Source organism: Camelus ferus, chromosome 19 (assembly GCF_009834535.1).
Source record: "Camelus ferus isolate YT-003-E chromosome 19, BCGSAC_Cfer_1.0, whole genome shotgun sequence".
NCBI lineage: Eukaryota > Metazoa > Chordata > Mammalia > Artiodactyla > Camelidae > Camelus > Camelus ferus.
Window position 1 is genome coordinate 35,524,777 of NC_045714.1, and position 55,352 is coordinate 35,580,128.

Consider the following 55,352-nt stretch of genomic DNA (forward strand, 5'->3'; position numbering starts at 1 on the left):
GGCCAAGTGACTCAGTGTGACCCTGCCTGAGTTACATATTCAGTATTAACTGTCAGTGGGTATGTGTCACCAGGGGTTGCCAGAAGCCCCTGCTATTTACCCAAAACTAACAACCTGACAAGACGGGGCGAGCAGCTGCTGGTCAGCAACCAGTGAGAGGAGCAGTGAGACTCCTCAGGAGAAAGACTCCGGGGGAGTTTGTGCAAGCCAGAGAGGCGAGGGGTTTGAGTCTGAGCTCGTAGTAATCTCATTCTTACTGGGCTGGAGGTTGACGTCTACACTGTCGGCTCCCTCATTCTTACCTTGGGTATTAGACTTTTTCTCCCTCTTGGTAACTTGTTACTGACAATAGAAAATGAATACATACGTGTATGTATGATTGAAACATCATGCTGTACACCAGAAGTTGACACATTATAACTGACTATACTTCAATTTAAAAGAAAGTAACAGTTGACAAAGGGCAAGTAAAATTGGAGTTTAGGTTTGGCCAGGATTATTCCCTCTAAGGCTAAAATACTTGGTAAAAGGTAAAGTGCACTTCATATTTTATGAATTGGTTTCTTAGAAGTGTTAAGAAGCTTAATGGTTTCATACTTGGGAATGTTTTAATATTAATGGTGTCAGGAATGCGACAGGACAATCCTGACTTTCACTTCTGCCCAAACCACTAAGCCACTTCTGTCCCCATGGAACCTCAATCCATGTGACGCTTTGGTAGCACTTAGGAATATCAGCAGTTAGTTGACTGATAACAATACATTATATTTTATACAGTATCTTTCAGTTTATAAAATAAAGGGATTGGGGATGAATACAGAAAGCAACACAGCAGGTCTGTGGTAGGATTTGGGAGGGGCTGCCAATACCCGCTTGCCTTCCCTAAACAGTTTAACACTTTGTGCATCTCCCTTTCCTTGAAATATTAGCTGTACTGACCATTGGGTCTGAGTGTGTTTTCCTCACATACATACCAAAGCACTCCTACTACCAGAGGCCCCAGGAAAATGGGTAGGAATTGGCAGGTAGGAAACTCAGCAACTTGGGCTGGGGAACTTTTCTCTGGGGCAGTAGTCTACAGAGTGTGACCTGCGGACCAGCAGATCATCATCACTGGGACTAGAAATGCAAATTCTCCAGCTCCACTCCAGACCTCCTGAGCGGTGTTTTAACAAGCCCTCCAGGGTGAGGACCACTGCACCAGAAGGTGGACAGGAGATGTTGTCCTGGTAGACAATGGGTCTCCCACCTCAGAGGCCCCGTAGGCCAGGGAGCCAGCTGCCGTCCTCTCCTGTGACCCTCAGCACCCAGGCCAACCTGGAGCCTATGTGGAGGGGAAGAACACGCCTCCTGTCTGAGCTCCCCAGAGAGCCACTTCTGTGCAGCCTGTTGATGTTACCCAGGAGAGCTGCTGAGTTGGTTAAGTAGGAGTTTATTCCCTTAGCCAAGACTCCATTACCAGAATAAAGATGGAGGAAGAATGCTTTCCCCTATGTCCTTCCAACAAGTTATATGACAGGTGAGGAAACTGAGGCTCCGAGTTTAAGTTACTTTCCCTGTCACACTGCTGTGGCAGAGTCAGAATTTAGACCCAAGTCTGTGCCCTCAGGTGCCCTTCCCACCACCCCAGTTGCATTCCTTGAGGGGATGGACATTCTCAGGAGCTCCTGGAGGATTGGGCCTGACTCTGGGGAACTGAGCGACCCTTGATCAAAGAGCCCCTCGGGTGAAGAAGAGATTATTTCTGTCACCTGCCAGGGCTAGCAACTCAGAACTTTGGAGCAAGTTTGGACTGGAGCCCTCCCTGAGCCTGGTGTTGCTGTGGAACCTCTGGCTACACTTCCCAGAGGCTGGGAGAGGTTCTCTCTCCTCCGTTTCACCCCCAGCAGGCCTCTCAGACCACGCCAGATGCTTGGGTTCCTGTCAGGGATGTGGCAGCTGCCAGTCAATTAAGTCACAAGGTTCGGCAAGCCTGAACGATTGCCAAGGGGGTCCAAGTGCCAAGCGGCTGCAGCCAGGAGGTGCTTTGCCCCAGCCCACCCCTCATTCTTTGTTTGGACGGCACTCATCATCCCAGATGGGGCCCTCTTCTCCTGCGGCTTCTCAGGGCTTGCCGTGCACTCCCCGGCTCATGTGGTAGCCCAGTTCAGCAGACGGACCTGAAGTGTTATAAATAGCACAACGATAGACCAGGAAGCCATCCCGTGCACCAGGACAGAACATGCGTTCCCTGCTTTTTGAGTCATTTCCTGGGATCGTGTGGTGGGAGTGACTTCTAGTGCAGGTAAAGTCTAATTACTCTTCTCCTGGTCTGCACTCTGTACTCGGGTCTTGCTTCTCTTTTGTATGTTTGAGTTTGTCCCCCGCCCCCATGGGTCCTGCCTTCATGAAGCAGTGCTTCCAAGTCTGCTCCTGGGACATTTCCTGTTCTTGGAACAGCAGCTGCACCAGCCTGGGGTACCCTCCTGCTACTTGATCCTATAGGGAGGTGTCCAGTGGCCATGGGCAATTTTCAGATGACCTTGTTCCTCTGACGTCATTAGATAGCTATTTTTGGTTTCTCTGTTTATGCTGCGGAGAAGTTGGGCTGGGATCGGGGAGAGGGAGAAAGAATGAAGGAGTGGCCGGTCTTGGTTTCTCATTGTCCCAGGGCCCTACCAAAGTAGGAGCATTTATTCTTCAACATTTACAGAGCACCTACTGAATGTCAGGCCCTAGGGCCACCAAGTTGTAGACATAATCTGAGAATTCTTCACTCATCCACAAATTCATTTTCCACCAGGCATTTACTTTGTGGTATGGAGTAGTAATTAAGAGTAAGGGCTCTGAGCCTGATGGCTTGGGTTTAAATTCTGGTCCCACTGGAATCCTACCTCTGAAACTTTGGTCAAGTTACTCCTCTGTGCCTCAGTTTCCTCTCGGAAATGGAAGTGATAATAATACCTATCTCATGATGTTGCTGTGAAGATTAAAGGAATTAATATCTGTGGCACACGGTAAATGCACAATAAATATTAACAACAATTATTATTCACAACAGAAGCACCACTTTTTGTACGAGGTCCTTGGGATATAAGGTTGACCGACATGGTCCCTGTCTGTTCTGAGCCAGCACCTGATCCCCAGAGCCCCAGACACCGGGACAGTGCACAGTTGGTACAAGTCAGAAGGGAACACCTGCCACGTGCACCACTTTACCCTAACTTGTGGGGACTTTCCAGGGAAACAGGTGAAGTTCCTGCCCTGGGAGAGCCTCGGAGCAGTGGCTCTCAACCCTAACTGCACATCAGAATCTTCTGGGCAGTTTGGAAAAATATCAACATTCAGGGCCCCACCTCCAATGTTCTGATTTAATTGAGCTCAGGAGGGGCCCAGACATCAGGAGTTGGGAAAGCTCTCCAGATGTTTCCCCCGGGCATCAGGGCTGAGAACACAGCCCAGGTTAGACTATGTGTCCTGCAAGCACTCTGCCAGTAGTGCCTCAGAGCTGGCCCTATGGCTCACAGCTTCTCAAACTTGGGAGTGCATGAAAACCACCTGAAATGCTGGTTAAAAAGACAGATTTCTGGGGCCCCATTTTAAACAAACTCCAGGGCTTAGGCACCAAGAAAGCCTGCCCTTGCCATGCCGTCAGCTGTCATTCCTGATCCTCTGCCCCAAAGATTCTGCCTCTGAAGGCCCATGTATCTCATTATGTAGCTCTTAACATTTTCTGTGTTGAATTGTAGAAATAACGTGTCCATGTTGATATGTTTTTTTTAAACATTTTTTATTGAGTTACAGTGATTTTACAACGTTGTGTCAAATTCCAGTGTAGAGCACAATTTTTTAGTTATACATGGACATACATATATTCAGTGTCACATTTTTTTTCGCTGTGAGCTACCACAAGATCTTGTATATATTTCCCTGTGCCATACAGTATAATCTTGCTTATGTATTCTGCGTATGCCTGTCAGTATCTACAAATTTTGAACTCCCAGTCTGTCCCTTCCCACGCGCCTCCCCCTTGGCAACCACAAGTTTGTATCATGTTGATATGTTTTGAATTATTAATCTTCTAAGAGTTACAAATGGAATTTATTAATCTTCTAAGAGTTTACAAATGAAATTTGCAAATCAGAAATATTTGCAAAATCCAAATAAAAATCATCTCTACTCCTACACCTGTGTATGTGTGTGTACACACACACACATACACACACACACACACATATCCCTTAAAATATTTTCTCTATAAATATTTTTAGCAACAAAAAAGGATCCTGCTTCATGAATGATTTTACAGTCTTTTTTCATCTAAAATGCACTATGTGGTGATTCTATAGCTCTTCCCCAGTTTGGTCCTTGCCACAGAGTGGAGCACTCAGAAGTAATCTTAGCAATAAAACTCTGCAATTCTGGGATGGGACAGTGTGTCATTTGAACTTCCAGAGAAATCTACATTCAGTTGGCCACACAGAATGTCCTATAGATCTCTGCTTACCAGCCTTGGAGGGAAGGACAGGGCCTGCGGTAAGGACAGCAGCCTTACCAGGGCTGTCCCAGGGGCTGAGAGGCGCTGCCAAAGCCCCGGGCTCGGGAGCCCAAGGTGGGAGAGGGCAAGAGAAAACAGCCCTGAGTGGCTCCCATATCAGGACCGGAGGGAAAGTCGTGAGGGGAGTTGGCTGCTGTCTTTGGATTCAGAAATGTCGTTGCTCAACTCCCTGGATTTTCCATCACAGCCGAGCAGGGAGAGGGTCAGGCTGGGAAATGTCTCCTCTGAGCCGGTCCTTTTAAAGCCTCTTGGCTGGGTCTGTTTCCTCCAGGAGCCAGGGAAGCAGTGCCAGCGTGGGATTAACCCATCCATGCCCAAGAAATTCTCCCAGGGATGGGGGCGCCCGGGAGCTCGGGCTTCTGGAATGCAGAGCCTTCCAGGGCAAGAGGCCTAAGGAGCCGTGAACTCTGGCTAGAGAAACCTTCCCTCTGGCTTTGTTAAATCCAACAGGCATAATTGCATCCTGCTGACCTTAATTCCCCTGACGGTTTTAATTGGACCTGGCTTTGCCCTACTTCCTGCCCTGCCCCTGTAGAGGCAAGGAGGGTGGCTGTGCAGCTGGTGCAGGGCGGGCAAGCCCCTTCTGAAGGGTGGGCAGGGGCTCTGGCAGCCCCCAGCTGGGTGGAGGAGGTTTCCCCGTGCCCCACCCCTGTGTGTCCAAGGGAGCTCTGAGAAGAAGCTTGGGGACTCCCAGGGAGCAGCTGGCCGAGCTGAGCTCAGCCCCGGCGGGCAGGCAGGCAGGCGGGCAGGCAGCAGGCAATCCTGTGCATCCGGAACCAGGCCAGGCTCTCCTCTCAGCAGGAGGGACTGCGGAGGCGCCTACAGGGACAGCTGAGCCCCTGCCTGGGGTGTCCGCGTTATCGAGACCCCACACCGCTGTGGGTACTGGGCCAAGCACACTGCGTACATGTGCTTAGCAAATGCCACCAGCCACCCTGGGAGAGAAGCAACGGGGCAGAGTAGTTAGGAGCTGAGCCTTGAGTTAGTTGGTTCAGCCCAACTCTGTGACTCTGCCCCATGACTCAGTTTTCCTGCCACATCTGTGAAACGGGGATGAAGGAGCTGATGTTTACACAGCACTCACTAAGTCCCCGTGCACTGTTCTAAATGCTTTACGTACCTCCTCCTGTGAGGAAGGTGCGTGTCCTACGGATGAAGAAACAAGTGAAGGCATCTGCCCAAGCCTCACAGTCTTTAGTCTCAGAGCTTCATGGCCAGAGCTCCTCAGCCATTGCTCAGCAGGATTTTGGGAAGGACTGAATGGAGGACGGGGCCTGGCCCGTTCAATAGAGTTCAAGAAATGCTTGTTATTATTTGGGAATCATAACAGTAACAAGTGTAGCAATTAAAGAGCCTTACGTTGTCCCAGCCTGAATTTTGGTCTCATCTGGATATGAACCTGGATAGTTTGAAATTACTTAAGAGCTGTGTGGCTTTAGGGACAAGCCTCTTACCCTCTATCAACATCAGTTCCCGCACCTGTAAGATGGTCTAGCTCTTGGCCCTTGGAGTCCCTTGTAAAGATCCAGTGAGCTGGGGAAAGCCCTTGGCTGAGCCCTAAGTGGTCCTCTGTGGGCTCACACTCGATATGTGCTCAGTAACTACAGTTGTAATGAGGGGATGTCAGCAAGGGCTGTCACAGTAGAGTAGCCCCACAGACCCAGTCCACTCACCAGACTCTGACTGGCGAGTGCACTTTGTGCCAGGGACACATACAGCCCCCATCCTGAAGGGGCTCCCAGACAGTGTCAGTGGTGGGATCGGCCTGGAACTGAAGGAGCCCAGAGGATGGGGTTCCAACATTTCAAGCTCAACCAGAACGTGCTGTGGGGACAATCACATAGAGGGCGGGGACCCAGGTACAGACAGGAAGCATTTCAACTTTCAGAATGCTATGAGACTCAGAAAGGGGGTACCCGGTAGGGAGACACAGGCTGGGAAATTTTAGGGAAGAGAGAGGACCTTGGGCTGTGAAGAAAGACATTTCTGGCCCAACTGCTTTCCTTGTGAAGTGACATTGGGCAAGTTACTCACTCTTTTGATCCTTCCATCTTGATCTAGAAAGTAGGATGAAAGCTCCCCACAGAGTGATTATCAAGATGATGTTTTCAGACAAAATGGATAAACCTAATAGCAGGCACTCAAAAAATGGGAACCTGGCCTGAGAGCCTGCCCCTCTTCTTCCAGGTCCCCCCTTCCCCTGGCTCCCAGTCCTGGTCAAGCCAGGGATACCAGGCAAAGCCTGAGAAAAGACTGCTCCCCCAGGGCCCCAGGTGCCCCCTCCCTCTTCCCACTTGTTCCAACACCACTCTCCCCCCAGTCGGTCCACGGGAAGAATGCCGTGTCCTCTGAACGGGGGCCAAGAGTGACAGGTGGTGGCAGTCCGAGCTGCATGGCCCCTGGTGTAAGAGATCCTCTCCTCCGTCCCCGCCTCCCCTGCCTGCGCCCCTGCCTCCGCCTCTGCCCACCCGGCCCCATCCCTTACAACTGCCCCAGGACTGCTCCCGGGCAGCCGCTGCGAGACAGACGGACACCAGGCTGCCCCTTTCTGCTCCAGGTGCCTCTCTCCCCTCAGTCAGCTGGCTTTGGCCTCCTCTCAGCCAGACCAGAGGAGGAATCCAGCAGGCTGACACACCTTTCTCTTCTTTCTGCAGCAAGAAAGACTTGAGTTAGACAAGCAGAAGCACACGCCTCCCTACCTCATGGCGACAGAAAATGGAGCAGTCGAGCTGGAAATCCGGAGCCTGTCAACAGGTGCCAAGCTGGGGCAGGAGATGGAGGGAGGAGCTTGGGAAGGGGCGTTTGAATCCAGAGTTGAGCTGGTTCTTCAGTGGGAGTTCTGCACCTGAGGCCTTTTTGTATGGCGCACAGAGGACCCAGAAATCAGAATGATCTCTGGACGGGGTGAGGCTGGGCCAAGGGCCTACATGAAGCCCTCCCTGGAGAGACTGGGAAAATGTAAAGTCCCCTTGGGTGGCACCTAAACACTCAGCAACGGATGACAGGGGCATCAGGGCCACCAGAGGACCTGAACCTCCCACACACGGCCTCTGAGGTCCTGGTAGCCCATCTCTGAGCCCACTGAGTGGCCTCAGGGGCTCAGTGGGACAAGCACTTGCAAATTGTGTCCTGGGTGGGGACCTGGGCCCAGAGCTGGTCTCTGCCCGGCTTGGCTGGGGAAGGAGGAGGGGAAGGGTGGATTCTGACTGGTGTTTCACTCCTTTGCAGACAAGGCACCTAAAGGGGCAGCAGGTGAAGGACCCTTGGCTGCAGAGAAAGACCCTGGGCCCCCAGACCCAGAGAAGGATCCTGGGCCCCTAGACCCACAGAAAGAACTTGGTCCCCCAAACCCAGAAAAAGAACTTGGTCCCTCAAACCCAGAAAAAAAACTTGGTCCCCCAGACCCTGAGAAGGATCCTGGCCCTCCAGACCCAGAGAGAGAACCTGTTCCACTCACGCTGAAGACAGATGCTGAAGTCCCAGCCCCAGAGAAAGGGGATGGTGCCTTGGCCCCACCCTCATCCGGCAGCCAGGGCCCTGAGGGAGAAGGCAACCTGGGTGGGGGGCCTGCGGAGGGCAGTGCTGGGCAGCCGGCGGCCCTGCCCCAGGAGACTGCGACCGCCAAGGCCAGTGTCAAGACGCCTGATGCCGAGCAGGGGGCCCCAGGCAGCCAGGACCCTGGAGAACCCAAGGCGCACAAGAAGGTGGCAGAGGGCCAGTCAGCAGCCAGGAGGGGCTCACCCGCCTTTCTGCACAGCCCCAGCTGCCCTGCTGCCCTCTCGAGGTGAATGGCCCCTGCCCGGGAGTTGGGAAAGGGTCCTGAGGCCCCTCTGCCTCAGGCCCTATCACATTCAGGGCTGGATTGGGTAGTTCTGACTTTGAGTTTGGGTATCAACCTGACCACGTGGTCTTCCTGCAGAAACCAGGACTTTGTGATAGTTCACAGAAGCCTGGAATGTCAGGCCAGAGAGCTCCTCAAAAACCTCTTCTCTAGGCACCTGGAGTCCAGTGTTCCCCTTACCGCGTGAGCTGGGGTCTTGCCAACGGCAGGACTGAGATGTCAGGAGGAAAAGATAACCCTTCTTCTTAGTATAATTATTGATATAATATGGAAAGGTGACTAATAACCAGACTGATAGATTATTACTTTTATAACCATAATATAGCACCTGTCTTATGATGCAATCCATTGTACTTACCTGAGTGCCAATCATATTAATGAGGTTATTAATGATATATTCATTATAAAGCACAATAATAACACTTACCATATCAGTTTGAATTATGTGGTAATATAAATTAATATCATTAAATACATTAATCCATTGCATCGCCACAGTTTTATGAATCAAGAGCTACTTAACCTGTCTAATGGTAGTCACATACTGGTTAACCAGATCAACCATCCTTTTAATAGTTATTAATGATCTATTAATGCATTGATAGTCAAGATAACAGCCACAGACATTTATGGTGTTACTAACATTCCTTGATTTTGTGTTCAGATGCATTAGCCCATGCGGTTTGGGGTGGGGGGCAGGGCTGTATTAGCTCCAGATTTCAGATGAGGCTCTGGGAGACCTGCCGGCAGGACTGTGGCTGCTGAGGGCGTCACCTCTGTATGCTCACATTCTAGCCCTGAGAAGCTGCTGGCTGAGAAGCCCCCAAATGAGGCATCAGAGCTCATCTTTGAAGGGGTCCCTGTGACCCCCGGCCCCACGGATCCCGGGCCAGCCAAGGTAGCAGAGGAAGAGAAGAACACCCCGGAAGGGAGCCAGAAGGAAGCAGGAGAGGAGGCTCAAAGCCAGGCTGACCAGGCTAAGGTGCAAGGGGACACCCCAAGGGGGATCGAGTTCCAGGCTGCTCCCTCGGAGAGATCGGAGGTGGAGCAGGCCCTCAGTCCCACACCCAGGGAAGAGGACTGCTTCCAGATTTTGGGTAGGCTGGGGCTGCCCTGGGGCCAAGGGAGGAGGGAGGGGGCTCGCCATGTCTCCCCTTGCCTTTCGATTTAGAGGACTGAACCACTCTGAGCCACCTCACCCAGCCCAATTCATCTAAGTGTCACCCAGTCCCAGGAAGTGCGAGTGTCTAGTCCCTGCTATAGATGGGGAAAAAGAAGGGGAGTGGAGTGCCCCAACCCCATAGCCAGGACAGGATATGAACCTGTCAGGACAGCCTGGCTCCAGAGCTCACTTTTTACTTTCTTCTACTTAAGCTAAAATGGGTTAAAAAAATCAGACAGAATATTGGAGTAATTCTCTGGACAGTGGAATTTGAAGTCAATCTGTAGAAGCACTCAAATGCCAGGCTTTGGTAGTTAAACTGTATCCTGGATGGGTGAGGAGGTCATGGAAGCCATAGAGGGTTCATGAACTAAGGGGCACAGGTGTCTGTATATGGGAGTGGTGACCAAGGAAGCTGGGCACATGAGATGGGGCAGGACTGCGGAGTGGCCTTAAGTGATGATGGTTTATTCAGCAGGGAGCAGGGAGCCATTGAGCATGAGTGAGCTTGGCGACCAGGTGAATAGGGAAAGGGCCTGGGCAGGGCTGGGGGGTGGGGTGAGATGGGGTCAGGAGAGCCCAGAGTGTCCTGACAGCCCCCCTCCTCCAGGCCGAGGTGCCCTGGGAGACCCGCCAGCCTGCCTGGTGAGTGGCACAGTGCCACCCAGACAGGGTGGGAGGGCCTGGCGGCTGGGCGGCAGCCAGGAGCCCTGCCTCCTCCCCTGAACAGCGGCACAGACCTCCGGGCCCACTCCACCCAGAAATCACATCCTCGAGTGATGGACCTGAACAACCTCCAAGGGCCATCTGATTTATCACTAGCCCGGCTTCCCTGCGGCTTTTTGCTATTTATAAAGAGGTTTCCATTCCCGATGACTCAGGCTGTCCTCGGCCAGGGCCTGCTGTTCCCCATGGTTGTCACTAGGTGGCAGGCTCTCCTTACCAAACATCTCCATCCCTGGCTCCTCCATGCCCACCCCTGGGCTGGGTCCTGATTGGACACCCACTCCACAGGTGGCGACAGCTTGTGGTGTTATTAGAGGGGAGGGTGGGTAGGTCTCATGGCCTACCCCATCAGACACAGTAACCCCTATCTGGCACTCCACCATTACAATTGCCTTTTTCTTTCTTTAATGGAAATGCTCATAGCTTGGGATGGAGCCTTCATACCTTATAACGTGGGAGGGTCCGAGAAGTCCAATCAGCCGTCCCGACTGTTGTGCCGGGAGAAGCTGAGCTCCTCTCTGACAGAGGCAGAGGCCTCCCAAGGCCATTTTGTGTGTTGGTGGCAGAGCTGAAATTGGAAACTGTACCCCTAGCCCCTGTCCTGGAGCCAGCTGTCCCCCAGGTACCGCTCGATGAACTTCTCTGGATGGGGCCCAGGCCAGGCAGGAGGGGCTGGTATCCGGGGGAATCTTCAGCAGCCTCGGCACTGACTGTGATGGCTCTGCTCTGCTCCCCAGATGACTGCCCGCCACCCCCCGCTCCCTTCCCCCACCGCATCGTGGAGCTGAGGACTGGGAACGTCAACAGTCAATTCAGCCTGAACTCCAAGGAGGCGCTTGGCGGGTGAGAGCTAGGACCCTGAGCCCCTGGCCCCTGGGGCCTCACATCTCCTCCACACAAAGTCCAAACACAAGGCCCAGACACACCCCAATTGGACAGGAGCCACGTGGACACAGTTTCTTCCATGTGGCTGCACTTGTCATGTGCAGGGTATCACATGGCTGGCGTGTCCTCGTCTCACTGTCGCTCACATAGACACACCATCGGTCATTCAGTGTTTCTCATGGGAAGCACATAGTATTTTCCTGTCTGTCTCAGTTTTAGGCACCACACTGACCCCCTCAAGGTGATTCCTGCCTTATTAAAAGTCCCAAAGGTGCCCTCAGGGCCCAGGGCCTGTGAGCTGCATCTCAGGGGCCATCCTTTGATGAGCTTATCCTTCCTGGGCCTGTGGTTGGTGTGGTTCAGCCATTGTCCCTGCAGCAGGGCTCACAGTTTCAGGAGGGAGTCAGAGCTGGCTGGGACGTGCATTCCCATCTCACAGGGAACTGAGGACCGATCCCCTTACCCCATGCCCCCTAGAATTCCCTCACTCCAGCCTCTTCCCTCTCCAGGGGCAAGTTTGGAGCCGTCTGTACCTGCGTAGAGAAAGCCACAGGCCTCAAGTTGGCAGCCAAGGTCATCAAGAAACAGACACCCAAAGACAAGGTAGTGGGGGCTGGCTGTGTGGGAGGGGGAGGGATCCTTGAAGTGGGTGCTTCTTACCTCCCTCGACCCACGTGTCTGCATCTGGGACCTGGTGTGTGAACCTGGATGCACCGAAGACCTCACACAAATAGACAGATGGACAGAGAGACAGCCCTGCCACAGGGGCCTGACGCTTCTGGCCATAAACCAGACCCCTCAGTTAGTGAACTTACCTTGGGGACCTCCCCTTCTAGCCATTTCCCCTTCATGCCCTCTGTTTGGTTCAAGTCATCAAGCGCTGACGAGAGCGCAGGCTCTGGCCCTGTGCTGGGCGCTGGAGATCCCGAGGGGAAGCCAGTGTGGTCCCCGCCCTCAGGGGGCCCCAGGGTAAACAGGCCTCTAGGGCTTTACCTCTAGCACTGGCTTGGGCCTGATTCAGAGGAGGCCGAAAGCAATGTTTGCTCAGGAGTGAAGGAAGGAAGGAAGGAAGGAAGGAGTGAATGAGGCAGAGGCTCACACGGAGTGAGGCAGTCGGGTGTGCGAGGAGTGGTGGTGACCTAGTGGCCTGGTGCAGTGGGAGCTGTAATTCAAGAAAGGGCGGGATGGGAGTAGGAGGCACAGAGGAGGCCCCTGACTCACCCTTGGGGTCAGGAGAGCTTCCTGGACCAGCTGTCTCCTGACTGAAGGCTTTGAAGAAGGAGAAGCTGTTTTCCAGTGGTGAAGGGAAGGCAGGGGAGAGAGCGCCAAGCAGAGGGGACTGTGGAAGAAAGGCCAGAGGGCCAGCAGCGCAGGTGCCTGCTGCGAACCCTTGAGCTGAGGCCGGGGGAGCTGAGAAGGGAGGTGACCGGCACTTCTGGCAGAGACAACAGCACCTGCAGAGGCTTGGAGCCCAGAAGGAGCATGAGAAGCAGCTTTGGAGGGAGGCTGAGCCCTGAATTCCTCATGGTGGCTCTGAGCACATTGGAACAGCACAGATTGTCTATGTGACTCTGTCTCTCTCTCTTGCTCCCGCTTGCCAGGGCCTGAATCCTTATTATTGACAGCTGGGTCCCAGGCCTCTACCATGGACCTGGCTCAGCGTCAGTGCTCAAGACAAATGTGCTGTGTAAATGAATTGGAGTCAGCTATTGCTTCATTCATTATTGGGCACTTTTTCTGTGCTGTGTGCTAGGGAAATGGCAGTGAACCAGAAAGTCCCTGCTCTCAGGGACTGGCGTACAGAGGAGGGACAGACAACTAAAACCAAACCAAAAGAAAAAGTGTGGAGTCAGGAACTGAGGAGAAGTGCTAGGAAAGAAAGTCAAGCCAGGTAGGAACAAGGAGTATGGGGCCGATGGGGCCGCTCAGGTAGGTGGGGAGGTTAGGCTTCCCTGAGGAAGTGGTGTGCCAGGTGGGATATGAACCAAGGAATGGAATAACGGGAGAAACGGAGCAGTCCAGGCAGTGATGTGATGCTCTGGGGGCACAGGTCTGGGGAGACGCCTGATCTATAGCATTTGCTAATTTCCCTGGTGTAAATATTCCTACCGGTGGCTTGATTTCAAGCCATGAATGTGACCACTGGCTGGCCAACTTTTTGAAAGTGACAAATAATAATGGCCTTGACTAGGAAGGCAGTGTGGAGGAGGTGAGAAATTACTGGGTTTGTAATCTAGTTTGAAGGCAGAGTTAAAGGATTTACTGATGGCTTGGGTGTGGGGTGGAAGGAAGCGAGAATAAGAGAGGAGTCTGGAACAGCGCCTGCCTTTTTGTCCTGCCCACCTGGGTGAAGAGTGACCTCCTTTTGCTGATGGGCAAGCTGGGGCAACTCAATTGTGGGGAAGAATTTAATTTTGGACACGAGAAATTTGAGATGCCTGTCAGGCAGACATCCAAGGGAATGGCAGTTAGGTGGTTGGAGATATTGGTGTCTGATTTGAGACTCAATCACATTTGGATGGAATTTCAAGTCACAGGACTTGAAGAGAATGCCCAGGGAGAGAGTGTGGGGAGGGGAGTGTTGAGCAGGGAGGGTGGGGCCCAATATTCAGCCAGGGGGAGGGAAGAACCAGCAAAGGAAAGATGTCTCAGCAGGAATGATGGGGGTGGTGAGGGCACAGGCTTGAAAGTGGAGAGAAGTGGGAGGCAAGGAGACCAGTGAGGACGAGGAGACAGGGCAGTGGTCTAGGCGAGGTCCTTTAGGTCTGGTCCAGGACGCAGGTGTGGCAGGTGGAGGGCAGGGAGTGACGATCCCGGATGGTACCCCTGACTTCCCTGGTCCCCAGGAAATGGTGAAGCTTGAGATCGAGGTTATGAACCAGCTGAACCATCGCAACCTGATTCAGCTTTATGCGGCCATCGAGACCCCACATGAGATCGTCCTGTTCATGGAGTAGTGAGTGCCAGCCCCGGGGGCTGGGGGCCGGGTGGGGGTGACAGTGGGCCCGGAAACAAGCCTGTAGAGGGGTCTGTGCACACAGCATCGAGGGCGGCGAGCTCTTCGAGAGGATTGTGGATGAGGACTATCATCTGACTGAGGTGGACACCATGGTGTTTGTCAGGCAGATCTGCGACGGGATCCTCTTCATGCACAAGATGAGGGTTCTACACCTGGACCTCAAGGTACTGGGGTTGGGGCCTCCTGGGAGGGGTCAGGAGCAGCATCCCATCATCTGCAATCAGTGTTGTGACCAGCCTCCTACCCCTCCTTCTCTTCCTGCATCTGGCCCTCCATCTGTAGACTCACTCACTAAGTACCAGGAGCCGGAGATACATCAGAGAGCAAAAAAGCCATAGTCCCAGCTCTCAGGAGTTCCTAGTTTAGTGCTAAGTATTTGTTGAAAGGGTCCCTTGAAGTCCTGTGAGCCTCACAATCAGTGTCTCACAGATAAAACTTACTGACAAGTGTTGCAAAAGCGCCTACATCAGTGCAGGCCCCTGTGAACGTGTGTTCATTTGCTCCACAAATATTTGTTGAGGGCCTACTCTGTGCTAGTCAGTATTCTAGGTGGTGGGGATCCAGCGGTGAACAAAATAGACAAAAATGCCTGCCCTCGTGGAGCTTATGCTCTGGAAGGGGAATCCAAAAGATACATCTATAAGTACAGCATCGGTGTGGCCGTACGCAGGGGGTAGGCGCTAACAAAAATTTCTAGGGAAAGAATATTTATACCCCTCTTCTGACCTTGCTTGGTACCTTGCCCATAGCAACTCAGGGAGAGCAAGTAGATTTCATGGATCCCAACTCTGATCAGCTGGCAGTGGCTGTCGGAGACGTCAGCCGTGGCGTGGAGAGGGCGGAGAGCCCCATGAGTGCCGGGTACTCCCCCGTCCTTACAACAGTTGTTAATGTTTGTGGGGTAAGTGGCAAGGCAAGGAGAAGATGGAATATGAACACTGAGGTGGGTTAGCACCCATCAGCAAAGTGCATAGAATTTTCATGTATTCATTTGACAAATACATACTGAGCACCTGCTCTTGGGTGCAGTGCTGGACACGAGCCAGATCATAGGGATGATGAAGACACACCCCCATCCTGTGGAGCCTCCAGGTCAGTGGGGGAAACAGACATCCCTACAATAATGACAAAATGATTAGGTCATTTTAGACCATTAAAAGTGTTATGGAAAAATACCTGAGAGTAATGGGGAGATGCACGAGGTGAAATTGGAGAAGCAGTCTGGGACCGGAGCAGGAGATGCTGCTGCTGGGGCTTGACACCTACTCCGTGTTACTAGGGCTCAGAGCTGCTCAGAGCTGTTCCGGGTGCTCCTTCCGACAGCCCACTGGGTTGGGTGTGCTGTTACCATTCCCACTGACAAGGGAGGGTAAGGAGATGGGTATCTATGGGGCCACCGTGGCAGCAGGGAATTTAGGAGGCAGTCATAATAAGCCAGGAGACAGATGACAGGGCTGGAACCAATGGCAGTGGGGGAGGGATGGGAAGTGGTCAGATGATGGACACATTCTGAAAATAGAGCCCGCCTGACCTGTGATGGTCTAGATGTGGGAGAGCAGAGGGAAAGGAAGGAGTGAGGGTACCTCCTGAGTTTCTGGACAGAGCCGATGCTTGCACGGTGGCTTTGGCACCTGCCATTCTCCCGTGAAAGCCACTTCCTTTGGGGCAGAGCAGGGACCCCGATTAAACTGCAGTGTCCTAGGAAGAAGCTCAACATTAAGTTTCTGTATCCTAGAATGTGCCTTTTTCAGGACAGCAATGTTTTTCATCAGTAAAAGAGTTCATGGTCAAGTAAGTTGGATGAACCACAGCCTGAAGGCACTGCCCAGGCCTCTAGCTGCAGGGATTCTCAGGAAGTCCCGTGTCCCCAAGAAGGAGGTCTGAGTCTGTCTTTTTTTATTTTTTAATTTTTTTGGTCTTTTTTTAAAAATTGAAGTGTAGTTGATTTACAATGTTAGTTCCAGTTGTAAAGGAAAGTGTTTCAATATATATACATATAGATACATGTATTTTCAGACCATGATAGCTTAAAAAAATTTTATTAAAAAAATTTTTTTTATTAAAGTATAGTCAGTTTTGGGGGAGGGTATAGCTCAATTGGTAGCATGCTCAAGGTCCTGTGTTCAATCCCAAGTAACTCCATTAAGTAAGTAAATAAATAAATAAACCTAATTACCCACTCCTCAAAAAAAAGTTTAAAGTATAGTCAGTTTACAACATTGTCTCAATTTCTGGTGTACAGCATAATGTTTCAGTCATACGTTATAGCTTATTACAAGAATTTGAATATACTTCCCTGTGCTATAAAGTAGGTCTCTGTTGTTTATTTTAACATAGTAGTGTGTATCTGTTAATCCTAAACTCCTAATTAATCTCTCCCCTCCTTTCCTCTTTGGTAACTATGGTTTGTTTTCTATGTCTGTGAGTCTGTCCCTGGCTTGTAAATAAAATTTGTATCTTTTTTTTTAGATTCCACGTGTAAGTGATATTGTATGTTGTCTTTCTCTGTCTGACTTAACTTCACTTAATATGAGCATCTCTAGGTCCATCCATGTTGCTGCACATGGCATTATTTCATTCTTTTTTATGGCTGAGTAATATTCCATTGTGTGTGTGTATGTGTGTGTGTGTGTATACTGGATCTGCCTTGTTTCCCCTACCAGCTGGGGCTTTTCTTTCCTTCCCTGTTTTGGTAGAACACCAGGTAGAGCTACTGAAGTCACTAGCGTCCTGCTCTGAGTGAGCACAGTAGTTTGAAAGGACCTTCCAAAAGCCTGTCGTGGGGCCTCTAAAAAGATGCCCACAGAGTGCAGACGAAGAACAAAAGTCTGTTAAATGGCCAGGTCCGGAGGTGGAGGCCTTTGGCCAGTCTCAGAGGTCAGCAGCAACTCACTTCAAGCCATGCGTGGCCGTGTTGCTGGGGCTTCCAGTATTTCAGGAGGTGCTGAAAAATCAGGAAATCAGAGTTTTTGTGTAAAATCTGCCTTTTAAACGTTGTTAACTACTTAAAAAGTTTCTGCCTTACAACCTCAGATTAGCCCTGTGTCCTTGTGTCACATGAAGAGGAAATGGAGGCCCAGAGAGGGAGGGACTAGACTTGCAGTGACTTCTCATGCTCCCCTGTGCTTGGGGCACAGGCTTCCTGGGAGCCTTGGCTGAGAACCTACTGGGTGCTTTGTTAGATGCTGAGGGTGGGGAACAAGGAAGCCTGGAGAAGATGGTTCCTTCCCTAGAAAAGCCCCTCTCAGGCCTCCGGATTCTCCTCTATGCCTGAAGCAGGCAGGTCCGAGGGTCCCTAATAGGCTGTCCACTCTGGTGGCCTGGGTTTCTGCTCCAGGGAGCCTGGGACTTGGGTGGACTTGAACGGGGAGGGAGGGTGAGCCAGGTCAGAGGTCAATCCAGGCCACCCCCTTCTTCTCAGCCAGAGAACATCCTGTGTGTCAACACCACGGGCCATTTGGTGAAGATCATTGACTTCGGCCTGGCACGGAGGTACCACCCTGGTGGGCAGGGAGGATGGGTGACAGGGAGAAGCTTAGAGGGTGCCTGGAAATGGCTGGAAGTTGTTCCCTGAGCTCTTTGTCTCACCTCTAGGTATAACCCCAATGAGAAGCTGAAGGTGAATTTTGGGACCCCAGAGTTCCTGTCACCTGAGGTGGTGAATTACGACCAAATCTCCGATAAGACAGACATGTGGAGTATGGGGGTCATTACCTACATGCTGTGAGTCCTGAAAGAGCGTGGTGTTTATGGGGGGTATGTGGTGGGCGGCTGAGGCCGAGATTGGTTCCACCTACCCACTCCCTCAGTCAGGGGTTTGCTGAGCACTGGGAGTGCTAGGGAGGACCACGAAAGGGAACTTTGTACCCATTTTATAGATGGAGAAACCAAAGCCTCCCAAGGCATAGCATCCCAGCCCAGGGCTCTGGACAGCAGACCTTTGATGTCCCAGTGCACCCATCATTCCTCTTCTTCACTGTAACCCTGGGAAGCTGGGATGATTAAGCCCATTTTACAGATGAGAAGAGTGAGGCTCAGAGAGGGAAAGTGGCTTGCCCAAGGTCACCCAGCCAGATTTGAACCCAGGTCTGTCTCACTTGAGAGGCTGGGGTCTTTTCAGTACTCCGTGCTACTTCCTAGGATCTGCCTGCATCCCTGACCCAGTTTCACCTCCCTACCCACCGCCATCCTCTCCCTCCAGGCTGAGTGGCCTCTCCCCCTTCCTGGGAGATGATGACACGGAGACCCTGAACAATGTTCTATCGGGCAACTGGTACTTTGATGAGGAGACCTTCGAGGCTGTGTCAGATGAAGCCAAAGACTTTGTCTCCAACCTCATCGTCAAGGACCAGCGGTGAGGCTCACCCCAGGACACGAACCCCATGTGTGCAAGCCCAGTGTGTGCTTGTGCCAGCTGGGTGGGTAACCGGGCTGGAAGGCCAGCAGGGTGGTGCCTTACTGGATGCCACCCACCCTTACTGGACCGCCCCCTCCCCACAGGGCCCGGATGAATGCTGCCCAGTGCCTTGCTCATCCCTGGCTCAACAACCTGGCAGAGAAAGCCAAGCGCTGTAACCGACGCCTCAAGTCCCAGATCCTGCTTAAGAAATACCTCATGAAGAGGCGCTGGAAGGTACCACTGGGCTGGTGGGGGGGGAGGAGGGAGGGGGTACAGGGCAGGAAGAGCTCTGGCCCCACCAGTCCTGCCTTGGCTGGTTCTGTCTGGAAAACAGAATTGGTTTTTCTCTTTTTGTCTTGGGCTGGCTCCTGCACTGGGTGGTGGCCCTCTACCCACTCCCTCCACCCTGAGAAAGGCATCCATTTGTGGCTCGGGCTCAGGAAAAGGTCTCTGACTCCATCACAGCCTTTGCTCCCTCATTTCACAAATATTTCTTGAGCATCTACTACTTCTAGGCACCGGGGATACACTAGTGGACAAAGAGACAAGGATTTCAGTCTTTTGTGGCCTTACTTTTAGTAGGAGGTGGGGAGTTATTAAAAGGGCTTAAGGAAGGGCTCTAGAAAAAAATAAAGATCTTCAGGAGTGCCAAGGAGAGACTGCTCTTCTAAATAGTGTGGCCATGGAGGGCACACTAAGAAGGAGCATGTGAACAAAATCCTGAAGGAGGTGAGGGCTGAGCCACGCTGGTACTGGAGGGAAGAGTGTCCCAGGCAGAGGGAACAGCTGGTGCAAAGGCCCTGAGGCAGAAGCATGGTTGTCAAGTGTAGAGAACAGGTAGGAGGCCAGTGAGGCTTGAATAAGCAAGAGGGTAGAGGAGATGTTGAAGAGGAACATGAGGCAGGGCATGGAAGGACTCGGCCATGGTGAGGGATTTATCTTTCACTTGGACTGCAATAGGAACCACTGGAATGTCTTGAGCAGAGTGGTGCTCAAGTTGACTGATGAATCTGTTGAATGAGAGCAGGAATCCAGGAGGCTGCAGTGTCATGGCGCCTCCTGTGGCCATTTAGGGCACTGCACCCACCCTGGCGTTGGGCCCTCCTGGAACGAAGGGGACCTTGGGAGACACTCAGTAGCCCTACAGCTTTTCCTCTGCCATATTGCTGACTGGGACCTCTCTCCTTCATCCCTCAGAAAAACTTCATTGCTGTCAGCGCTGCCAACCGCTTCAAGAAGATCAGCAGCTCGGGGGCACTGATGGCTCTGGGGGTCTGAGCCCCTGGAGCAGCTGATGCCTGGACGCAGCCGCACGGTGGTCGGGGCTGAGGCCACACAGCCCAGAAAGCCGGAGCAGATGGGCCAGGTCCCCAGGGCAGGCTGGCCAGGACAAGGCAGCGCCAGGCTGGGAGGCTCGGGGCTCCCCACGCCCCCATGCAGTGACCGCTTCCCCGACATGAGCCGCCTCGGATGTGGCCTGACTCCATCCTGCTAATGCCTCCCCAGACAGGGCTCTGGCCCATCAGCCAGAGCCCAGACGCCAAAGGCCCTGTGGTTCCCGCCCCAGCTCCCCCTCCTAGAACTGCTGCTCGGTGACCCCTGCTTGGCCTCACCTGGGGCATCCCTGGCCTGGGCTTGCTCCTAGCCAGAGTGGGAGGGCTGGGGGGGTCCCAGCTTGTGGGGTTTCTGCCTTTGTGGATGGGAGGCCCTTGGTGGGGCAGGAAGGCAGACGGCTGATTCCTAAGGCCCAGCTGCCAAGGGAGACAGAGCAGCCTTTGTGAAAAAGGACCTCTATGCCCCCATCCGCCTCCCCACTCCCAACAGATAAGGCCTAGCACACACCATCTGGCCTGGGCCCGGCCTCCGCCCACCTTCCTAGCGACCACCAACACACAGGAACTGCGAGTGAGAGAGAGGATGAGAGAGAGGACGCCCAGCCCAAGTCTGGTGGAGGGGGAGGGGAGAGGCCTGGGGGACAGAGGAGACCACCCCCGAGCTTGCCTGAGGGCCAGGCCGGCCCAACCCAGCCACTCTGGGCCCCCATCCCAAGGGTCACCCACAGCCTCAGATGATAGGGTTGGCAGGCCCAGGAGGAGTGGGGAGGCTGTGGGGCAGCCCCCAACCTGCTCTCAGCTTGTGCCTTGTAAATAAATGTACAGGTTGTATGTGGCCTCCTTCTCTGTGTGTGTGAGGTCACAGTCGGCCACTGTTCCCCAAGCACTTCTGCGGGCCAGGCACTTTAGTGGAACTGCATATGCAGTGTTGTCGCTCTGGAAGCAGCCTCAGGAGCCAGGCTGCCCAGCACGTAATCCGGGCAAGTGGCTACCCCCTTTTGTGCCTCAGTTTGCTCATTGGGGGAGTGGGGGAGGGTCACAGCACCAGTCAACGTTCATGGGTAATGACTGTGTGCCAGGCTTTATTCAAGTGCTTGTGTGTTTATTCATTCATTTACACCTCACAGCAAGGTGATGAGGTAGATATTATTATTATTCCTATTTTACAGAGGGGGAAACTGAGGCTTAGAGAGGGGAAGGAAGTTGAAGGCTTGTCAACAGATCAGAACCTGGGGCTTAGAATGAACTCTGGTCACCCAGAGCAAGGCTCTGCCCAGGAACCCACCCTGCTTCTCACAGAACAAAGTGTCTAAGCCGAAAGCAGAGTCTCCAGGTGGAGCCAGGAGTCTGGGCAGGTCTGCGATGCTGAGTCCTGTGGGAGACAGCTGTTTTCTCATTTCTCCCATGGGCCCCAGACCGCCCCACCCCAGGCCTGCAGTGCAGGGGGTGGGGTGCCATCTGCTGGAGGGGGCAGCCCAGAGGGCAAGAGAGATTAACCCTAATAGGGTGCAGCTTTCCGGCTGCGAGGATGACTGTGGACTGGCTGAAGTGAGGCAGCTGGGCGGCCTGCTGGGGGCGTAGCAGTTCCAGCAGGAATGGCAGTGACGAGAGTTCACGGGCACTGAGCTGAGTGCCTGCTGGGTGCCTGCCCTGGCCCAGCTCTGTGATCACACGGACTGCTCATAGTCACCCTGCATGGCAGGCGTTATGTCCATTTCTCCGATGGGGAAGCCAAGACTCAGGGAGGTTAAGCCACTTGCTCAGGGTCACACAGCTAGTCGGTGCAGAGCCAGGATTTCTACCCGGTCTGGACCCAGAGCCCATGCTCTTAACCGCTACCCTGTCTGCCTCTGAGAAATCATAGAAGGAGACCTTGATCCTTTATTCCTCTATTCCCTGCCTCCATGGACCCTGGCCTGGAGGGCCAGGCCAGCTCCTCAACCCGACCCCTGCCCTGTTCCAGCAGATGGGTTCAGAGTCCCACTGTAGCAGGTGTCACATGGGGCAGGCTATAGGGGCCTTTGATGTCTAAGCCTGCTTGGGTTTGCATTTGGGGCTTGTAGGGGCTGGGGAGCCTGGTTTGGGTTCTTGTTGGAGGATGTGCTTATGCACAAGGCCCCTAGGGCTGTGGATCCCTGCCTGCCTGCCCGCCCGCCCGCCACCTGCTAGCTGGGCCAGGCCTGTGGTTTCCTCTGAGTTCTCTCGCCCTTGCTGGCCCCCACCCAGGCTGAGCCTTGGCCACACAGCGTGATGATGAGGGATGAGTCACCACCATCGTGGGGGGGGTAAGGAAATGAGCTCCAGCCAGTGCAGAGATACAGGGCCTGGATCCAGCCGGGGAAACCGAGGCCAGAGCGAGAAGGCCCCTCAACAGAGACAGCAACAGTTGGGACTAGAACCCAGGACTCCCGACTCCCAGCTCGAGCCTCAGTTTCTTCCCTGAAGATAAGCAAATGACAGCCTCAGCCCACTGTCTTCTGCCACTCTGAGGGCCACTGTGACACTTGAGAGGTGCGATAGGGTGCTCATTCACCCTATTTCACAGGTGAGGAAACAGGTTCAGAGAGGGAAAGTGGCCTGCCCAAGGCTACACAGCAAATTAACATGTCCTGGGAAGGAAGCCCGCCGGAACCTTGGAACAGGGCTAATCACTGCCTCTGTTCCTATCCCCTCCTGGGAGTACATCTCAGAAAGCTCTTTTTGATTCATCAGTTGCCTTTTGGGCCTCCCCTGCTCCCTGGAAGTAAAGGCTACAGACTTGATAATATGGAGGGGGAAATGATGGGGGCCTCGGAGCCCACCCAAGAGAAAGCTGGGGTGACAGCCCCTGCTGTGGGACTGTCTTTACCTCTCTGCAAGCCTGGGTCCAGCCCCATGGCCTTCACCAGAGCTCCCATCCCCAGCAGCCTTGGAGCCGCCCTGGTGGAGGGGGTAAATCCATGCTCATTTGGGCCTACCAGCTGGAGCCAGAAGCACTGGGTCTGGATCTGGGGTTCTACAAGTCCTGAGTACCAGGCTGTGAGCATCCCCTGCACCTTGCTTTTTGGTGTGCCCCGCCACCACGGTGCCTGTGTTGTGGGCTCCCCCTGCACGGTGCCCATCCCGATGCTGACATTAACTTCCTTGCAAGGTGCTCTGTGTTAGGGGGCCAGGGCCACAAGCTTCTCCTGCTCAGCGTCCTGGGCCCCCCTTGTGGGCTCAGAAGGGTTAACACCCTCAATAGGAGAGTTCCTCCCCACGGGTCCCAGCCCAGAGAGCGTTCCTCCAAGACTATTTCCTGCCGCTGGGCCTTGGCCAGGCCCACAGTGACCACCCCCATGGGTCTGAGGCCGCATCTGGTTTGGATTACACCAGGGCTGGTGACGCTGCCTTTTCCTGTTGGCGTCCAGTGGCCTTGAATTCCACCGGCCACCTTGGACCCAACAGGGCAGTTGTGGGAAAAGATTCAGCCAGTGACAGGGCTGCCCCGAGGGTGTGAAGCAGCCAGGGCTGTCCTGAAGGATGTGCCCACCTGGACCCAACTCCTGCTCGCACAGCTAGCTACACACCTGTTCTTCCTTCACTCTAATGGGTGTTATTTACTGAGCACCAGGCCCTGTACCATGTGGTTCCCAGGGATACATGTGTTTCATCCCCACCCTGTTAGTGGGGTATTTTCATTATCAGCATTTCACAGGTAGAGAAACTGAGGCCCAGGGAGTTTACAGGTAAGTCCATGGGTTCCAAGCCAGTAAGTAGTGGAGTCAGGATGCAAAGCCGGCAGCCTGACCTCAGACACATCCAATCACTTCACAGCTATGTGTTGAGTCCCTTTTCTGGGCCTGGCCCTTGAGTCTGGAGAGGAATTAGTCATGGTCCCGGCCTTCAGGGAGTTCTCAGCCTTTGGAGCCCCAGAGATGGGAGGATCATAGTAAAGCTGGAAGGGCGTGGAAGAAGACACTAGCTCCAATTCTCTCCTCTCCAGTGGGAGTGATGGCCAAGCTGAGAGCAAGTAAGGAGCAGGTCTTTTCCAGTTGGAGCAAGAGGGTGTGTTCCAGGCAGCGCCAAAGCCTTGGAGCTGAGAACAAGCTTGTCAGTGGGGCTTTAGCATATGATGGAGCAGGAAATAAGTCTGGAGAAGTTGGCAGGACCCTCAAATGCCAGGCTGAACTGGGGCCATAGGGAGCCATGGAAGGGTTTGGAATGAAGGAGAGACATGGTCAGATCTGTGGTTTAAAAGGATCCCTGCTGCCAGCGATGTTGGTGAGTGGGAGGGGGAGACTGGAGGCAGGGAGGCCAGGTGGAAGTTGGTCTGCTAGAGGGGCTGTGAGGACTGTGGGGACCAGAGGAGCGAGCTGTAGAGATCACACACCTCCAGGCTGATGACTGAGAGACTGGGTGCAGGTCAGGCAGAATAGGGTTCATGTCTACTTAGTTGCCCTCTCTGAGCCTCAGTTTCCTGTCTTTAAAATGGGATAATAATACCTGCCTCCCAGGGTCAAGGCAACAGTGACATGAGATGTGCAGGTGGAGCACCTGGCCCGGGCTGCTGAGCTTCTGTTTGGTCCACAACAAGTTTTCTAGCCCTTACTTATTGCCCTGGGTGCTGGGCACAAAGCAGCCAATAGACCAAAATTCCTGGACTCCTGGAGCTTCATTCTGCTGGGGGGATGGGCGGCAGTAATACATTTAGATGGTGTTGGTGGGGCGGATGGGGGATGTGATGGTCAGGGAGACTTCTCTGGGGACATTTGAACATAGACTGAAGGGTGAGAGGGAGTAAGCCCTGTGGGTATTTGTGGAAGACCATTCCAAGCAGAAGGATGAGCAGGTGCAACGGCTGTTTGAAGTGAGGGAGCGGAGGGCCGAAGCCAGATCACACAGGCCTCTAAGGACTTGGCCTTTGGCTCTGCATGTGCCAGGGAGCCCCAAGGGGGTTCTCTGAGATTTAATCCATGGCAAATGGATTTATCCAGTTGTCCACTCAGCAAACTTTTATTGAGGGCCTGCTACATGCCGGCCTGCGGGCTAGGGGAGGGGATGAAGTGAGTAAGGCAGAATCCAGCCCCTGCCCCCACCACCAGGCTCGTGTCCTAAGGCAGAGACACAAGAACAAGTGCATACACACAGAAATGCATCATTCCACATGGCGACACGTGCTGGGTGCAGAAAACAAACGGTGCAGAGGTGGAGAAAAACCTAGGGGCATTCTATCAGACCAGGGGTTGAGGGGAGGCTTCTCTGAGGAAGTGATATTTAACTCGGGCTCTGGAGCTGAGAAATCAGCTAGTGGGGAGTGAGCATTCCAGGTGAAGGGAACAGCACTTGCAAAGGCCTCCAGGTGGAGACACTCACCACGGAGTCAGATTGCCTTAACTCAGGGCCAGAGGGTCAGACTCTTGTTTGTCTCCCACAAGAGATCAGGGCACCCTGAGGACTGTGGTCTGGAGGAGGCAGCCCTGGCCTTTCCAGGGGCCACAGGCAGGCTTCTGACCGACTGTGGGACGAAATAGGTCTCTGGGTTTTTTTTAGCCTGGAACCACTTCCTTCAGCCCCACCAGCTGCCTCCCTGAGTCACCACCTAGTTACCCGCCGAGTGGGAACGGGGATTAGGCACCCCGGGACCTGGACTGGCAGGGACAGAGGTTTTGCCACGTGCAACAAAAAGGGCAGAGAGGACTGGACTGAGGGTACAAGGCCCGCCAGCCGGGCTGTTTTAGGTTTTAATAGTTGACATAGGTTATTATATTAGTTTCAGGTGTCCAATTTCATTCTTGTTGACTGAATCGTACACGTGGTATGCAAGATGAGGTTTCCTGCATGCCAGTTCTGGGTGTGGAAATCCTTACCCCATTTTACAGATGAAGAAACCAGTACTCAGAGAGGTGAATCTACTTGCTCAAGCTCACACAGCAAGGAAGTGAAGATGCCAGGTATTGAAGCCAAAGTATGGCGTGTATAATGGTCTTCCCTCCCCCTGCATCCTCCCAGCACCGCTGCAGCTGGACTTCCCCCTGGGAGTAAATCAGGTTGAGGAGACAAGCCCCTGGGGCCCAAATATTTATTTATTTAATTTAAACACTTACATTGCAGTTTCCATGTGCCAGACCCTGTTCTAAGTACTTTACAAGTATTAATTTACGTCATCCTCACAACCACCCTGTGGATGTCAGGACTGTTAGTGTCCATATTTTATAGATGAGGGAAGCAACAGAGAGGGGGAGCAACTTGCTCAAAGTCACACAGGTAGGAAGTGACAGCTGGGATCTCAGCCTAGTCAGTTGGGGTCCAGATCCCCTGCTCTTAGCTGCTGTGCCTACTGCCTCCGGCAGCCTGGCCTTTTCGGGGTGATAGGAGCCTGGGTAGGGAGGGGATGCTTTGGCTGACGCCTGGATTCCTGGGTTTGTATACTCCCAGGAGGCCGACCTGCCAGGCTGGTTGGCAGAAACTCCCTCGTCTTCCTCATCACTGTGGTGGCCTCAGAGTGCCCGCCCTCCGAGGGAGAGGGTCTCCCCACCCTGGCCCAGGCGCTGTCTGGGGTGTGGGAAGGAGTTTGGCATGCTGGGCAGCGGAATGCCATAAACCAGGGAAGGAAGCGGGTGGGTGGGAGAGGCTCGGGGAGATAAGATGTGGAGGGTGGAGGAGCCAGCTGAGGAAGGCCCAGCCCTATGGGTGGGGGTAGCCTCCCTGGAGGCAGAGAGAGCAGAGACCAAAGGACCAGCAGGTGAAGAACTTCCTGACAGCCCTTCCAAGCTGCCAGACTGGGGTGGGAAGGGCCGGCTCTGAAGGCAGCGGGCTCCCCTTTCCTGGAAGCCCACGTGATATGCACCGCTTGGTGTGGAGGGGATTCAGAAATTGGGCAGGAGACGCCCTTTCAAGTCTGATATTCCAAGAATCTGAGCTGCTGTGATTAAAAACTCTGGAATATTCTGAAATACTACAGATTCTACCATTTTAGATTTTGATTTAGCTTAATGCTACAAGGCCACTCGACATCCTTTTTGGCTCTAACCTGCTGAGGAGGAGAAGTGGGGGCTGGGATCCCCTCCTGGAGACAGACAAGCCTCCAGTGAGGAGAGTCAGATGGGATGGCCCCTGTCCCCTATGAGCTATATAGTTGAGGCAGCAGAGGGAGACCTGCTCCTGCCTTGCTGTGTGACCTTGGGCATGTCACTTACCTTCTCTGGCCTTGGTCTCCCCATCTGTGCCGAGGTGCTCTCCTGGGTCAGCCCAGCTTAGGCATTCTGAATCTCTGCTAAGCACTGTCTACCCCATCAGGTGGGGGTGGCCAGGCAGGAGCCAGAGGGTGTCTGTTGGTCATGGAAAGAATGCGAGGGCAAAAGGCCCAGTGGGTGGGGGCCCCGGGCTGGGCAGCAAGCGGAGGGCAACATGAGATCATGGTGTCTGGGCCTCCTGGTCCAGCATCTCTGGGGATGGGATCCCTTCCAGGCTATCCCACAGGTCAGACCTTCCCTGGGATCTGTATTCAAAGAGTCAGGCTGCCCATTCCCCTCACCGCTCCCCCCTCCCCAAACTTCCCACAGGGCAAAGGGAGTGAAATCAGGAAGATGGGGACTGGTCCAGGCTCACACAGCAAGTCCAAGGCAGGCTATGAGCCCAGGGTTCAGCTTAGGGACTGTGGCTGAGGGCCTGTCTTCACTTCTTGACTCTTTTATGGGACCAGAGAGAGCGTGGAGAGCTGAGTCTGTGCTGCTGGGTGTGGCTGACTCTTCCTCACTCGCCCCCATGGCAAAGGGTGGGCAGGGGGGCTCAGCTTTCTTTTCCCCAGACCCCACCCCAGTTAGATGCTAAACCTCCTCAGGGGGTGGGTGGGGCAGGATGCAGAGGCTTGGGCTCCCCACACTGGGCCAGCCTCCCCATCCTCCCACTAACTCAGGACACAGGCTGGGAAGGGACTAGGGTCACCAGGTCTCCACAGGAATGCACCGCAGGGAACAGTGCCCGGCAGAGGCCTCTTTCCCTGACCCAGCTAAGAACCCCCGCCCCTCTCAGTCCGTTTGTCCCTGTCTCTGTAACTGTTTGTCTCCGCTCATCTCTCTCCCTCTCCCTCTCTCCCTCCCTCCCTCCCTCCCTCCCTCTCTCTCTCTCTCTCTCTCTCTCTCTCTCTCTCTCTCACACACACACACACACACACACACACACACACACACACACACACACACACACACACGACTCCCTCCCCTCCCCTTTCAGCTGTGAGGCAGCCCAAATGCCACAGGACACACCCCTTCTCCTTCTCCCCACTGCTCCACAGGTTCTGGGTTCCAGGCTGGGGTCCGGCACGCACAGTGGGGAGGGTCTCCACAGCTGGCCAGGCGTTTTTCCAACCCTTCCGGCCGCAGCAAGCCCCCACCCTGCAGGTTCCCCCCTCCATCCCGGCTCTGGAGTCTGTGGGAACCAGACAGTTGGGGCTGTCCAGCCGGGCTCGCTTCCTCCCAGGCCCCAGGGGACCTGCTGGGGGAGGAGGGAGCCACAGAGACTGAAGCCAGCGTGGCTGCCTGCTGGAGGGGGGCCTCTAGAGGAGACTGGGCTGCTTGCTCCACAGAGGGTCTCCAGGTCCCCTGAGTGTCACCAGTTGGGACGTAAGACCCTCCAGGCTACTACACCAAAGACCAGAGATGGGGTTCCCCTAGTATTCCTGGCCACTCTCTTCTCTCCCTATACGCATGATCCAGATGAGGGGACTGAGGTTCCAGAAGAAAGCCATCTGCCTCAGCAAGTCTAGTGTTGGAGGTGTAGGGACAGTGAGGTTTTGGGTCCCTAAGTCTGTTTCTCTGATGGGAGCCATGAATATATCCATTTCTCCTGCTTCCACCCAAGAGGGCAGCTGGAGAAGGCCACGGTCAGGGCTCAGGCACTTCTGATCTGTACCCCGCACAGCCACCCCTGCCCCACACAAGAGAAGTGCTTTCTTAGAGTCTCTAGGAGACCTGAGCCTCAGGTCATATGCAAAGTCCAGACAAGGGCAGTGATGCCCGCCCTTTGAGTCTTGGGTTCCCTGGCTGTGCAAGGGGTAAGGGATGCCTTTTTAGCCCTGGCATGCCAGGACTCCAAAAAAGCCCTCCTCCTTCTGGAGGCCCCCACCAGCTCTGTGCCACCCTGCATCTGCACTCAAACTGCAGGTCAGGGGCTGGGGGGCAGAGCCACACAGACCTGGTTTTAATTTCCTCTCTGCCACTTATTGGCCATTTGGAGCCAGAGCTAGGGAGCCCAATGTCTTTGGGCATCAGTTTCCACCCCTGTAAAATGGGGATAACATTCTATAGCACATAGGATTCACTGAGAGGATAAATACAAGCCTGAGACAGAATAAATGGCACAAATGGTCACAGTTATTGTGACTGTTCACAATGGGGGCTTCTGAGTCACAGAGTTTCGGGCTGGAGACTCAGCTCTTCAGCCCAGCCCATCCTCACCCCTGCCTGGTGAGATTGCATTCCTCCTCTCTCTCTCCCGTCCCCTGCTCCCCCATTCCTCTGCCTTCCTGGGAAACTCCCTGAGAAAGTCCCCAGCAGGAGAAAGCCTCATGTAGGATATTTCCATCCGGGGTCCCCCGCCTCTGCCACACGACCCCACAACTCCACTCACCCTTCACAGAACCAGGTGTTCCAGCCCTCAGCCCCCAACCATCCAGCAAACTGACCCTCATCATCACACTGGCTTTATTGGCCCTGAGAGCCACAGAGTAAATCCCAAGGGGGCCCTGCTTCCCCGCACCCCCAAGTCTGTCCAGAGGTCCTGGGGGCTGGCCGAGTGTTCACTCGCATCTTGGCTTCCTCGCCAGGCCTTCTCCTTTGAGCGCTCCCCAGATCCTAGAGTCAGGCTCAGCCTGGAGGGTGGAGTTGGGAGGGGCTCCGCAGGGACTGCCTGAGGCCGGCTGGCTTCACTCAAAGAAGAACATTCCTGGCGTCCGGTATAGACAGGGGGTCAGCCCCAGTGGATAGCTAGAGCCTCCCTGGACAGGGAAGCTGCCTGCAACCCAGGGTTCTTTGGGGTCAGCTGGCAGGGGCAGTGGGGCTCGGAGGGAGGCTGGAGGGGTGGGTGGGGCAGGGGAGGGGGCTGCTGAGGACAAGAGGTGCTCAAGGCCTGGGTCAGTCCCCACGCAGAAATTCAGTGCCTGCAGCCGGCACTGGTAGCTGCTCCCGATGGCCGCCTCAGAGGTCAAGATGGGCGCAGGGGTCTTGCTGAACCCCTCAGCCTCAGAGAAGCTGGCAGGAAAGCCAAATGCTGGGCACGGGGAAGACGAGGTGGCCATGGGGAGCTCCCCTGGGCCTGCAGGCTTGGGCATGGGCATCTCCTTGGGCTCTGCAGGTGGCCGAGGCCTGGCATCAGGGGTTGCTGAGCACATGCTGGATGGCAAGACCCCCCCTGGACCCCCAAAGCTTAGGCCCTTGGGCTCCGGCAGCTCCGGCGGGAATGTGCACTGCCTGCCGGTTGTGGCGTCGGGGGCTCCTGGGTCCTGGCTGGTGGCTCTGAGGGGTCCGCGGCGTGCCTTGGCAGGGCCCTTGGCGCCCTCGGTGCCTGCCCGCCGGGTGAAGCGCCGGCGTCGGCGCAGGAAGCTGCCGTGCTCGAACATGTCGTGGCAGTCGGGGTCCAGCGTCCAGTAGCTGCCCTTGCCTGGCTTGCGATCATCGCGGGGCACCTTGACAAAGCACTCGTTGAGTGACAGGTTGTGACGGATGCTGTTCTGCCAGCCGGGCCGGTTGTGGCGGTAGAAAGCAAAGCGGCCCATGATGTAGCGATAGATACCGCTGAGCGTGGCCCGCTGCCCCGGCGAGCTCTGGATGGCCATGGCAATCAGGGCGATGTAGCTGTAGGGTGGCTTGGTCGGCTCGGCTGTTGGGGCTAGGGGCCCGGCTGGGGGCTGCTGCTGCATGCTGACCGACTGGGTTGACTGGGCTGGCCAGGCTGGCGGCTGCCGGAACCGCAGGGGCCAGGCACGGTGTCCAGGGCCGGTGTCCGGTACAGCCTGCCCAGGCTGGTTAAAAGGGCCACTGGCCCAGCCTCCCAGCCTGGAAAGGCAAAAAGGGGTGGGCCCGCCAGGCTGCCCTCCCTTCCTCCCCGGCCCCCCTCCCTCAGGGCCCAAGAGGGGCGGGCAGGAGAGGCCAGGACTGGGAAGCTGTGAGCAGCTGCCAGGGGTGAGGAGATGGGAAGGAAGGGACTGAGACCCTCAGCCTATATGTGCTGGGTGGTGGTGGCCAAGGAGGGACAGGATGTGAAATTGAGCGAGACAGAGACAGAAACAAAAAGAGACAGAGGCAGAGATGGGCAGAGACAGTGAAAAAGTCAAGGGGACAGAAACAAAGAGAGGTAGGGACATAATAAGAGGGAGACAGGAACACACAGAGAAGACAGAGGCAGAGACAGAAAAAAGAGAGACACACAGAGAGCCAGCCCCACACATACACACTGTCCAGAAAAAAGTTAGAATCACTGAATGAGAAAAAGAAAGAAATCTACAGAGACAGAAAGAGGGAGATAGACACACAGACACACAGACACATTCACGCACTTGTGGGAGAGGAGAGAAGAATCTGTGCCTGAGCTAGAGAACTGGGAGTCCCTGAGAGAAAAGCCTCAGGGGCTTCTCGAATTCCCACCCCTAATTCTCCTTTTCTCCTCTCCTCCTCCCAGGCCCATAGTCTACTTTCTCCTCCCTGCAGTGTAGAGCCCTGGAGGTCACAATATTCCCTGGCCTCCGAGCACTGGGGTCTAGGCTGGTTGGAGCCCCTAGGATGGTGATGAGGGCCAGCCCAACCCCGTTTGCTGAGCCCTGGCGCCCTCTAGTGACTAGCATGGGGAGGACAGACATCTGGACAGAGATACCCACCCTCCCAAGAGGCTCTCAACCAAATTCCAGGCTGAGCCTCAGTTTCCTATCTTTAAAATGGAGCTGATGACTCTGCAGCTGTCCAGGCCATGGTGGGGAGTCAACAGGCTCCCTTACACAGAATCCAATGCCCTTTGAGAGCCTAGCACAGAGTAGAGGTTTGGGCATGGCTGATGACTGTCTCCCTGAGCTGAGGCTCCCCAATAGCTTCAGCCTTGGGCTAAGGGTATAGCGAAGCCCAGAACAGACAGTCAAGCCTTCTGAAGGACAGGGCAGCCTCTTCATGCTCTCCCACCCACATGTCACCAGGTCAGCAGGCACCTACTGTGTGCCCCTCTCCATGCCAGGCAAGCTTCCCTGCTGCTTTCAACATTTACTTCTCAGACCAACTGTGATCAGAGGCCTTGAGAGCTTCTTTTGAATAGCTGAGGAATCTGAGGCTCAGGGAAGTTAAATGACTTGCAAGCTAGTGAGTGACAAAGCTGTGATTTCAACTCAGGATTCTGTAACTCCTTAACACTGCTTCTTCTGAGAGGGGCAGGGGTAGAGGACAGGCAGTTTCTGGGCCCCCACTGGAGAAAAGGCTGTGAACCCCAAGAGTGCAAGGACTATGATGTTTTGCTCTATACCTAGTGTCCAGCATCTGCCTGAAACAGAGTAGATGCTCAAGAAATATTTGTTGAGTGAATTTAACAGTGATTGGATTGACTTCTGTCCTTTGTTGAATCATACAGTTTCCCTCATAAAATGTATCACTAAAAGAGATTTATTATGTTGCCATCTGTAAGACGATTCTTATAAAATCAGAAATCAGAAAAGGTAAAAGGTCTGATATCTGGGGTAGAAAATAGTGATTTCACTGACAAGGTAGGGTCATAGCCTTCATGGTTGAGGGGTTCCCTCCTGATTCCCAAACACTCCTTACAATTTACAGTTTGCAAAGACTGGTGGGGCTTGGGGAGGGGCTGGACTCTTGGCTCCCACTTTGGCTTCTGCCATAGGCTTGTGTTTGGGGGCCTGCCTCAGTTTCTCCAAAGACAGTATCCACTGCTGGTGGTGGTTGTAGTTAACATCCAAAGTCAAGGGTTCAGGCCAAGTGCTCTGTTTTGGGAAGATCCTCCTCTCACTACTCCCCACTCATCCACAAAGAAGAGAGACTAGTGGCTGGTGGGAAACTCTGAGCTCCTCAGAGGCCAGGCAATTATGTTACTGGTTGGTCTCAGTCTAAAGCACGCTGAGGATCTAACTGTTGGTAAACCTAGCTTGAAGCAAACCTTATAACGGATCAATAGCGGGTAAGGTATGCTATAGGTAAACCGCTATAGGCATGTCAAGCTCTCAACAAAAAGCTTAAGTCTTGTTTCTGCCCTAATTGCTGCTTCTAGAACCTCAAGGTCAAGTTTGGTTCTCAAGCCTGAGGTCCCAGGCCCAGCTGCTCCGCTGTCTGCCTAGGCGCCAAGTTTCTGGGCTCCATCTCCGCAGCTAAGTAGTTGAAGGGCCGTGATTGGCTTCCGCTGTCCCCACCTACCTGGGCGATGGGCGGGGCGAGACTGCAAGTTCCCTGCTCAGTTGGGGCATGGCTGAGGTGAGGTCTGCACCCTTTGGGGGCTGACTTTAGAGGGTACGGCAGGAAGAAGCAGCCGCTTAGGGTTGACTCAGCTGTATCAGCAGGTGAGTGACGCTGTCGGGGATGCGGGCCTGGGGACCCGCCACTGAGGCAACTGGCCGTGGCGCTTCGAATGTAGGAGGAGCTCGCGGGCGAAGACTGGCTCCACCTGCGGAGGTGGGGGTGGGGCAGTGAGCCACCCTCTCCTTTACCCGCCCCCTCTGTTCTGAAGTGACAGACCCTCCCCACATGCATTTTACACGCAGGGTCTTACAGAGCAGAGGGTCGTACGGCAGGTCAGGGGAGGAGCTGGGACTGGAGGGAGAAGCAAGGGGCCATTTAGAGGGAACTGGAGTGTGTGGCTCTCTGCTGGAGTGGGAGGTGACTCACGTGGGCCATGATGAGCCGCTCTTCGGGCTGGTCAGGGGGCCCCGGGTATTCCTCGCCAAAGCACAGCCGGATCTGGTACTCAGGCTCTGGGCGACCATCCTGCAGGTGGGCGCGCAGTTCTACGAGCCAAGATGGGGCGTCCCACCTGGTGCCTACCTTGTGCTCACATCCTATGCCCATGTCCTGTGAACCCACATCGTGTAAGCCCACATCCCCATTGTGTGACTGTGTCCTACACCCACATTCACGTCCCTATCCCTGTCTCATGTCCCACATCTGCTCTCACTTCTGGCCCTCATACTCCATGCCTCAAGCCCCTATGCTCACTACCACGCCTTTATGCCCATCCCATGCCCACTGCCATTCACCTATGCCTATCTTGTGCCCAGTGCCTCTGATGCCCACGCTATGCTTAAGGCCCTATTACAACACACGTGCCCAAGTCCTATGCTTATGCTCCACACCCCATGCCCCAAGCCTGCCCCGTGCCTACACCTCCCATACGCCGAAGTCCATATCTGTACCCAGCCCTCCTGATGCCCATATTCACTCCCACTCCCAGTGCTTCTGTGTCATGTCCTTTGTTCTCATGCCCACCTCATGCCCAGCATCCTCAAGCCCATCACTCTGTGGCCACTATCCTCTGTCCGCGTCCCTTTGCCCACCCCTGTGCCCGGCCACTCTTCCCGGCGCCGCCAGCCACCCCGCAGTCGCGCTCTTACCCGCGAGGAAGCGGCGCGTGTCGAGCAGCTGGCAGGTGTGCTCGCGTTCCAGTTTGTTGGGCCGCGCTCGGTGCGGGGCGAGCGGGCCGCGCCAGTACACGCGGCCCTGGCACAGGCGCTTGGCGAAGACGCCCTCGGGCGCCACCCACAGCAGCACGCCGCGCTCCAGGTGGGGCAGCAGGCGCTGCAGCACTCGGGCTTCGGGCGGCGGCTCCGGGAAGCGAACCTGCGCGACGCGCGGCGGCGGCCCCAGCAGGCCCTCGGCGGCCGCGGCGGCTGCGCGCGGGCTCAGGCGGCAGCCCTCGGCCGTGCGCGCCGTGGCTTCACGCACCAGCTCCGCGCCGTAGAAGAGCCGCACGTGCAGCCAGCAATCTGCGGGAAGGGGAGGGGGAGCGCGCCTGGCGTTGGTGGCGCCCGCTCCCCTCCCCCACGACGGGGCCGGGCACCCACCTAGGGAATTTGTGGCGCTCCCTTCGGAGAAGCGATACTACTACTACTACTAGTAGTGGTGGTGGTGATGGTAGTAAACAACAGCAACTTCCAGTATAAACGGACTGGTAGTTGAGCTTCAAAAGCATAGGGTCTGGGGCCATCGGTACAATGGGGGCATGACACATGACACTGAGGCTCCAACTTTTGGGATTGTAGGAGCTTCTTCCCAGCAAATATTTTAATACTGATAGAAATAATAATAATAAAAAAAAGTAACAATGGCAACAGCAACAACAAACAGCAGCCTCCCAGATAAAGAGCCAGCAAAATGCTCAATGGTTAGGGCTGTGGCTCTGCAGCCAGGCTTCTGGGGTCTAATCTCTCACTGCCACTTAGGAGCTGTGACCTGCTGATAACTTACTCAGGATTATTAACTGCGTAATCTTGGGCAGGGTTCTTAACCTCTGTGTCTGGTTTCTGCAACTCTAAAATGGGGATAATGGCAGTATATCTCACAGGGCTATGTGCAAAACTTAGAAGGATGCCTGGCATAAGCTAAGCCCTCAACAAAGGTTAGCTGGTGTTGTTATCTGGAGTTTGGGCAGGGTGGGAGACAGAGGCTATCTGGCCCCAACCCTGGGCCCTCCCCAGTTCTGCATGGTGGTCAGAGGAGAGGGCCTTCAGATTCCTTACCAGGGTTGCTGAAGTCGTCAGAGGGTAAGGGGTCCCAAGGGTGTGCGGGTTCCTGGGCCTGGTACCCTGGGGAAGGAAGGGAAGCAGTAAGGCATCACCTCACCCTGGGTCCCTCGACCCCTAGATCAAGGTCCCAGAAGAGACCGGGGAGGAGGCAGGGGTGGGTGAGGAGACCCAGTACTTACTGTGGTCAGCCAAGGGGCCTGAGAGCAGGGCAGCTGGCGGCAGGGAGCCCTGCTGGGCCAGCCTGGGGGGCCGCTTCTCGTTCTTATCCTCTGTTGCTAATCTGGAGCCATCCTGAGCATCAGGAGAAAGGGTCTGTAAGGATGGGAGAGGATACCTGTGGGCCATGGGAGTTCCCAGACAGTCTGCACTGGGGCAGAGGGAGGTCTGGGCAGACTGAAGGCCAGCTGGGGTTGATAGGGACTTGAAGGTTTCAGAGCTCAAGATCTTTTCCCCCGTGAAGGCACAGAGAGAGTTGTGGGGGGTGATGGCGTCAGAGATGAAGTTCATTGTGATAGGGAGCAAAGCACTAGGAGTGAACGAGGAGACAGAGGTGTTAGAGAGGTGGGGACAGAGTGATGGCGGGGGTAGTAGGGACAGTGGGATGAACTAGGCTGATGGGGGGATGGGAACAGAGCAATGAACCATGGGTGAATGGGGATAGGTGATGGAGTGGAGATAGTGGAGTGATACAGACAGTGATGGAGATAGAGGTGATGGCGTGATAGCAATGGTGAGAGAGCTAGAGGTGATGAAGGTGAAGGGGATACAGTGAGGGAACTGGATCTGAGTGGGTGAGTGGGGACAGAGTGATGGACTCAGGGATGACAGGGGAGAGAGGGTGAATTGTGAGAAAATAGGATTGATGCAGACAGAGCGATAGAGATGAAGATGATAGAGGTGATGAGATAGAAATGATGGAGGCAAGGAGATTAGAATGAAGGAGCTGAAAATGATGGCAGAGGTAGCATAGCGGTAGGAGGTAGAGCTGATAGAGGGACAAGGCTGGGCAGGAGCTGACGGAGGGATGAGATGAGGGTGCTGGAGATCATAGGGGGCGGTTTGGGTGCAAGGTGGCTGGGCTGGCAAGGCTGCAGGGGCTGGAAGACACTGACCTGGTTTGTCCTGCAGGCCGGCTCTGTCACTTCTCCAGGGGGCTTTTGCTGGCTCTGGAGAATGTCTTCCTCTTTATGGGAAGCACAAGCCCTGGTAACTGGGTGGGATAAGAAATAGCTGCTTGTTTCCTGGGCCCCAGGGGGAACCCCGTCAATCTTGTCTGAGATAATGACCCCAGGCAAGAGTACCCTAGCTCACTACATGATCTCAGGCAAGGCTTCCCTCTCTGGGCCTCAGTTTCCTCCTTTTTGAATAGGGAGATAAACTGGGTGGTTTAAGGGTCCTTCTTTGTTTCCAGCCCATGGGTTTAAGCCCAATAAAGCCCACCATTTCCCATTTTAGAGATGGGCAAAGTGAGGTCCTTATTGCCCAGAGAGCCTCAGCTACTACCTCCAGGGGAAGGATAGTACCTGGGCCATTGGCACCACTGGACATGAGCCGGTAGACCTTGTAGGGGTTGGAGATGTCCAGCTGGCTGCGCTCACGCACCTCACAGAAGTCGGCACTCTTGTTGAGGGCACAGCGGAGCCGCGTCTTCCAGGTGGAGGGGTCCTCCTTGTCAATGCCCTCCAGGTGCTTGCCCTTGTATATGGCCCAGGCCTGGGAGTGAGCAGGGGCATTTGGGGAGGAAGAGCCTGGGAGAGGGGGCTGATGCCATGCAAAGGGATGAGGGCTGCCTTGCCTCCTACCCCTCTCCCTCCCTCTGCCCCTCTGCCCCTCTGCCCCCCACCCCTCCACCTCTCTATCCTTCCTTCTCTTCCTTCCTCCCTTCAGCCAACACATATTCCTTGAGCTCCTGCTATGGACCAGGCCTAAGGTAGGGACTGAATGGGGAACCAGACCGACATGGTCCCTGCTTTCAAGGAGCTCAAGTCTAATGGGAGAGGACACTGCAAACAGTTAATAGGACATAATTCTGTTTCAAATTATGGGTTGTGATAAATAAAAAATAAATAGGACGAGGGACTATAGAATGATGGCAGGGATTTGCTCCCTGGAGAGCCATAAAACGAAATCCCTAACTACTGCTACATACAAAGTGGACTCCAGTTGCTTAAAAAAAAACAAAAGTAAGAGGTAAAACCGTAAACGTAATAGAAGATAATGTAGGAGAAAACCTAGGGGGCAGAGAATGCTTCTTAAACAAAACTTCAAAGGCATGAACCATAAGGCAGGAAAAACTGCAATGGCTGAAACCAGCAAGGGGCTAAGATCTAGAACATACAGGAACTTCTGCAAATCCATAAGAAACAGGGAGCATCCCCTAAAGAAAAAATTCTTATCAAAGGACAAGAATGGGTAGTTTAGAGGAAACCAGGAGCTGTTGAGCATAGGAGGAGGTGCGGAAACTCATTAGTGCCAGAGAAATAAAAATATGAGACATCACCTGGAAGCTTACAAATTTTAGCCAGTTGGATAAACCAGTTGGGATGTGGACACTGTTGGTGGGTACGGGTGGAATGGGTGCAGAGCTTCTGGATGGTAATCTGGCATGCCTCGTCCAAATAAGTATAAGCATCCCTTGGGAGCAGAGATTCCAGTAACAAAGGAATTCTCACAGAGGCTTAGGAAGGGACCGGGGCAAGAAGATGTTATTTGTGGTCTGGAAAGCAAACTGTGTCCGTCCCTGGGAAAGTAGATAGGGGTGTGCATGTAATAGATGCCCAATATAGAGTCTATGCAATATCTAGAAGCATCCAGGAGCAACAACTTAGATGGACAGGGAAGAAGAGTAGATTTGCAGAGCGTGACCCTGAGTGAAATAAAAGTAAGACACAGAATGAGTCTATCACACAATATGATGCTTATAGGGTAAAAATACGCACAAAACAGCAATGGCCCACTTTGCAAGAAAACATACAAACCAAAGGTATTCATTAAGTACATTAGAATAACTGTTGTGGTAGCAGGACTAAATACATAAATAAGAAATATGAGGGGCTGCTTTACAGAGGGTGATCAGAAAAGGCCTCTTGGAGGAAGTGGCATTTGGGCTGAAGTCTGATTGAAAAGAAGGATGGAGTCCAACAAAGAGCTGGGAGAAGGCTGTTCTGGGTAGAAGGAACAGCAAGTGCAAAGGTCCTGAGGTGGGATAGGTTCAAGGAAGTCCAGTGTGCCTGGAGCAGAGTAGTCAAAGGGGAGGACAATTGGAGATGTATTGCTCGCATTGATCACATTCAGGGCTGGCGGGGATTTAACTGATAAATCACATTCAGTTATTGCCCTCAGAGATCCCAGGACACTGAACAGAAAAGCCACAGATCCTATATTGGTGCCACTTAAGTGGTGAGACCTTTAAGGCTTGATTTTGTTGTCTGTAAACTGTGCTGATAATACTTAACCTCACATGGTTGTGGTGGGTGTAAGGTGAGTGGTCTGTTTTGTGCTTAGCATGGTACCTGGCATACAGTCAGTGCTCATTTATTGCAGTACTTATTCACTGTATTAAGGATGCTCTAACTCAAAGGTAACCTGGACTCAAGGCACAGGGTGCTGTCACCTCGATGAGACAGGGATCTTTGGAGACACTGCTATGTCCCCAAGCACTTAGAGTGGCACTTGGCACACAGGAGATGCTCAATAAATATTTGTGGAATAAATCAAACTGGCTCTCGAAGGATGAGTAGGAAGTTGCCAGGTGGAGTGATGTTCTTGACAGGGGAACAGCTTGAGCAAAGGCATGGAAGAGCATGGTGCATTCAGGAGACAGTGAGCAGCCTGGTGTGGCTGGAGCTGGTGTGTGTGTGAGGGTATATGTATAGTTGATTCTTGTTATTCATGGTAGTTGTGTTCTATAAAATTGACACAAACACTGAGTTAGCGAACCCTGAACCATTGCTCTTAGGGGACATACAAGGCTAGGTTCCTGCGAGGCTCTGGTCACACCATTTTTATCAGCTGATCAATACACATCCTTGTATGTGTGTTTCTGTTTAAGGACACCTTATTTAATGTAAACTGTTGATTCATTAACAGTGAACTGATGGCCAGCAGCACTATAACTCACATCTGAAAGAAACTTCTCTGACATGCGGATTTTCTCTGAAAGGCACATCACAGCCTTCTTGTGTTTAGAACAGTGGACAGCACTACAGCACTGTATAGGCTTGGGGGCCACTTTAAACAGTGGAATCACCAACAAAAAGCACAAAAATATTAAAAACAAGGCACTAAAGAGGCTGCAAAAGGACATCCATTTACAGTAGAAGAGCTGAAACTAGAGTTGTCGCCTTGTTCAATCTCAGGTCAGAATGTGTACGTTGATGACTCATTTTTTTTGCCATTCTGCACATGACTGTGAATGGCTGCAAAAGTGCCTTGAGTATTGATTTGGAGATTATAAATAATTTTAGCGAGTAAGCAAATTTGCAAATGTGGAATCTGTGAATAATGAGGATTAACTGAATATGGTGGAGGAAGGAGAAGAGGAATTAAGGAAGAAGAGACAGGTTGAAGCTGGATCATGAATGTCCTGGAAGGCCAGGGCGTCACACGTATGTGTCAGTGGTGGGTTGAGGGATGAATCAAAGCATCCCCAAAGAGAGACAAGGAGGACCAGCCCCCAGAATCTCCCACTTCTAAACTTAAAGGACAGGCCAGGTAACCACCTCTTCAATACTTTTTGAGCTCCTTCTGTGGGCCGGGCTCTGTGCTCAGGGTCACCACCCCCAGGGAGCTGGAGGAGAAAGACTCATACAAAGCACTCATAATTCATAGGAAAAGTTGTTCCAATGGAGAAAGCAGAAGGAATTAGGGATGACTTGGGGAGAAGCACTAAGTTAGAGCTTCATAAATGCATTGAACAAGTGAATGCATCAGGGAAGGCTGTCTTGAGAAGTTTAAGCTGAGCATGATGGAAGTTGACCAGTGAAGGTGGAGGAGAGAGGGTGTTCCGGGCAGGGTGAATGGACGGTACAAAAGTCTCATGGTGAGAGAGACACGAAGCATTTAGAAACTGAAAGAACTGTCTGGTCAGTTCTATAGTTGGGGAGGGAGTCGAGAGAGATGGCGAGAGGCCAGGGAAGAGCAGTTCATGTAGGGCTTTGAGGTCATGGTAACGTGTTGGGACTTTCTCACAAGAGCAATGGGAAGCCATGGAAGGATTTGGAGTAGGGGAGTGCCAAGGCAGGATTTACATTTAGAAAGAACCCTCCGGAGGTCTGAGGGGAGAGCTGAGGGATAGGGGAAGCAGGAAACTCATTGTTCTGGTGAGAGATGGTGGGAATGGGTCCAGGTGGATGGACAGAAGAGGAAAAGCCTAGCAGGCCTCGGTAATGGATTAGAATAAGATTGGAAGAGAAGGGAGTAGCTAAGGTTCAGGTGCCTGGCTCTAGGGTCTGGGTGGCAGTCACTGCCATCTCCCATTTTGGGAAACGCAGCCGTGTGTAGAGGGGAGCCAATGAGTGTGGTATGGAGGAGGTGCTGAATTTGAGAGGTCTGGGGTCACTAGACTTAGACTAGCAGGCCTGAGGTTTGGAGAGAAGGGTCGGAACTATTGGGCTCCATGCTGAGGCTGTGGAAGGAGAGAGTGAAATATGAGGGAGGAGGTCCAGGAGTGATTGCAGAGAGCCCCAAAAGAGGAGGAGAGGGGATGGAGGCTGAGAAGTAGGGACCAGGAAGGTAGGAGGAAAACAGGTCAGGGTTGGAGTGGGTGGGGAGACAGAGATTCTGGGAACCAGGTGAGAGCGTTTCAAGGAGGAGGGAGGGTCCACTAGACAGACTCACCCAGGGGTCGGAGAAGATGACAGTGATGGCATCCTTGGACTTGGCAATTAGAGGCATTAGCAGGAGGGAGAGAAACCAGACTGTTGGGGGGTGGGGGTGAGGAGGAGCAACTAGGGGGCTATGAGTGAGGGAGTTGATGACCAGAAGACCTTTTCTAGGTGCTTCACCCTGGGAAGAGAGAGGGGAGGCCAGAGTAGTAGGAGCTGGAGGCAGCCACGGTGTTTGGGATGGTGGCGGTGGCCTGGTATGCAGTTGGTTGCTTATTGCTCTTGGGAGACATTCCTGAGTTTAAATCTTGTTGGGAAAGAGCCAGTCTGGAGAAAGTTAATGGTGATTGGGGTATTCCTGGAGGAAGTCCCTGAGAAGGGCTGGTGTTGGGAAGCACAGACAATGTCCTCAAGCCTCGAGAGGTTGGCAGTTTCGAGCTGAGAAGTGGAGGGAATTCCCAGCGGTGGCGGTGGCTGGGTCTAATTTCCCCAGAGAGAAGGGAGGAGTGGTTCCCTGTGGGGTGGGGGTGGTGCAGGTCATGCAGTCCTGGCTGATCTGTTTTAAGAGGGTCTGGGAGGGTCTCCCTTAAGGAGAATTCTACCCTCGACCTAGAGACGACTGAGGTTAAGAGCTGAGCGAGGGGCTGAGGTGACAGGGCGTCGGTCGTCTGTCGGTCGGTCGGTCGGAGCGCTGCGACCGTGCGCAAGCAGAGCCCTTTGGGACCCGGGCCGGCGACCCTCGGCCCCCGCCCCCTTACCCTGAAGAGCGCCGCGTCCTTCTGCGCCCGGTAGCCCTGCTTGGCTGCGTGCTTCCAGGGGATGCGGAAGAGGGTCTTGCCCGCGTCCTCCCAGCGCAGCCCGGCGTAGCGCCCGCTCTCAATCTGCGCCACCAGCCAGTCGCGGAGGCGCAGGGGACCCCCGGCCCCCGCCATGGGCCGCCTGCTGTCGGGGACCTTCCCTTCGTCCCTCCGCCAGGGGTCGCAGGCCATCGGGGACGCGGTGGGGTGGGGGTGGAGGAAACAGGTCTGGGCCACCCGGCGACCGGACCCCAGGGCGACAGGGGATCGCGGGGCCACCTGGATGGCGCGCGGAGGTGGCGAAAGCGAAAGTCTGGACTGACAGTTTCGCTTTCTTTTCCGCTCCTTATCCCCGGGGGCCCTTTCCTTTCGCCCCTCCCCATGTCAAATGGCCTGGAGGGCGTGGGGCCTTGCGTAGGAAGCAGCACTGTGGGACGCCAAGAACCACTGGCGGGTAAGGGGTTGGGTAGCCCGGGTTCTGCCTGTCCCTGGAGGGGAGTCCCTGTGGGCAGGCAGAGGCGCCATTTGCCCCACCCCTGCACCTGTTTTCTGCTCTTCCTAGCCGACTGGAAACTTAGTCTCTTTCCAAGTCCTGGACTACAGAGGTTGGAAAGGCATAGTCCTTCTCAAACAAGCTACCAGCAGAACTGGGAGGCAGAGACTGATTTAAAACGCACACTCCTGTAAAATGATTATAAATCAATAAAAAAATGTTAAAAAAACAAACAAACAAACAAAACGCACACTCCTAGCCTCCATGCCAGACCTGCAGAATCAGATTTTCTGGGCAAGAAGCCAAGGTACAAGCATTTCAGCAAGTTTTCCCATGGAACTCTGATCCAGGTGGTCCACGAGTCACACTTGGAGAAATATTTCCTTAAATGTAGGGAGTCCCCTTTTCCTGACCATTCACCACAGTACTGGGCCTGGCTAAAGCCTTTCCTGCAGCCTCCATTGGTTCTCACAACAGCCTGTGAGATGAGTATGATTATCTATTTTACTGTTAAGACTGAGGGTCTATAACAAGGTCACAGAACTAGTGCATGGAGAGCCAGGCTCTGAACCTGTGACTCAGCCCCCAGAGCCTAAACAGTGCCCCTCACTGCCTCCCAACACCTCTACCTGGAGTTTTTGGATTTCACAGACTGCCCCTCCCCACCAGGGAAGTGTATGCAATTTTTTTCCACATTTATGCATTTTTCTAGGGTTTGTATCTTTCATTAAATTGTCAAAGGAGGGTTGTGTTATGAAAGAGGTCAAGTAGCTCAGACTGTTCACCCCTTGCTATGTACTTGGGGGAAACTGAGGCTCAGAAAGAGAGAGAAACCACCCCTCACTGCAACCAGCACAGAGCTGGAAATCCAGCCAGTGTTGACCAGAGGCTAGGAGCACCAACCCTCATGTGTGCCTGTCAGGGGTTGTACCTTCATGCTCGCCATCTTCTGTCCTCATATGCTAGCAGCCACCCAGTTCTGACACTTCAACAATGGGGCATGAAGAATTTCATACTATTAAATACAAGAGTAATAATTACATCTAAGCAAAGGTCTCGATTGTGTCAGGCAATCTCTTCATTTTTCTGGAGGGCAGAGTCATAGTAATGAAGATGGGGTCCACAGCCAGGCTGCCTGGATTCAGATCTCCGCCCCACCACTCACTAGCTGACCACTTTGGGCGCCAACCTTGGTTTCTGCATCTGCTAAATAGCAACACCGACTTCATAGGGTGGCTTGAGGATTAAATGAGATGCCGGTGAAGTGTTTGGCACTTGGCCCCGCCCCTAGTGAGTGCTCAGTAAAAGAGCGGTATTACTATTGTTGCTGCTGTTGAGTCAGGGTGTGGTGAAAGCAATGACAGAAGGCGGGGTGGGGCACCATGATGGACCTGGAACATCAACTCAAGGTGTTTCGCTTTGTCCTAGAGATGATAGGTTTTTAAATACAGAGACACACCAGCAGAAACAGAGACATTTTAAACCCAGTGGCTGGTGGCAGCACTAACCAGCCAGAAGGACCACAGGCTCCCTGCTCACCTTGCTCTTCACACATGGTCCTACCTCAGGGCCTCTTCACTCACTGTTCCCCCTGCCTGGAATGCCTCCCCCCAGATAGCAAAATGGTCCACTCCCTCACTACCGGATATATTTTTTCTTTTGTTTATCTGTTGATCTGGTGTCTTTCCCCCAGAATGTCAGCAACCGAGGGCAGAGGTTCTGCTTACTGCTGCATCTTCAGTGCCCAGCACAGTGCCTGACACACAGTAGGTACTCTATGAACATGTGTTGCATGAATGCAGAGCAGGAAGTTGGGCAGCAGGTGAAGGCTATTTCGTCCATCCTCCTACCCTCAATGCTGGAATCTCGGTGCATAGTAAGAACCCCACACAGGTGGCTATTAGATGAATGTGATTTCAGACCATTCTTAACTCTGAGTTAATTTGACTTTAGGAAAATCCAGCTCTAATGACCTCTGTTCATCTTCGGAGTCAGTCTGCTGCTTTATTGGGCTGCCTTGAGACCCTCCCTCCTCAGTGGCTGCCCTTTAAACGGTAGGTGGGAAGGGTCATTCCCTCTAGCTGGGGGTGGATCCTCCTTGCCAATAACCTTCAAGACTAGAAGGAGTTGCTTTCTAACAACCGTCATAGGACCCAGGCCACCTAGGTTCAAATTCAGCCTTCCCTGGTCTAGCTGTGTCTTCCTTGGGCAAGCTGCCTGACCTCTCTGAGCCTCAGTGTCCTCCCTGAGGATTAAGTGAACTCATTCAAGTAAAAAGTCAGGCATGAGAGAGATACTACTACTTTACCGGCTAGGGTTTGTGAATAGGGAAAGGAAGGGAGCTGGGGAGGAGGAGGGGGCTCAGGGAGGACAGGGGCTCAGCCAGGGGGAGAGGGGTTCAGAGAGAAGGAGGGGCTGGGGGCTCTTTCAGGAGACCAGGGCTCCAGGGTGAGATGGGGGCGAGGGTCAGGGAAGTGAGATTCAGCCCAGTGGACAGCAATTCCCGACCACAATTCCCAGAGCCGGGCAGGCTCCTCAGGCCCCTGGGGACGCAAACCCTCTCCCATTCCTGTTTCCGGCAGGCTCCTGCCCCAGGCAGAGTCCTGCAGCCAGGCCTTTGCTGAATGACTGGGAGGCGATCAGACAGGCAGCTTCTGTGTCTCTTTAATATCCTCCAGGCCCATCCAACCCCTACCCACCCATTCCCACTCCCTCCGCCTTTAATGAGGAGGCCCGGGTGCACCCTCCCCCAGCCCAAGGACTAAGGCACCAGGTGGCTGCAGCAGGCCGGCCCAGACACAGAAATACACACACAGATGGAGGACACACTGACTGCAGACGAAGACAAGCGAGGCAGGAAGAGGGGCAGGGGCCGGGATCAGGCCGCTGCGGGGCTCCCACAGGCTCGGGGCCCGTCCTGAAGGCCGTGGGAGGCCCAGACAGCCCCCATAGGGGACCAGTCGGGAGGACGAGGGGCGCCGCAGCGGGGCGGGATCCTCACTTGCCGCCTTTGCGGGACAGACACCGCGGGAGGCAAGAGAAAGTCTGCTTGACGCGCACCAGCAGCGGCAGCGGCCGGTGGACTTCCCGGGGCGTCCGCGGCACCAGGCGCTGCAAGGTCCCCTCGGAGGCCGAGGGGCTGGGCACGGGGGAGGCGGCTGAGCTCGCAGAGCCCTGCCGGCAGCGCTTGCACAGCGGCAGCAGCGCGCGCATCTCCTCCTCGTCGCGGAAGGGGCTCTCTCCAAACCGCTCCTCCAGCTGTCGGAGAAGCTGGGGCGGGGAGGGGTGCGGTCGGTGCCCGGCCACCCGCCGGGTCCCTTCCCCATCCTCAGAGCTTCCTTGCTTAGGCGAGCTTCCCACACCTCAGTAAGCCCCTCCCTTTCCTGAGCATCCTCTTAGCTTCCCTTCCAAGTCTCCATCCCCCTCATTGAGCCCCTCCCACTCTGAGTCCCTTCCCTTTCCCTGAATCCCCTTTGGCACTCCATCTTCCAGACCTAATACAGTGACCTCCCCCCACCCCCACCAAGGACCGCACGGTGGGACCACATTAAACCCTTCCCACCCTGCTCAACAACTCCACTCACGCAGGGCGTCTTCCTTGCCTGCCTCTTTCCCAAAGCAGCCTTGCAGATAAACCTCTGGCCAGCAGCCCACCTTCCTGCATTTGCTGCTGCTTTTTCTGTCTTTCATCTCTTGTTCCCTGGGGGGGCCTCAGTTCCTGACATCTCCATGTGCTATCTGCCCAGTGGGCATAAGAGAAGGAGCTGCTTTGGCCTCATCAAGGACCCAGGGGTGGAGTAGGGAATGGACATTTCTCCCAGAGGAGCCAAATGTTCAGATGCCTTTAGTTTCCAGGCAGGTAAAGCAGGCAGTGCTGGGACCTGGCCAAACTAAAGGGTTCATAATCTGGCCTACAGGTATTCAAGTGCTAAATCAAAAGGAAAAGAAAACACCTGGCCACCCAAACCAAGTACACCTAGGGGCTAGATTAGCTCAAGGGGCATGAGTTTAAGACCACAGAAAAATCTTCTGCCAAGTCTTAAGCACAGGCTACATGCTTTCCAATCAGTGCTCAGTTCAGATAAAAAGAGTCTCCAGCCCCTGCCCCAGCCCCTACCTTTCGGGAACTGCCCCAGCCAAACTCTTCCAGCTGCTGCCTAAAGCCTGGGTTGGGGTTGGCGATGGGCCGGGTGGCCTTGATGGCTTCAAGCACATCCCGCCAGCTTAGCCCCGTCACAGTCATCACATACGCTGTCACGATGGTGGTGCTTCGGGAGATGCCTGCAAAGCTGGGACACCCCACGCCCAAGGGTTCAGATAAGGCCCAGTCTTCCCGCTGCCCTCCAAGCACCTCATTCCCACTTCAGTTTTCCCACCCTTGCCATCCTGAGTTCCAACCACAAGGAACCTGCCAGGACCTGTCTTCCATCTCCAGGCCTTTGCTCTTGTTCCCTCTGCCTGGAGCACCCCCCCCCCCAGCATTCTCCCACATCACAGGCCTGAGTGAAACACTGCTCCACTCTATCATTCAACACACGTTTCCTGATCATCTGTGACGTTTTAGGTACTGGGGATATAGCTGGGGGATAAAACAGACATGGTCTCTGCCATCCTGGGGCTTACAGTGTGGTTGGGGGAGACAGTCACTGACCAGGGAATCAATTTCAGGTGGTGATAATTGCTCTGAAGATGAGTCCAGGGGCCAGGAGATTGTATAGGAAGAGGTATTAATCTGGTGGAGGGGATGTGGAGGATTAGGAAAGGGGTTACTAAGGAAATGACATCAAGCTGAATCCTGAAAGATGGGTAAGGATTGTCAAGAATGTTCTGGACAGTATATGAAGACCACGTGGGTGGGCTCCTGGTGGACTGGAAGAACAGGGAGTTGGCCAGCACAGCTAGAGCAAGGAAAGGGAGGAGAGAGGGTGGGAGACAAGGCTGGAGGAGCTGTCCCTGTGGCTGGGGCTCAGGCAGAGCAGCCCTGAGCCGGGCATTGTCAGAAGTTATGGGATGAATGAAATCAACTGGGCCAAGGGCCCCTGGGAAAACCTAGGGGTCCTGTCTCCCAGGCTGGGGCTCCTCACTGCCTTATACTATTGCCTCAAAGGCCAGAGGGGAGGAGAAGGAGAAGGAGTTGGAACCATTGGAGAGTGCTGGGCTACCTGCATGACCTCACCTGTTTCTCCCAATAGCCTGCCAGGTCAATATTCTTTTCCCCATTTTACAGATCAGGAAATTGAATCCGAGGAAGAAACAGTTATTTGGCCAAGGCCACACAGCTGTAAGGGACAGAGTCTGGATCTGAGCCTTCCATTAGATGGATGGTGGACTGTCAGGCACTTTGACAGGCTGCAGAAGATTCTGCATTCCCCGTAGGATGAGGGGGTGTTGAGGATGGAGAACAGCCACTTACTTCCCCTCCTCCCCCGACTCCCCACGTAACTCACCAGTGCACAAGGCAGTTTCCTCCATTGAGACGACAACAGTGGATGAAGTTGATACATTCTTTGAAGTGCTTTTTGCTAGAGAAGAAAGCAATAGTTACAGAGCACTGGGGGATGGGGTCCTAGGAGTCGTCCCCCTCCCCATTTATAGGATGGCAAGAGACAAAGAGCCTGGGGACCTCAGGTCACCCAGCATATGCAGTGAATAGGAGCCAGTGCTGCTGTACAGGTGGACACGTGTGTGAAGCAACAATGGTGGCATTTCCGGTGGGGAGAGGGGCCAATAATGGCAAATCCCACCACAGGGGAGGTGCCCCTCTCCAACGGATCCCATTTTCATGGGGGGTTTATCTTGACCTTTCAAGGAAATGGGTGGGAGGAGTGCCACCCCTCTGAGGTCTGCAATCAGAGCGCCTGGGGACAATAAGGGTCAGCGTTGGGATTGGGAGCAAAAATTCCCAAGGGCAGGAGTGTGTGCTTGGGTCCCTCCCAGGCTGGGAGGTGCTGCTGCTAATAACACCAACAAAAATCCTGCTTTCTGAGCCCCCATTATGTGCCAGCCTCTGTCTTCGATCCTCAACCCGTGCCTTCTGATCCTTGAAAGCCTCCTTGATGTTGATAGCCCCCTACCCAACATATACCCATTTTCTCTCTCAGAGAAGGGAAGTGATTTGTCCAAGGTCACACAGCAAGAAAATGGCAAAGCCTGGCCCAAATCCAGATGCCTTAATTCCAAGGCCAGGAACAGGCTGAGCCTGACCCTTTCAAGCCTGCCAGGGCATCTGATCCTGAGGGACAGAGTACTTTCTCCATTTCATAGCTGAAGAGACTGAGCTCTGGAGGTTAGGAGTCTTGGCCAGGGGCAAAGGCAAGGGCATGGCTGGGACAGAGTCAAAGTGATCTGGGTGACCACCTGTGCCGGGGTCCCCAGGAGAGCTTTGTGGCCTGAGTCCTCTCTGTCCTCCCTTAGACCGCCTCCACTCTCCTCCTACCACCACAGGAGGCAGCTGTCTGTCCATCTGTCAGCCCATCCAGGGGGACTTACATGGGCACCTCAGGGGTGTCAGCCACTGGGATGCGAAGGTAGGTTATGTCCTGCAAGTACAAAACACACATGGGCAGTGGGGGGCCCTGGCCTGTACCCCCTGACCCAGGCCTGGGCCTCCCTAGCACCTTGTGACCCTAGGCCAGTTCCTGCCCCTCTTTGGGCCACTATTGTCCTCTCTGTCCAAAAAGGGTAGACACCATCTCTAAGAGCCTCCCAGCTCTGACCGTCTGGTTTCAGAACCTTCTGAGAAGATGGTATCCTAACCCTATAGGTGACTGGGTTACAAGGGCTTGCCAAAATGGATCCAGGGGACTTTTATTTAATGCTTGGGAAAGGGCCACTTAGAGTGACTCCCCTCCATATGAGAATTACAAAATTACACAGTAAGAAGGGCAACGCAGATTGAAAAGAAACAAAAACTATGAAGATAAGTTTTAGTTCATGAATTATGGTTATAAAACAATGTGCTAATTACTAAAATAATCAAGGAACGAATTGTCAGCAATTGCTCCCACAAACGTGCTATAACATCCTTTAATTCGTGCCCAACCTTCAAACAAGACTTTAAAGATGAATTCAGCCCACAGCCCAAGAATCGTTTTTCTTGAGGACTTCTCTTAATCCTTTGATATTCACATGGCTCTTTTCAAGGGCCTGGCCCACTTCCAGTGACTAAGGGACCCCCAGCCAGGTCCTCATGTGAGATCCCAGACTTTCTCTGTAACTCACTCTCCCCAAGGTCACACAATCCTGCATCTTTTGCAAGGCTGGCAATTTCACTTGGCCTTGGGTTTGCAGGGCATTATCAAACCCTTACTGGTAAGTTCACTGATGGATGGGGAGGGAGATGCTTGTGAGAAGGCGGGCTGCTGGAGCCAGGACTCAATTTGCCAGCAGGCATTTCATTAGCAAATATAGTTACGCCTGGAGAACTTCCCCATGCGCTCTAGTGACTGCATACTGTAAATACTCTACAACAAGCCTGCCCTATAAAGCGAAATCAGACTCACTGACCTGGAAATTTCTTCTTTAAATGACACTGAGAGCTGCAGATTATCGGAGGTTGCTCTTAGAGACCATCAAATCTGACACATGGGGAAACTAAGGCCCAGAGAGGGGGAGGACCCTGCCCAAGGTCACACAGCAAATCTATGACAGAACCTGGTCTGGATCTCATCTTCAGAGCCCCTTCCCACCCACAGTTCTTTCCCTTCAGTGAATGACATAGACCTCAACAGACAAGGAAGAAGGGGCTATGTTTATGGGATGAGAATATGATTAACTCTGTTATTACATCAGCTCTAATTTGTGAAGCACCTATTATGTGGCTCTCAATATCCCAGTGAGGTAGGTACTGTTATAAAATTCCCTGTTTACAGATCAGGCAACTGAGGTTGAGAGAGGTGAAGTCCTGTGCCCAAGGTTACAGAGAATAAGTGGTAAAGATGTGAACTTGGGCCTCCTAACTCCAGCCCCCGTGACCCCTTCTCTTCCAGGATTCGAGAATACCGCACCAATCCTTCCGGTGGCGGCCGTGCTGTATAGTGTGCAAGGCAGCTTCGCCCTCTGCATCCTCACAGCAGGCCCCTGGGTGCAGGCAGGGCCGAGGAATCGGAGGCCCAGAGAGCTGAAGTCATAGCCCAGGTCACAAGCAAGACACAGAGCCTAGAATCATCTATTTGGAGTCATCTATTCAGTGGGACAATGGGAAGCCCCTGTGAGGGCCTTTTTATGGTTCAGTGTGAGGTCTCTGGGGCCAGATGGCCTGTGTTCAAATTCCAGCTCCTTAGCTTCCTGGATGTGTGACTTTTGGCAGGTTACTTCACCTCTCTGGTCCTCAGTTGCCAAACAGGGAGCAAATAGGGATGCTAATGTAAAACAGGCCAGTTAACCAAATGACCTAGCATGGGTCAGAAAGGCAGTACAGGATTTGGCACATAGTAGGTGCTTGGTACATGGGTGCTGTGGGGTCTGAAGCCTCCCTCCCCACCTATGTGCAGTCCTCGGATGGGGGTAGGGAGTACCTGCAGCAGAGGCTGAGGTGACTCATGGATGGAGATGATGTGTGTGATCTTATTCCGGCCTAGTTGATCTGGGTCTTTGGCATCTGAAAGAAACAAGATGCTTGAGCTAGTCTGGCAGGTATGACTTACGTGTTCCTGATGGCCAAGTGAAGAGGGCGCTCACTGCCCTGCTCTCCCCCTCATCCGCCCCTCTCCACCTTGGCCCACCCTCTGCCAGCTCCCTGCTCCTTCACCACCTCCTGTTCCCAGCATGCCAGGTCCTCCCACACCCCTCAGCTTCAGTCGTGCCACTGGGGCCCCCACAGGTACAGCCCAGCACCTCCCAACCTTGCCCACACAGTTCTTCCCATCGCAAACACCCTTCCCTGGCATATCCTGGACCCGGGAATTCTACTTCTAGGAATCTTGTCTGCAGAACGGTTCGCTCACACAGAAAGCTGTGTGTTCTCTGCTGTGCTGTTTATGACAGTAAACACATCAGAAATAGTTAAAAATGGGAACAACCCAAAAGGGGACTGGATAAATAATGGTATATTCATACATGAATTCTGTGCAGCCACTAAAAAGATCTCTCTGTGCTGATGTGCAAGGAAGTCCACAATGTATTGTTAAATGGGAAACACAGGTTACAGAACAGCGTGCAGAATAGGCTTCCATTTTTGTTTTAAATATTATACCTGTAGCTACAAAGATATATGAAAAATGACCCAGGGATATATCCCTTACTGCTCTCAGTGGCCATCAGGGCTGGATTTCCAGTCTATGCAGACCTTTCATAATCAGAGTAAACACACGTCCCTCTACCTCCATATGCCCCCTTCCTCATTCACCACATTTACTGTTTACCATGTGCAGCCTTGGCTGGGGATGGGGTTGTAGGGTCAAGCTCATGGCCCCTGCCCTCATGGGACTGCACACTTAAAGAGGATTCAGACCTTACTTACCAAATACTCAGAAGTCAATGTAGTGTGAACTGCCGAGGGAGCTCCCGGGGAGGAAGGGACCAGGGTTTAAGAGACTGGAGCCCTCAGGGAAGGCCCTGCCCCAGTTCAGATGCCCCTCCCTCTCTGAAGCTTTCTCATACTCTGCAGATGGAAGTGACTTTTCCCGCCTCGGGTCTCCCAAGCCCAGGGCCAGCCTGTTTCTTAGCACAGGCCTGGGACAGGCAGGGTGCCACAGCCTTGAGCAATGTTCACCAGTGAAGTTTCCAAGGTAGAGTCCAGTCTCTAGAGACCTCCTCTCTGAGGAGGAGGTTGTGCGGGAAAGTGTTCCCAGTGTCCCAGCTAGAGCAACACCTCCAAAGGGACCTCAACCCAGAACCTCAAGGTGGGAAAAACTCTTAGAGGTGGGAGTGGGCCTTGTGCTAAGGGAGAGGCTGAGGCTCAGAGCAGGTGCAGACTTGTCCAGTGTCCAGTTCTGAGTCCTTCACACTGGGGACACTCCCCCACCCACGAACCCCTTAGTCCTCAGGAGTGCTTCCCCCTCCCAGCCTGGCACAGCTTCCCTGCCCCCCGGCCCCATTCCTGAGAGCGTCCAAGTGTGTGGGCCAGAGTATGAATGGTGGACGCAGGCCTGGGACAGGGAGCATGCCATGGCCTTGGGACAGAGTGGGCAGTGCTCACCAATGAAGTTTCCGAGGTAGAGTCCAGGAAGTACCTACGGGAGAGACAGGCCGGGTTGGTTGGGTAGGGGTGCACCCACCCCTACCCAGTGGGGTGCCTGCAGCCCCTCTCAGTGCCATGAAGGGTATCTGGACCTCAGGACTCAGGGAGCAGTCTCCTCCCTCTTGCAGGCCTGGACTCTGAGAGGGTCTGGGAGGGCTGTAGGAGGGCACCAAGGGAGGCCAGCTTGGGTAGGGGTGAGAGGAAAGAGGAGAGAAGGGGACGGGGGGAGGAGGGCAAAGGGAGAGGTGGCCTTGCCAAGGTGGGTGGTGGGGAATTCTGAGGAGGCGGTGGGAAACAGGGTCAGGGGAGGGTCATGCAGAGGCACTGGGGGTTGGGGGATGCAGAAACGGCATTAGAGTCCAGGGAAACAGAGACACATGGAGATAGAGAATGGAACTCCAAAAGAGAGTCTGGCGGTGACTGAGAGTCACAGAAAAACATGGCAAAAAATATAGAGTCGCAGAAACAGCAGAGACAGAGACCAGGGAGACAGAGACATGAACAGAAACACAGAGATACAAAGTCAGAGAGAGATTACAGCCCCAGAGAGACAGACGGAGAAGTACGATCTCAAAGTCCCAGGGAGACAGATAAAGAAACATACTCAGCGAGAGCCAGAAGGTCAGAGGCGGGCGCCCGGCCGCGGCCGGGGGCGGCCAGGTGCGGGCTGCGCCATCCGCCCCCCTACCTTGGTCATGCCATTCCCCATGATCCTGGGGGCGAAGGACCGGGCGCACCCCCAGCTCGCCGCCCGGAGAGCGCAAGGGTCACAGCTGCCCTGACGGCCCGGCCCCGGCGCCTGCAGCCTGGCGGGGAACTGGGGGCCTGGCGTCCGCGGCCCCGCCCAGGCCTGCCCAGCCGCCGCCGCCGCCGCCCGCCGACCCCCGGCCAGGGAGGGAAATGATGGAGTCGCCGCTGCCGCCGCCGCCGCCGCCACCGCCGCCGCAGGCTCCTCCTACCCCCTCGGTCATGTGGGCCGCCCCCCCTACCCGTGGGTCGCGGCGGGGGGCTGGACAAAGCCCCAGTGTGCCCGGCCGAGGGCCCGCGGGACAACGGCAGCTTGTTGGGGCCGCGTGGGGCCGCCACCTCCGGAGGTGGGGGCGGGGACGCTCCCCCTACCCTGGCACGGTCAGGCGCGGGCGGGGCGGGGGTTGGGGGCGGAGAGAGCCCCCCGAGACGCGGGCTCGAAGACTCAGATCCCAGTTCCGGCTCCGCTGGAGATCCCTGCGAGCCCTGGGGCAAAACGCCTAGCTCCTTCCGTCTCGGGTTTCTAGCGGAAACGTGATGGGGGGTGGGCTTTGATCGCTGGGGGTCCTCGGATCTTCAGATTCTGTTTGAGACGAGAAAAGTGGGTAATTCCTTCGTTTTGTACATCCTCCTGCCCCACTCCCCATGCAGGCACCCTACCAGCCAACCATCCTCCTCCCCCACACACGCAGCCAATCTGTTCCCCCATCCTCCACTCCATCCATTCACCGGTCTGTCTGTCCATTCATCCATCCATCCTCCCATCTACTTTGGCCTCTGAGGATGATGCCATCTGGGTCAGCTCTGTTGGGACCAGGCAAACTCCGCTTAGGGGCCCCAATAAATTAGAAGTACTTGGGAGGAGAGGGAGGTGAGTCACCTGGGTCCCTTGGAGTAAAGGAGACTACAGCAGGATGAAGAAGTAGGAGGTGAGTCTGGAGATCAAGGTTCCAGGCTCTATTCATTCACCTCTGACCTGCGCAGTGACCCCGGGCAAGTCCCCTTGGGGTGGCAGCTACCCTAACTGTAAGTCTCAATGTGTTGAGGTGAGCCCTTCCTGCTAGTAGGACCAAAGCTGGAGAATGTAAAATAATTGAGAGCAGACACTTCCTATGGGACTGAAATAGAAGCAGCTGAACCAGCTTTGCTCCCTCAGCTGTCACCTGCCCTGCTCCATCTATAGTAATAGGTGACTGTGGGAAGAATGTTCAGAGGACACAGAGTCGACAGAACCTGTTTGAAATGCAGTGACTGGAGAAACAAAACTATTTTCTTTCTTCCTCAAATTCACAGCGCACATTGGGCTGCCTGTCTCAGTTCTGTGCCCAGGGTTCTCATAAAAGCCAAATTATTCAACAAATACTGAACACCTACTATATGGTAGGTACTAGGGACACAGAGGTAGGGAAGCTGAAGGTGGTTCCTACCTTTGTTGGCTAACAGTCTAAACCAGCATTGCCCAATAGGAATATAATGTAAGCCACATGGATAATCTTTTTTTTTAATTGAAGTATAGTCAGTTTACAATGTATCCATTTCTGGTGTACAGAATAATGTTTCAGTCATACATATATATGTACATATATTTGTTTTCATATTCTTTTCATTATAGGTTATTACAAGATATTGAATATAGTTCCCTGTGCCATACAGAAGAAACTTGTTGTTTATCTATTTTATATATAGTAGTTAATATTTGCAAACCTCAAACTTCCAATTTATCTCTTC

The 55,352-nt window shown here is 53.9% G+C and overlaps 4 protein-coding genes across 9 annotated transcripts; 1 reads left to right on the forward strand and 3 right to left on the reverse strand.

Moving 5' to 3' along the window:
• Positions 1–2,151: 2,151 nt before the first annotated feature.
• MYLK2 (myosin light chain kinase 2) lies at positions 2,152–20,738 on the forward strand. Of its 3 annotated transcripts, none has more exons than XM_032462075.1 (14): positions 2,152–2,284; positions 7,192–7,291; positions 7,766–8,321; positions 8,457–8,561; positions 9,174–9,475; positions 11,004–11,109; positions 11,661–11,754; positions 13,998–14,107; positions 14,193–14,334; positions 17,592–17,662; positions 17,765–17,893; positions 18,372–18,524; positions 18,671–18,803; positions 19,767–20,738. In XM_032462075.1, the coding sequence occupies exons 2-14, from the start codon at positions 7,240–7,242 to the stop codon at positions 19,845–19,847; spliced, it is 2,034 nt and encodes a 677-aa protein (XP_032317966.1). In that variant the 5' UTR covers positions 2,152–2,284; positions 7,192–7,239; the 3' UTR covers positions 19,848–20,738. The 3 variants fall into 3 exon arrangements, with proteins under 3 accessions (XP_032317966.1, XP_032317965.1, XP_014410152.1); XM_032462074.1 differs by lacking the exon at positions 2,152–2,284 and adding an exon at positions 6,940–7,094; XM_014554666.2 differs by lacking the exons at positions 2,152–2,284; positions 8,457–8,561 and adding an exon at positions 6,940–7,094.
• Positions 20,739–29,547: 8,809 nt separating this feature from the next.
• On the reverse strand, positions 29,548–33,456 carry FOXS1 (forkhead box S1). Its single transcript, XM_032462079.1, has 2 exons — positions 33,262–33,456; positions 29,548–30,915 (listed from the first exon to the last, which is right to left on the reverse strand). Exons 1-2 carry the CDS (start codon positions 33,309–33,311, stop codon positions 29,787–29,789), a joined length of 1,179 nt encoding a protein of 392 aa, XP_032317970.1. The 5' UTR covers positions 33,312–33,456; the 3' UTR covers positions 29,548–29,786.
• LOC106728960 (interferon regulatory factor 4-like) lies at positions 33,367–42,743 on the reverse strand. Of its 4 annotated transcripts, none has more exons than XR_004313200.1 (8): positions 42,166–42,743; positions 37,106–37,343; positions 36,695–36,792; positions 35,762–35,894; positions 35,577–35,642; positions 34,452–34,823; positions 33,730–33,828; positions 33,367–33,508 (listed from the first exon to the last, which is right to left on the reverse strand). XR_004313200.1 is itself a non-coding variant. In XM_032462077.1 (8 exons), exons 1-8 carry the CDS (start codon positions 42,394–42,396, stop codon positions 33,398–33,400), a joined length of 1,347 nt encoding a protein of 448 aa, XP_032317968.1. In that variant the 5' UTR covers positions 42,397–42,731; the 3' UTR covers positions 33,371–33,397. The 4 variants fall into 4 exon arrangements, 2 of the variants coding, with proteins under 2 accessions (XP_032317968.1, XP_032317969.1); XM_032462077.1 differs by having other exon boundaries at positions 33,371–33,508; positions 33,730–33,848; positions 35,762–35,873; positions 42,166–42,731; XM_032462078.1 differs by having other exon boundaries at positions 33,371–33,508; positions 33,730–33,848; positions 37,106–37,295; positions 42,166–42,554.
• A 2,606-nt stretch (positions 42,744–45,349) lies between these two features.
• On the reverse strand, positions 45,350–53,847 carry LOC102506374 (dual specificity protein phosphatase 15). Its single transcript, XM_032462080.1, has 7 exons — positions 53,566–53,847; positions 52,836–52,869; positions 51,214–51,296; positions 49,187–49,236; positions 48,145–48,219; positions 46,815–46,986; positions 45,350–45,967 (listed from the first exon to the last, which is right to left on the reverse strand). The coding sequence occupies exons 1-7, from the start codon at positions 53,584–53,586 to the stop codon at positions 45,695–45,697; spliced, it is 708 nt and encodes a 235-aa protein (XP_032317971.1). The 5' UTR covers positions 53,587–53,847; the 3' UTR covers positions 45,350–45,694.
• Positions 53,848–55,352: the final 1,505 nt, after the last annotated feature.

Coding starts and splice junctions, on each gene's coding strand:
- LOC102506374 (XM_032462080.1), bottom strand. CDS start 53,586: ATGGGGAATGGCATGACCAAG. Junction 51,297..52,835: donor CTACCTCGGAAACTTCATTG/GTGAGCACTGCC, acceptor TGTTTCTTTCAG/ATGCCAAAGACCCAGATCAA. Junction 46,987..48,144: donor GGAAACTGCCTTGTGCACTG/GTGAGTTACGTG, acceptor GGGGTGTCCCAG/CTTTGCAGGCATCTCCCGAA.
- FOXS1 (XM_032462079.1), bottom strand. CDS start 33,311: ATGCCCCAACTGAGCAGGGAACTTGCAGTCTCGCCCCGCCCATCGCCC. Junction 30,916..33,261: donor TCGCCCCGCCCATCGCCCAG/GTAGGTGGGGAC, acceptor TTGCCTTTCCAG/GCTGGGAGGCTGGGCCAGTG.
- MYLK2 (XM_032462075.1), top strand. CDS start 7,240: ATGGCGACAGAAAATGGAGCAGTCGAGCTGGAAATCCGGAGCCTGTCA. Junction 17,663..17,764: donor GACTTCGGCCTGGCACGGAG/GTACCACCCTGG, acceptor TCTCACCTCTAG/GTATAACCCCAATGAGAAGC. Junction 18,804..19,766: donor TCATGAAGAGGCGCTGGAAG/GTACCACTGGGC, acceptor TTCATCCCTCAG/AAAAACTTCATTGCTGTCAG.
- LOC106728960 (XM_032462077.1), bottom strand. CDS start 42,396: ATGGCCTGCGACCCCTGGCGGAGGGACGAAGGGAAGGTCCCCGACAGC. Junction 34,824..35,576: donor TGACGACTTCAGCAACCCTG/GTAAGGAATCTG, acceptor CCCTTCCCGCAG/ATTGCTGGCTGCACGTGCGG. Junction 33,509..33,729: donor AGCGGCTCATCATGGCCCAC/GTGAGTCACCTC, acceptor CCACCTCCGCAG/GTGGAGCCAGTCTTCGCCCG.